This window comes from Cygnus olor, chromosome 11 (genome assembly GCF_009769625.2).
Source record: "Cygnus olor isolate bCygOlo1 chromosome 11, bCygOlo1.pri.v2, whole genome shotgun sequence".
Classification (NCBI taxonomy): domain Eukaryota; kingdom Metazoa; phylum Chordata; class Aves; order Anseriformes; family Anatidae; genus Cygnus; species Cygnus olor.
Window position 1 is genome coordinate 16,514,226 of NC_049179.1, and position 72,089 is coordinate 16,586,314.

Here is a 72,089-nt window from a genome sequence, read left to right on the forward strand (position 1 = left end):
TTAAGGAAACCTGCACATGAATAGGAAGTCAGACTTTTAAGAAAGCCAGTCATAAATATAAACAAATATGTGATGCCAAATAGCAATTAGTGCTTTGTTTCTTTTTTGAATGACAGCATATCTTAAACTCATTCATTTCCAGTTCTGACTTGCTGCAATGTGTAAAAATACTACTGCAAATCCACCAAATAAGCTTTGTCTTTCTCTCTTGAAGTTCTTTGGCTTTCACTGACTTTAAACACTTTGTTTTCCCTTTATCTTCTGAGGCACAAAGGTCTCCACCTCTTTTTTTAACTTTGTTTGCCACGGTAATTATTCATAACTGCCTTACCTGGAAATGTTTCACAGATAGAGACAGAGATTGTGCTCACCAGTTGGAGTGCTAACAAACTGACTGCTGGTATTTTAAATGCTGTGGCATGTAGAATCGTTGCAGATCTAGATGGTTCTAATTGCTTGCAGTTGTTGAGTGACTGTCAAAAGCATTTATTCTTACCACTGATGGTAAATTTTGGGGGAAACGTCACTGTAGACAAGAAGGTAGATTTTTCAAAGGCATAAATGGTAGTCAGGCATCTCACTGTCATTTGCTTCTTTGAAAACCCTGCCCAACTCTTTAGACAAGTTGCCTGGCAAACAGATGTGCAAGGATGGATTGGACATATAGGTATCAACACCATCTTTGAACTTCTTGGATGAAGAGTCTGCCAACAATTTTTTGGCCTTTCCTCTAACACTTAATGTCTTCTAAGATGAAACACTAGCAAGTTCTTTAAGCTCATGTTATTTTAAATACAGGCCAAGACCTTTAACGAATTTGCTTAGTGGTGGCAGAGGAGAAAGAAAGATTTGGTCCTAAGTGTTGTTCAATAGCATGTCTTGGTTTTCTCTGGATGGTAGCCAGGACTGATATTTAAGAGGTGTTTTGCTGATGGACTATCCTGCCTCAGTGACAATAACAGAGTAGCACAGTCCCCAGCAGCCTATCCATCTTACTAAATCTAAGAATAGATTCATAAAATCAGAGAAAAATCACAGAAGAGCCTGCAAGAATTTAACTCACCATTATTAAAGAGAAAGCAATATAACCCTCTTCTAGAGCATGGGTTCTCACACTTTGGGGGCAAACAGTGCATTGTCAGCACTCCAAATTCATCAAGAACCACCAAGCATACTTAATCAAACTTTTAATTGAAAAAACACCAAAAGATAATAGAACTTCAACCACAAAGATTACAGGACTTTGAAGGCCTGTCTATCTTATAGACCACTGATTGCCCTCAAATGAGAATTTGAATTTTGTTTTTCTGAACTTACTCAAACTATCTGAGCAGCTCTGTAAATAAAAAAATAAATAAATAAAATGCCAAGAATTAGTGAAATATTAGTGAAAATTCATCAACTATTTAGCTTGTAATGTTTTGGACGCCTTCAATTTAAAAGCATGTATGGACTAGGGAAAAGTTTTTCCTACATTTGATCTCAGCAGAATCCCAGAAGTGGTGTTGGGAGCTTATGACAGTATCTAAAAGGAAAAGAAAACAAAGGAACAGAGAAACTAATGAAACAGTTGTCAGCTAATGCTCCAGTAATAGAGATCTGACATGGTGATCAGCCTATTAGGAATCTGATTGAGATAGGATAATTCAATTCACTTATGATTCACTGTAAAAACTGAATTTTGAAGATAAAGAAACTAAGACCTTGCAAATGGAAAGATGGCTGGAATATTTTACTCTATATTTTCTTAAGAATGAAATAGCACTGTTTTTTCTAGAATATTAACATTTGATTTTTTTGTGTGTTATTATCACAATACATGACAAAAGTTTCACTAATCACTGATGGACTTTTTGATGTCATGAGGAAGATCTCCTTATTTTATTGGAATTTAAAATGAACAACTATAAAGTAAGTATTGAATAATTTCAGTGAGCATTTCCATTTAAAAAAGGCCCAAAACAAAATCACAGAAATCGTGGTTGAAAATGAGTTGGAAGAAGATCTAAGAAAATAGCTAGAATCTAAAATCTACTTTAAAGTATCAACAATGCTGTAGAACTAATTTTTTCTTGCTTTTCCATCACTTGGCATTGGTACCTTTGATAATGAGACAGGGTTAAGGCCCTAAAGAACATGCTGAGAGCATGACATAGAAGGAAGCATGTCTTAGCACACCTTCTTTCCATATCTGAAGACCTTGATGTGGACCCTAATGATAGAAACATATTTAAATGTATTGACTGACTACAATGAGCATCAACATAAGTCTATAGCACCAAAGATCCAACATAAGGCTTCAATTAAGCAAAATTTCCCCTATTATCAATGGGTGTACTCCCCGGCACCTTCTGTATCCTGAAGAAAAGAAAGAAAAAGAATTTAAAATTAAAAATTAAAACATTAGTGCTGCAGGAAAGGTGTCAAATCAGTGAGAGCATGAATATACTAATGGAGAAAAATTCTAAATTTTCTGGTGGGACTTTAAAATTTCATTCAAAGTCCTGGACTTCAGAATAGGTTTTAGTTTTCAACAACTCCAAATGTTCTGATGCTATATAGAATTTCAGCATTTAGACAAAAAATGAGGAAAGCTTACCCTACAATTACTCAACTAATAAAGTCCAGAGACTTATTCTTTAGAGGCTGAGATAGCCAAATTTTATCTGGAGTAAGCATCTGAACTTCTGGGACAACCTCCAAACTTTTTATGATACCTCTAAAATACACCCTTTTTTTTAACAGTCTGTATGCTCTTTGCCAGTCCTCCAAACACAGATACAATGCAGCCAGTTCTTTAAGTATATGAAATCCCCTGGTAGACACTCATATTCAGAAATAAAGTGCCCTTGATCTACTGTAGCTTTATCCTCCCAGGCCAGTTTAGTGTCTCAAATTTGAGAGTTCAATAGTGCTTATATAAAGATTGCATAAGTGTAACGGAGCAATAACTTATGTTCTGATCTCTGCACTTTTTCTCAGTTTTCCTTAACTCTCCTAAGTGTCCCGGTAAAGAAAAACCTCTGGGAAATAAAATAAAAAAAAACTCTGGGAAATTAAAAAAAAAAAAAAAAAAAAAAAAAAGGGGGGGAGGGGGGAGGGTGGCTCAAAAAACCTTAAACTGTAGAATCGGGGCTGCAAGGGACCTATTGCCTCTCTCTCTGCCTTCCTGTGTTTTATATGCAGCTTCATTCCCTTTCATGTAGTTAATCCGACAAGTTTTTGAACAACTGTCTAACTTGTTCCCTGAGCCTCGGGTAGAAATTTTTTATCTTTGCTAAGAACAGCATGGAAAACTTTTCCAAGTCAGTTAACAGTTTGTCTCGCTGTGGGTTTTCAAAGTCTGAGTACAGATTTACAGCATGTTTTATGTATATTTTTTTAGTCCCAAGGTCCCTTCTCTTCACAGATACATACACAATGTGTCATGTAGAAAATATAAATTGTTGATTGTACAGGCACTTTCCTCCTTTTTAAACCTTTCCAAAGGTCTTTTTGTTAAATACACCCAGACACCGTTTGACAGATGAGGGGCTAATTGCTCTGTGAATTACCTCTATCGATTCCTGTTTCATGTTGAGCCAAACAAACAAAAGATATTAATGCTTCGAAAAAAATGAATGATGACCTTTCTCTGCAAACACAGCTTGCGGCCTCTGATTATTGGTGATTCCAAAGAGCAGCGGTCAATCGCAATAGCTGTAACGCTATGATCACTATAATAAGCTTGCCTGACCTTCTCTGCCATGTTAAGTGGTTTAAATTTATTTGCCCAACAACAGTAGAGCTTTCATTTAAAGTCACAGAACATTCAATTCTATCTAAAGATCCAGGGTATTTTTTTAAAGCTTTACCTGTTTAAAAAAAAAAAAAAAAAAAAAGTGCCTCAGTTGGAAGTGATAATAAAAATGGATAGAAGGCACAGCCACAAAGTTATTTTAACCTGCATAATCAAGAGTCCTTGTTATGGCTCTAACAGCGAGGATTTTTCTTGATCATTTTGCCTTCCCACTGCTCCAGTCATCATAGGAGTGTAATCTATTTTGCACTCTCCCTTCAACAGAGTTGCAGTTGGGCGCTATCTTTGCAGTTATCCCAGCTGGACTAAAAGAAAATCATTATCATTGAATGCAAATGCAGTGCTAAACTCCAGTCCCTGTAAGCAAGATTTCCCAAGAAGTGGTTGATAGCAGAATTTAGCTACAAGGAAAACTCCTGCAAGTCCGTCATCAATGTTCTCTCCCTCTCCCCTCTTCCTGGCTGAGGTTAAAGCGAGGAAAAAAAAAAAAAAAAAAAAAAGTAGAAATCAAGTTGAGGCGGTCTACAAATTTGCTGGAATATTCTTTATCTTGAGATTTCTACCTCTCTGCTTGGTTTCCTATGGACAAGAAATACATGCTAGGCAATCCTTCCTCTTGATGTCTGCAATAATATGACACTGTGTCCATAAAATGGGAATAATAATCCTTAGTCCCCTTTTCAAAATGCTTTTCTAAGTGTTGGATACGGCAACCTCAGTAAAGTCCTTGGGAATTCAACATTCATTTTGATCACTGTTATAAGCCACTGTAGTCTGGTATCAAAAGAAAGCTGAAATACAGCAACGGGAAAATATGGTCTAAATTTGTTAGAAACAAAAATACAGAATCAGAAATGATTCCTGGGGGACACAGAAGCCAGCAGAAAGCTATTCACTTCTCTCAGCCTCATTTTTAAAATTCTATTTACCTCTCCTCTTTCCCTGTGAAGAAGACAAAAACACTATTTCCTTTGAAATTCCCTCTCCTTCCACACATAACCAGTATCAGCTCGGGATCACGGTTCAGCCGAAACTCACCACCCGCTCATGAAGTCTCCTGCACCCTCCCAGCTCCCCACCCATGGGTGCTCAGCATACCCAGTGCTCGCTTGGCCGATGGCTTCTGAGCACCTGGGTTCAGCCAGAGACAAGTCTGTGTGCCTCACTTCCAGCCTGCTTTCTAATTCCTCTCTATATATCCCCCAAATTAGAGGGATGCTGGGAGAAGAAACAAATAGCCATGAAGGTGATTTTATGGGTAGAACTCAACTCTGCTATGAATACAAGGCAGGATTAAGAGGTGGAAAGAAAGTTCAGTTGTATTGGCAGGCTGGTGGCATCCTCCAAGGCAGAGCTAAGTAATGATGTAGACACGTTTAGCTTGAGGAAAACTTGGAAGTGCAATAAAGCTAAGTCAAGTGCAGGAGGGTACCACCTGCCAAAAGAAGTGATGAATCAGGTAAAAAGAAAAATCATAGAAAAGAATACAGGAAGGAGAAATGTGGGGAAAGTACCCTAAAATTTTCTGTGCAGATATACTGGCACAGAGCATAGCTGCAGAGGATGTTTGTGTCTATGAAATAAACTTCTTCCCTAAATGAATTTATTATCAAAATGCCCCTGAGGCTGGAATTTAATTTCAAATAGAGCTTAAGTAATCAGACATCTATGTCTTGGAGCTGTGAAAGTCTGAGGACTGTTGTGTTGCGAGAGACAGCTCTATCTTTAACATCAAAAATTAAAGTTGTGAGAAAAGTGTTTCTGGCATAAAAAAATTCTGATGCATTTATGTATCCATATCAGAGTTGCATCCAAGGAAGGAACAGTCCTTTTAAACCCTTATTTGGCAAATAGCCCTGAGCCATAACAACGGTGTAAAGGATGAAATCTCAATGACCAGACCAAGGAAGTTGTCCTTTCTCCCCAGCCGAGCAGTCAAATCTACACCGCAGTTATTATCCAATTCGGCCATCATGGAGAAGGGCAGTTCTTTACTTGGAGCTGGAACAAAAATATATTCCAGGTTTTGCCTTTCAGCACATGTGATATGTGTTGTGGCTTATGTTTCCCCAGAAATAATAAATGAATCCATTATAGTGTCTGGAAGCGTCCAGAAATCTCCCAAAACATAGATGCTTACTTGAAAACCTTGAGTTCCCTTGATGCAGCACTATGAGTCACTTAAAAAATAAAATAAAATAAAATAAAATAAAATAAAATAAAATAATAAAATAAAATAATAAATTAAATTAAATTAAAATAAAATAAAATAAAAAAGAGGGATATTATTTTTCATAGTAAGAAAATCCATCATTTGTAGAACCAGACTTCATCAGTAGATCACAGTGAAGTTCAAGCACTTTCTATAGAAGGGGAAATTAAGGCACAGAGATGAAGAGAGATGCACAAGAAAGAAAAGGAAAGCAATTTGTCCACCTGATCCACAAAGTTTCACTTTCTGAATTCATAATAGGGATTGTGATAAGGAACTGTCACAAACTCCTCCTATTGCATCTTTTTGCATGTTTTAAGCCCAGTGTATTGAACAAGCAGGTAAATATTCACAAACCTTGAAATGAAGAGGCAGCTGGTTAAGTATTGAACAGGTGTTGAAAATATGTTCACACAGTTGTCAAGGCTTTTCAATATACTGATACTTTGGAGACACTTTTTGGAGTGGGTCATTTTTTCCTGTGTTTTTTGTTGTTGTTGTTGTTTTGTTGTTTCATTTTGTTTGCTTTTATGAAGATATCTTAAGCATTTTTGCCTGTACTGTTGAACTGTGTTGCTTTGTTGCTGAAGGGGGGAAGGAGAAAGGAGAGAAATGCTGGGAAGAGGCATATTTTAAACTACAGTTTAAAATGAGTCAAAGCCAACTTGTTTGAGGATGAAAATTGTTCATTTGTTATTTACCAAAAGCTTTTTTAATTTATATAAGGGGTTGGTGCTCTCAGACCAGCCTGTTTCTCCAGGTGCGATATCTTCCTCATAGAAAATGGAGGAAAATCACAGAATCACAGCCAACAATGTAGCCAATATTAAAAAAAAAAAAAAAAAAAAAAAGCCCAGATAGCCCAGCACAAGGGTGAGGATTTTTCCATTTACCATGAGCTTTCTCAGAGCTTGGCAGAGACTGCTACCTGTTGACATAAGAATTAAGAATTTGTGTGCAGTCATTCCAGCCCCTTATAAGTTACTTTCCAGTGAATTTTCTTCAGGAGTAAACTGGGCTTTAAAAAAGTAGAACGAAGTAAAATGAAATTCTGTGGTAAAGATTTTATCTAGCTGGAGGTTCTGAGAAGTGTATTTCAGACCCTAAAAATTACATATTGTGCAAAGGGATTTGTCAACCTAAAAGTCTCTTAGATTTCAAACAGCATCACTGTGTTTGGGTAAAGTAAAACATACTTTGGCCTGGAGACCGGTTTCTGAGCAATAGGCTCCACCAGTGCAGCAAGCTTTAGGACTGGTTTCTCACAAGAGTAGCTCTTCTGAAATGCCATTTCACACCAGCTGGGGATCTGCTCCTTAAGAACAAAGGAAACAAATTACAGCTAGTCCCTAAAGGCAGATAGCTGGCATTTCCTCCCACTTGTGCCTCCACCAAGTCAAAAATAGCTTCTGTTCAGGAGACATCGCACACAGATGAGGATTTAAACCATTCTCAAACTGAGGATGCTGCTCTGCCCAAGAATGTTTCTCGGAGAACACTGATATGCCACAGTTCTGGCTTGAACAGGCCGGATGCGATAATATATGGATCTACAAGTACTTCGGATTTTATAGGACACCTCCCAGTAGAATGTCTGCAGTTGTTAGCTCAAGGGATAAAAAGCTTGCGAAGATGTATTCCCACAGCCAGATGGGATATAGAACTTTCTCCCTCAGCTGAGAACCTTGCATTTCAAATCCTGTCTAGGTAAATTACCTTTCCAGGGCTGGGTATTTCCTTTTTGGAGATTCCTTGGAAATAACCACCAGGGAATTGACTAACTTCTGAATGGCCTGGTCAGACAAGAAGGAAGGAAACTTGCACTGGTCCAGTGGGAGGCACCACTTCAGGCAGTCAGCATCCTGCAATTCTTCCAAGTCAGTGAATCATAGCAGTTTAACTCTCTTTCAAGGGCAAACTTCTTCCTTTCAGATAGGGCCAAGGTAGCAAAGGCAAGGCCTAAAATAGTTTCAGCCAACATTTGGCTTTGAAAACAATTTCAAAGAATGACTGCTTACTGCTAGGAAGAAGCCTAGCCTTGATCTAGAAGAATGGACAAAGAATATCTCTTTGAGTCTAAAATCTGGAAAATAAGGGCCTATTCAAAAAAAAAAAATAAAATATATATATATATATATATATATATATATATGAAAATTGGTTGCAAGATTTACTTAATATCTCCATGTAGAGTTCCAAGGAAATGTATAAACAAAATGGCTTGTCTTTTCTTTTGGTTGCTGGAGATTAGTAATAGTCTTGATACCTGCTTAATTTCATTATATTATGTTATATTTATTATATTATATTGAAATAAAAAGCAGCTACAGACCTTTCCACAAAGAAAGTTCATGCTAGTACCTTAATAAACAAGGCCATGGCTCCAGGGGCTGTTGTGAGCTTTTCTTTACAAAACATTGCTTCACCTCCTTACTCAGATGGGTTCACATTTACATTTTGCTGTAGGTACTCTCTATTTACAGTTCAGAGCTATGCTTTTCCAGGTTAACTATAGCCTCCAGACTTTTTGTGAAGCTAATGTCTAGTGGCCAGACATTCACAATAAGTTAGGGCATCATATCCAGCAGGACCTGGGTCTTGTATAATAAGTGAGGAAAATAACTGGGTAAGTGCTTCAGTGTTTCTTCAAGTTCCTCAAAGGGGTTTTGAATATTGTAGTGGGTCAAACAGATTTCTATAGAAAATAATTCATATCTAATGGGATGAACTTTAAAAAAAGGTCATTTGGTAGGTGCTTAGAGTTGCAATTCAGATGCCAAAACTAGAAAAAAAAAGTGTCAATTTAGTCTGACCTCCTTATATGAGGCAATGGCTTACATTAGGCTTATATGGCTAAGGTTACTCTGGGGTCTCTTGGTAATGGTGTTATCAAGTAGGAGCCAAAGAGACAAACCTAGTCCTTAGACAAAGATTTTGGTTATCATCAGAATCACACCAACATTTGTCCTAAGATGGAATCCAGATTCTTCTCTTCTTCACTAGCTATAACCTCTGGTAAGGTTCTCTAAAAGCTTTTTCTTCCTTCCCTAGACTCAAGTAATAGTGGTAATTGATGAATTGATTCAAGACAAGAAAAAAAAAAAAAGAAAAAAAAAAGAAAAAAAAAGAAAAAAAAAAAGCTGGGCTGTATTCCTGGCAGAAGCCACTGTGAACCAGAAGATTTCAATATAAAAAGATGTTTGCAAATGGATTATGAGAGAACATCGGTGATGATAGTCCTTTCTTAAAAAAAAAAAAAAAAGGAAGGAAGAATGTTGGGTTAAAACTCAGATGGCTGAACCAATTCAATTTCCTTGTAGATGTTACAGGTATCGTCAATTAATAAAATCAAAAGATTATTAACAGTCTAATATACCTCCCTACATTTATGCAGTTTGTATAACCTCTTGCAACTTAGCTCATCTCAGCAGCAGAAATAGAGAGGTTTTACTACAAAATACTACCCAGTATTCAAACTCTACTCCAGTGTTTCACAAGATGCCACAAAAGGCAAGCTATGCATTAAAAGAAAATACAGAAATGGTTGACATCAGAAACATTTTTCTATAGCAATGTTCATATGAAATTGAAATAACTATTCAAGATAAATGGCTAATCTTCATACATATGGCTCTTGCTAGAATTAAAATTTATTCTGTATGAGCAGAAAGAGATTTTTCATTCTTTTTAAATAATTGTTTAAAAAATATTCCAGTCCAAATTATGGACGTCAAGCCTACAAAATGTTATTTTTAAACATCAAGCTGTTTTCTTTTACTTAGAGAGAAGCCAAGGAATAAATTGCTAAATATAGTTTATATGTTGGAAACAGTGACACAACCTTCATTCTCTTGGTGCTGTAAAATATGTAACTTTAAATATAAATTTTACAGAACAGTATTTTGCTCAACAGAGATTTCATTTCACTGAGTGAATCACATTAATAACACTTAGCTTATATAGTGCTTTTCATCTGTGGATCCCCCAGCACTTTACAAAACGTAAATTCATTACCGATATTTTACAGAGACGCAATAAAGGGATTTGCTGAAGGTTACACAGTGAGTTAGTAACAGCTGCGGAAGGAATGAAGTCCCAAAAACTTGTTCTTTGCCTATTAGAACACAATGACCTGCACATTAATTGCTTTTGTTTTTTTGCTCTTCTTTCAGCATGTGTCCCTGGAAAAACACCCTTAGAATTTATTGCAGGGAAGTAAACCAAGTCAGGTATTATGCAGTGTTTTGTGATCCAGTCACCTAATATTTATTTGCCATATTTATCCTTGTAGTGTCTACACGAAAATTGAGAAAGCCAGGTGTGTAACACCTATACACAACACAGTTTCTGCCAAAGCAACTTACACTTGAACGAGACCAAGAAAGACAAGGTAGAGATAAATGTGACACTGAGATTTGACAAGTGTCCAACTGAGTTTAGTTTACCTTTTTTTTTTTTTTTTTTTTGGGGGGGGTGGTTACCTTGGGAATGAACAGCTCAGTGGAATGACAAGAGGAGGAAAAAGAGATGGAATGACAGGATGGATATAGGAGGAATCTGAATAATAATTAAAAACCACCACCACCACAACAATAACAGAGGAACTGTTGAGTGGTCTATTGAGCTGTGGTCATGGTTTTCTTCAAGTATGCTCCCACATTAGTCAAAATGTTGTGCTTTTTTTGCTTTTCTAGAAAAAAAAAAGGGGGGGGGGCAGAGGGTTACTCCTTGCCGGCTCTTTTGTAGGCCCAGGAAGATAATCTAGGGCACTCACACCATTTCCCAAAACACAGTTATTTCCTCATAGAAATTATCCGCAATTGGTAGGAATTTAAATGGAGACAGCAAATGGCATCACCTCCAAGTTATCTGTACTCTGCAAAGCCACACAGTCTCCAGAACTAGTGGCTTGATATTTATAATAATAAAGTGAATACGGAATAGTGGATCGCAAAGATTTCATGATCCCTAACTTAGATTCTTTGGTAGGAAAAAAATAAAATAAAAATCTAGTCTTCATGTGCTTTACTAAATTCCAAATCTGGAGTCTAGCCAAGTTTGGAGTCTGGCCTCCCCAAACTCAAATGACATTGATGTAAATTTGGAGAAAGTATTTCTTTTAGTAGACTCACTCTGGATTGGGAACAGAATCTGTCTGAAGAAACTGTGTGTCTAAACCCACATGCATCAGTTCCCAAAACTCTTGAAGAGAAAAAAAAAAAAAAGTTTTCTGATACTTCATTTGCCGTCTTGCTTTTAGCAGTAGAATAAAATCCTACATATCATACCCCTGACAGATGTGGAGTGGTGTGTCTCTACATAAATAGAATTAATTAGATCATTGATTCACAGCAGCTGAAAATCCGGTCCTCTGTTCTACAGCACATGTCAATGTTATTACACAATAAGATTTGCTTAACAAAAATATAACTCTGGTCTTTTCAGGTATCACTGATACATGATTGTTTCGAGCATTGGCTTTCTGACAGGGTTTGGAATGAAGCCATTTTTATTAATTTAGTTATTTTTGCTGATATAAAAGGTCGTCTATCATGTTAATGATGTATCGGTCTGTGGTACCACCGAACAATAATTACAGAATGTTCCTAATAGTAAATCATTTGTCACAATCAGAGCTCACTACAACAACCTTTTGTTGAGCAATAGAATACATTAGGTGAATAGCAATACACCTTTATGCTTACCAATTAAAGGACCCCACACATACAGAATTTACATGAACTTTAGAGTGAAGTATCATGAATTATGAACTGCTGCTTACAAAATCTTGCTAGGTATAGAACTTGCTGCTAATTTTTAACTTGTCAAATCATTTATATGTATCTTTTCAAGTATAATTGGAGTTGCAGACAGATTTCCCAGTCTGTCAAATCAGAAGTGTTTGGAAAATTTCAGAGGATCAAGGACTTTGAAAATAGACACAAATAAATATTTAAAAGACCAGCTAATCTATTCAGAATGCAAATATGTCCTGTCACTCTATTACTCCATTTAGATAGTGATAAAATTTCTTCTTGTTTTATCCATTTGGTAAAAACTGCAAAAATAGTTTAGGAAAGACGTTTCCAAGCTTTAACGACAGGTAGCACCCAAAAGACTGATGGTTAGCTGTGGAGAGTAATTTGGTCACACCCTGTTGCAGTGTCCTTTACTTCCAGCTGCTGAATGTCATTAACGTACAGCAATAAACTGGAGCAGAAACTTATAGTACTTTCTTATTTTGCCACACAAAGATATGTAATGAAGGAGCTGCTTCATGAATTAGTGCACCTTAAAATGGATATCAAACCAGAAATAATAATTCCTGGATTTTAATATTCCCTCCATGTGCTTTTAAGGGCCCAGGCTTTGTAAGTTCAATAATCACGTCCTTCTCTTCACCCTATAATACCCCGCAGAAAAGAAAGGCTATAGCTGTCACCAGTGCTATGCCTATTAAGAGCCATTAAAGTCTTGACCACGTGAGCCCAGTAGTGCCTAGATTAGATAGATTAAACCAAACCCGAAAATAGATCTTTTTGGAGGTTCAGAGGGTTCATTCGCATGTTGCCTCTTGCAGCTACTAGTATGAGATAGCATGGATTTGCCAGAATACTATGAGATATCCTGCTCCCTCCGTGATACTGTCCCAGCTGCTGGCACAAGCCATGCAAAATCTCATGAAAGTATCCATCCTCTCTGGAACTGAAACCCCATCCCACAGTTTCAAGATCCTTACACGGTTTGGACCAGGGTCGTCTACTGATACTTTTCTACCACAAGCTGTTGCTCCTTCTACCCCTCATGAGACATGCGACAGCAGCACACACACACAAACACACATACAAAAAAAGGAAAAAATAGATGAGCTGCCAAAACAGTGCTGTACTCCACCCATATGCCTCAATTATCTCTCCCAGGCCTCTGCAACACCACACACCACATCAGGAGCAGCAGAGGGACTACCAATGAGTAATTAAACCTCTTATTGCTTTGCATGGCTGAGTAGTTTTCATAACAGCACTGCACAAAACTTGAGATTCACAGATTTTTATATAAGCTCCTCAACATTTCTACTTGCCTCTCTCTCCTTTTTTAATTTCAACCGTTAGAATAAACTTTACTGTGAACTGCTGGGAATAAGAGGATTTGAGCAGGCAAATGCTAAGATGATTGTTCATTAAACCCAATGACTTTGAAACTGCCTCTGTGTCAATTAAAATAAAAACTGTCAAATGCTTTAAAAGAGCAGCTTTGTATAATAGGAACTCTGTTGAGTTTATTGGCAAAGAGAGCCATTCCGGGAGGTTATGCAGAGGAAAATAATATGTTGTACTTAGGAATGTTGTCCTGGTCTCTCTGATTCATCTTCAGAAAAGAAAATGGTAGCATATATATCAACATACACATGCAGGCTTGCTGGACAGCTAGAGAAAGAGGGGGGTTGGCCTTTTACTTTTGTTTTTCCAGCCTTTTTTTTTTTTCCTCCCAAGCTAACAATTAGGATTAATTGTCAACTTATAAACCACCGGGCTTTGTTTTGTTTTGTTTTTAACTGGATGCAGATTTAACACTTCGTATAACTTAAAAATGCCATTTTGTTACAGTAGCCAACCAATCCGACAGGGGATCTTCACGCCTGCATGTCAAGTGTCAAACATAAAATAGCTGTAAAATGGGACAATAAAAAGCGTGTTACTGTAGTATTCTGACAGCCCCTCCACTTGGCAATTAGAGAGCCTTCATAACAATTAACAAAATTGAAATCACATTGAAGAAGCAAGTGTGGGTGGGTAGGATGGATGTGGTGGAAGTGACTTCCTTCTGTAAACACCTTTCTTCTCTGTCTTGTGGCAATACATGTGTGCATGCAGTGGCCATCTCCGGACAATGAGAAAACATATGCAAAGCAAAGAAACCAGGTCCCTGTGAAACAAATTATGCTGGGTCCTCAAGAGGGCAGTGACAAGAATGGGGGGGGGAAAAATCTCAACAAAAAAAAATTAGAAAATTCAAATGTCTCTCCCCTCATACCCCCACACACCACCCACCCCTCACCGTGTTCTGTCCAGAAGAAAAATCCCTCAGCCGCAATGGTTGTTTTTATTAAATTCTCCTCAATAAAAAGCTCAGGCAGGATTTATTAGGTACTCAGGGCGGACGTTTAGTATTTCGCCAGTTATTAAGTGAAAATCAATAGAAAGCAAAGAAAATGGAAGTCACTGCACTGTTAGCACGCTGTTGTCGCCCAGATATTATGTCGGCTGTCTTGTAGATTCATGACAGACGAAAGCGGCCGGGAGAGAACTCTTTCTGCTTACATTGCAGGAGCCAAAGTGGGGTTATTCATTAGATCAGGCAGCTGGCCAGATGGATTTCCAGTTCAGTTTTACCATTTATCTTAAAAACGCCTGTATCGAGTGAGAAAGAACACTGATATTATGTGATATCGATGGCAGCTTTATGTATCTAAATCAGGATTTATTGTTATTTTGTTCTGAAGACCTTTTTTTCTCAAGAAATACCATTTCACTGGAAGAAAATAATAGCTAAAACCTTGTCAAAGATAACCTTTCATGTTGTTCGTGCACCACTGGCTGTAAAACAAATAGAACCCAGGGTATAAATAGGTTTAACCACATCCTTACAAATCATTCCCTTTACGATTTTTTTTTTTTTTAAATGGTACAAATGTGGGTTTTGGTCATTAGTTGTTTTTCCTGCCAGTAATTTAGTTATAAATAACGTCAGCATTTGTTTTAATTGCATTAAGAAACACTAGAAGTTTTATGCCTCTGGAAGGCCAGAGCAGAAGGTTTTTTTCAGTGGGTGGGTTTGAGGAGGAATTTTTTTGGAGGCTTTTTTTTTTGACGATGATTTTTTTTCCCTTTTTCTTTTTTTAAAGCCTCCCTCTCTGTTACCAAACTTTTCACCCAGATCATCACAACAGAAGCAACAACAGCTGTTCTACCATAAAAAAATGTGTTTTTAAGAGAGAGTACCAGATCTCTGAAAGATATTAGCTCCTGCTCAGGCATCTATAGGAAAAGTGCAGCTTTTCAGAAGTTCTCAACATTCAGCAAGTTCTGCTTTCTCCAGATCGTGTAACCCTTTTGCAGCCAGGATTGATTTATTCTTGCCCTAATCAGGAACACAGTGCTGCTTGGGCCTGAAGCCTCTGGGGCCTTGGCCTGAGCCCTGTGAAGCCTCACCCAGAGGCCTGTGAAGCCTCGCCTCCCTCACAGACATGTGATCAAAAGGGCTGTGGCATCAAACATGTCTTACCTTCTTAAAACAATAAGGGGCTCATTTTGAACCACATGTAAATAGACACTAGCTTCAGCAGTCTCTGGCAATAGACACTAGATTCAGCAGTCTCTGGCTCTGAAACTGTTGATAATGTCAGGTCTGATGAACAGTGCAGACACACCATGGCTAGGTGGTGTCAATGCTGGCATGTTTTACTGTGTGTTTTGCTTGTTGGTCCACAAATAAACCTTTGCACGCAATAACCTAATACCACAGCTATCAAAAATATAATAAAATAAAAGACATTATGATAGCGACAATGAAGATGTGGATTAGTGGGCATCTGTGACTGAAAAAGGCCCAATGGGACATGAGAAGCATCTTGAGGGATCAGTCACCTCCATGGCTCAGGCCATCTTTCTACACCAATGCTTTTCATTTCCTCTTCTTCCTCTTAACCATCCAACATATTAAATATGTTTAACTCTGAGTGAACAGTGACTTCTACTAATCTAGGTCCATCTCTGACAATGTCAGGATCACCCATGTTCTAGCTGGGCTCTGCCCCTACCATAGTCTCTTTAAAATGTGTTCGTCATGACTCAAGCAGCAATTTCAAACCACAACTTTTAGTCAGTTGTCCTTCAAAGGCTGTGAAGCCTGTAGAGCACCGGAAAAAATAAAAAAGCCACTTTGAATCAGGCAGATACATACAAGAGGACTTACAATGTTGTAAATAACATCACAGCCCAGGCAGGAAGAAGCAGAGTGCATTGCTTTTACAGTTTTTTCCTCTTTTCCTTCTGAGAGTGTCAGCCTGTCACCATTTCACTGACGTTCTGGACAGTTTCCCCTAGTTGTGATATTTTTCTAGGATCTTTGAGTTTTTAGATTCCCTTTGAATCCACTGTACCACGGAAGAGGAAACCATTGTATTTAGGATGGAGTTACACATGCATGCTCTTCCCCTACCAATAGTTCATCTATTGTTATCCTGAAAAATCCTTTGATTTAACACCAAAACCTGACCACCCCCACTGAAGCTGCTTAGAGAGGTAGCCATAAAAGCAAAGGATTTTTCCCAGCCACAAAGTTCTTCTTCCTTCTTTTCAGAAAAGATTTTGAATGCAATGTGGAGAAAGCTTTTAATTGCTGTGAATATTAATTTTTTCAGTGCAGTAAGACTCATTCTTGCTAGAACATCTCTTGGAGTCACTTACAGACAAACCAGATGTGGTGTAAATGTATTGCTAGTGAAGGACCCTTAAACTCTCTGTATTGGTGACCATTAAATTTTTAAAAACTAAAAAAATATTTTTTTTCAAAAACAACTTTTCACCTAGCAAATTAGATGCTGTTCCTCAGATCCACCCAAAGCATTTACAAGATGCAGGAATATCTGAATGCAAGCAAAGGAAACAAAAACATACTTTGTTAGACACTTGCATATAATTTTGCTAGAGACCCTGTTTGAAGTCCCCACTGATAAATAGACAAAGCAGAGACATGAATCTTAGGATCCTGTATACGAGGTGAAAGCTCTATAGCAGTTATGATAGCTTCAGATTTTATATAAAAGTATAGGTACTGTTTTGATGCAGCTCTGGAAAATGTTTCTTTGTTTATTCATAGTCATCATCATTCAAAATACATTTCTAACTACCAAAGTTTCACAAAATAAAACAAATACCAGCATATCTCTAGACAATGAAGAAATGGAACTGTGTTTAAATCTCTATTTTGCTTAATTTCATTCAGAGACTTGAATTTCTTCCTCATAGGGTCCCAGATGAGTTTAACAACCAGAAGATATTAGTTACTCTGTGGTGGAACACAGAGCTAAACTTTTGACCAAAGAGACCTGCAACTGTAGAATAACTTCTGAGGTAACTTTTAAATGTAATTGTGTGGTTTATCAAAACATTTCAACATTCAAAAATTATTTTTTTGTTACCAAAAAAAAAATATTTTTTTTTCTATCTACTTCCAGTGTCTTCTGGTTGGTAATGGCACTCGTAATTCTGTGGCTGTGTATAACAAACTGAGCCATTTTTGTCACAGAACAATGATTTGCACAGATGTGTTTTATATCTAGTGACTTTCTACTCCCTCTCTCTCTCTCATCTGCTTTTAAAATGCCACATTTGTATTGAAGATATGAAAAACAGAACTTATTCCACTTAGGTCAAGGTGGAAAAGTCATGCTCCCCTGGAAGGATATTACATATGTATATTTAAAAAAAAAAAAAGTTTTTAGTAGCAAAATATGCAAATCAGATATTTTCCAGTATTTTGCAGCTTCCTGTCCCCCAGTGTTGAGCCCTGCTCACCTCCATGTGATAGGCAATCCCCAGGGCTATGCCTTCTTCCATCTGATGCCATCTTTATAGGCTTTCCACATGGGACATCAGTCCCAGAGCAGATCAAAGAAATGGCATTTCTCCAAGTAGAACTTGAAATGAGATGCAGTTTTCTTCCCCCCTGACTCCACCTTCTCCAAGCCAGCGTACTCAGTAGTTTTTTCAGTGAGAACATAAAAAAAATACTAACACCTGAATTGATTAGATCAAGGCTTGCCTTTTTTTTTTTTTTTTTTTAGAATTGTTAATAAAATCACACTTCTAAAAATAAAAAAAAAACAGGATGGAGTGTAAATGCTGCACTAATTTAATTACACTTTGGCGCTGGGAGACACTAATGTAAATATTCTGGTGAGTAGGCCTAAGACACTTGAAGTAATTACTTAAAGGCTTCCTTTCAAAGAATCTCCCCCTTTTTATTAAATGCCTTTTAACATTAGCACTTTCTTCCTGACAAATTAAATGAAATTTCATTACTCTCCCTGACTTAATGGCATGAGGCTGCCTGCTGCAAGTGCAAGTTAACCCTGTCTGGACAGAAGACACAGAGTTTGTGTATTCTGGTTGTTTTCGGGTGTCACCACAGAGCCTGAGCATCCTCCTGGCTGCCCACCATCATCCTCATTCTCATCTGCAAGTTTTGCTCTGCACCCCTTATCCCAGAGCATCCCATCTATTGGTCCATGGATGTTTACAGACTAGATCAACTGCGAGGCATGGGATGGTAACCAGCTCTTCAGTTTCTCCAAGTTTAGGGAAGCACAGTTTGTGTCTGGGAGCTGAGTCTATAGGATCCTTAAGAGACATACCTCTAAAATCTAAGTCTTTAGGAGTCTTTTTGTGGAATTAGAAGACATCTAATATCAGATACTTATTTTCATTATTCAGCCTGTTAGCCTAGGATTCCAGCATTAATTGACAGTATAAAACTTCAGAAATATCACAGTTCAGGGACCACAGGCACCTTTAACACCAGTAGGATTTCATGTACTTGCAAAGAGAATTGAGATAGAAGCAATGTTGCTAATCAATACTTATGTGAGCAGATTTACTTTTTGATCAAAGTCCACTTGACCAGTCCATTTTGTTATCCCCCCCCCCCGCCCCCCCATTGATTTCTCTTTGAATTAAATAAAAGTCAGGTCAGGTAACTCCTGTTTTATTTACACGCCCACATAACACCCACAAGTCCCATCAGGCCAGCTTCTGGGTAAGGGAACTGGTAACAAACTCTGTGCTGTGCTGTTTATAGACTGTCCCCACAGCAATAGGAGCTGAGCAAAGCTTTTAAAACATCCATGAGAGCCAACACACAATCTGGAAAGTGAAGAAGCAGCAAAACAATAGCCCTCTGTGCCTGACAGTTCCCTGAAAGGAATCACATCATTCGTGTCTCCTAAAATGTCATTCCCAGAGGTGGGCAGCAACCTGGCAGATTGGAACTCAGTCCTCTGAAGGGTTCACCATTGGAGGCTGCAGCAGTTTCACCTCTCGACAACTTCTGACACTGCCAGGTTACCACAGTGGTAGCTGCTATCTGCATGATTTTGCCTCTATCATTCTGTTTCTTCTTCCCTTCCCCTATAATTTTGAGATTACCAAAGGACCATTTTAAAGTCAGCCAGCCACCAGATGTGCTTCATGTTGACATTTTCTACACTGTACTTTCCTTCTAATTCCTTATCTCTTGAATTACTGCCACGCCAGGGTATTGCTGTGTGAGGAGAGGTACAAAGAGAAATATGGACCTTTGCTGTGGAGTTTAGTTTTTGCCTCCAAATGGAACAGATGGAGGGTAGGTGGCTTCAGCTGAACTTCACGGCCACCTCCCCAACTGAAATCTCTCGGGCAGGGTTAAAGCGAGTCAGCAAGCTTGCACTGTTTCACCCCAGCTGCGAGTCTGGCCTTACATATAAATAGGGAAAAAAAGTTCAGCTACCATATCCAAATCAATCCTGTCCTGTCCGTTGAAGCTGCCAGCAGCAGAGGAAATTTATGCTAGTTTTAATAATGGCTTTAAAAAGTTCTTTGATGAAAAATTACCTCTGGGTCTGCTTCTTCTGAGCATGCTTCACCCATAGTACATGAGTTACTGGTGCCAAGTTCCATCTTATCACAGATGTCCTTTTTCAGAACGCGGAGTATTCAGGGCTGAAAAAAAAAAAAAAGGCCTTGCAAACTCAAGTTCACATGGAACATTTTTTTTGGCAGGGTCCATAGGTCAGCCTATAAAGAAAGAAAATATCTCTGTTTTCTTCTGCAGAGTTATCAGATTTTGAAAAGAGAGCTTTCTCCTCTTGTGAGGTCCAGGTAAAAGTTCACCCATTCTCTGGCTGCTTGCTTCTGACAAACAAAAATTAAGGACCTGAAAATAACTATTTTATCTGAAAAAATGCTAAACATCCCAAAACAAACATTCAGCTGTGCCGCTGCCAAATTCCACAAGTAAGAGAGCTGCAGGCTGAGACAGCTCATGTCTCACTGGGGAATAATGGGTAAAGTTTGGCCAGCTGCCCCTTCCAGGCCTTCAGGGATCCACAATCCAATTGCAGTGTCTTAGCGGATGTGAATTTCAAGGTTACACCTGGGTGTTCAAGGGCAGGGCCAAGTGTAATCGGCACTTAGATCATAGATTAATCTTATTTGCCATCTATTAGGTTTGATTCTTGCTTCCCGCTCTCCCTCCCTAAAGCCAGGATTATTGTGATAGTTTAAGATAATGGATTCTAACGGAAGAAAGGTCACGCAGGCATTGAGATTTGGAACCTTAAGATAATATGATTAATCTAAAAGCTTCTTTCTGAAAGGGGAGGGGATACTCTCATATGTTTAATTGAGGGGAGAGAGTGAGAGAGGGAGGGAGAGAGGGATGGAATTAGCAACATGAAAGGAGGAGTGAAGGATCCTACTTTTTGTCAACTGCAATTAATGAACACAGTAAGGAAACATTTTTCATTCATTTTCAAACTGATAAACCAGATTCTTATTTTTTTTATCCCTAAAAGTGATGGTTATTCTATTTTTAGATTTTTATTTAAAATCATTAATTGCTAATAAATATGCATATTGATTTTCATAGTAACATACATGACAAATGTAAACCATCTGGTGCACACAGACATATACGTACAAATTCATACACGGAGGGATGGAAATTGCTATATAAATGAGATATTCTAGTATCAGGTGCTTGGCTTTTATGGGTACTGTAAGAAAACTCTACAATAGAGAAATAGGTTGTAATAAGTTTATAGTAGTATCCAAAATGTTCTGGGGACTGTGGAAAGAGACTCACTGTCCCAAAGAACCTGCAATACTATATTGCTGTGCAGTATTACATAATAAAACTTTTCCTTAGTTATTTATACTGCCTGATATTATCAGATAAAGGAATTTGAGAACAAAGAAATAGTCCCTTTGTTATTTATGCTGTTTATTTACTTGGGCATTTGGATAAACAAACGTAAAAAAAATCAAATCATTTCCTTATGGTCTGAACATGTTGTTCCAATACCACCAGAATTTTTAAAAACATTGTTGAAAAATGTCTGTCATATTTCTATTTCATTTTTAAATCATAAAAATATTTCTCTTAAGATTTATAAACAACCACCATACACCAATAAATAAGTTACAGGCACAAATCAGAAATGTTATTAACAACCCTTTAAGTATGATGACCCTAGCCACCCTCTGACTAAAAATAATAAAATGCAAATAATTTTAACCAGCTCCTGCCTTTGACATCTTTTGGGTGCTCAAGTTCAAATGCCAGCCTTTCCTTGCTGATTGTAGGGACAAGAATTCTTTTCCCAGACAAAAAAAAAAAAAAAAAAAAAAAAAAAAAAAAGGATGTACACACAACTTTGATCCTACTATACAGTGTTTTATGCAACCAAGTAAAAATCGTAGGTTTATGGAAGAAGATCTCTAGATTTGGGAATGTTGCATTATTTCCTTCTTGCAGAGAACCAGAGGTTGTTTTATTCTGGATGGTTTCTACTGCATAGATTTAGAAATCGTCAGTTGTAGGTTACTCGAGTCTCTGTGGACAAGCCCCAGAACTCAAGCAGCCTAAAATGCACCCATCTGCTTTTAGCCCAGATGCATATCCCCAGCGTTCACTTTTCATGGGGTGCTTCTATTTGGAGAAAATCATGCTGCCACTACTGCCCCTGTGAGGACATAGGCAGTTAGCATGCATCGCAAGGAGCCTCTCATTTTAATCCTCTCTTTTCATGACCAGTTTTGTCCCTTTCCGCAATATATCCTCTCAGATTCTACAAGAAAAGAAGGGCAGAAGAATCTCCTTTCTCCCTGACCTTGCAGTCTAACTAAGAGCTACTGGCAAGATTATTCCTAGAAACTCAAGAACCAAACCAAGTGTTACTGCTGCCGTGGCTGAAGGGTAATATAATTAGAACTTGAGCTACGACTGCTTAATACAACCTGTAATAATAATATATGTCTATCATCATTCAGAGCTATTCTAAGACTCGGAGCAGTATTAAAAGCCATAGGAAATAATTAGTAGTGAAGAGGAATCATGAGTTGCAGGGTGCAGTATTCACACAAGAACCAGCTGCAGATGGCTTTAAAAATGACTGTCTCCAACATATGCCATCACCACAAGATCATCTATGGATAAGTTAATATAAGGAAAGATAAAATCTCAGGAATGGATTAGGCTATATATTAAGCTATATAATTCTGCGGATCACTGAGGTTAGGACATTAAGCTGAAGGTGGAGTGAGAGAGGATGGAGCACTTAAGAGCTGAAAGTGGGTATGCACAAGTCAATTGGTTGCTGCAGTTTTCACACTCATTTGGTGAAAACGCAAATATTTACCAGCTTACATTGCCCTATAAAGTGTTTCAGGATATCATACAGAGCAGGAAAGAGAGATAGATTCTCCAGACCGTTACAGCAGCGAGAGTGGTTGAAGCTGTTGGGTAGACATAGACCTGCAGCTGAAGAGGATTTCTATACATTTTTTTGGGGGGGGAGGCTGAGCAGGAATAGGTGGATTAATTACAGCTAGTGATGGACAGACACACAGATCAGTCAGGAATTCAGAGTCCTTATGATATACTTTGCAAGGAGCCATATTAATGCACAGTTAATTGTGCATGAAAAATTTGAGAGCCTCTATGTTGTTCATTACAGTTCTAATTTCCCTCCACAGGAGTGTCATATTTTTGATGGTATTTTAGCCACGTTGTCATTACATCCTTCTCAGAGACTGCATTCAGAGAATAAATGCTGATTATAGAAAAATAAACAAGTAGGCTAATACACATTTAAAAAAAATAAAAAATTGCTCTAAGAAGGTGAAAAAAGGGAAACAAGGCATTAAAAATTCATCGCTTTGGACTGGAGGGCACAATCATCTGAAAACTTGACTGGGAAGACCAGACATTTAAAAGCATATGTTGAACCTCGACTTCACAGGCAGTCCCACTGACCTCAGCATAAAGGTAAAAGTTCAGGCCCATTTTGTTTCATCAAATTTTGGTGGCTTTGAGGAAAGCAGCCTTCACTCATCTCCCAGAGAATCAGGCCTTGTGTTTCTAGAGGAGGGTGTTTCAGCAGCTGACTTTGAGCTTCAAGCTCAGACAGCCCCAAAGGTTCAAAAGAAAAATGTTAAAATGTCTTTTATTTTGCTTTTCTCCCCAATACAGTTTTTTCAGAATTTGGGACCTGTAGATCTCCATTGGGAGGTCACTTGGTTAAAGAGACACAGAGGGGCCTTTGATGTGACATTCAGAAAAAAGGCCTACCTCAGTGGAGCAGCATCAGCAAAACTCCAGGCAGAAGTTTTGCCCATTGGTAGAAAAGGTACAAATACTTCCCATGAGAGGGGTCTGTGATGCTACCCAGAAACACATAAACACCTGATAAACGACTGGGTACTCTGTTATTCTTACCCTCATAGCACAACCAAAACTTTTTACCTCTAAAGGCCTAACATGCATACGGCTCCTAAACAGATATCAAAACTAGAAAAGATTTCAAGATGGAAATTACTGGAATAAGTTAATTTATTTTTCACACACAAAAAAAAAAAAAAGAAAAAAAAAATGTCCCTGTTTAGGACAGCTTTTTCCTTTTCTTATTTAAATCTATAGGGTGCTCTGCCATCTGGGACCCAGTGGGCAGCACAGACGTCTATGAGCTCCCTGTAAAAGATTTCTTTGCTACCCAATGCAAACCAGAGGTGTACATGGAAATGTTGGTCCCCATTTCTTCTCATTCCCACAGATCTGAATCTTTAAAAACTACTATCACAGGACGACTGCCTGGATGCTTTCAATCAATTTAGTGGATAATGTCTTAAGAGAATATTTCCTCGCTCCTCCCTCTTTCAGCCACTGGGCTCGTGTGTGTTTTTCACCTTCTTTGGAAGTAGTTGTCAGTTCTCTTGAGCCTCTCCAGAGAAAAAAGCTTCTGCCTAATATATGATGTGCTTATTCATCCCAGACGTAGGGCATATCATTCTCAAATGACTGACAAGCGTTCTAAAATGAAGAGAGCTCGAAGTGTGCTCTAATAGTGATGGGAAGCATTTCTAGTCAAACATAAAGCAAATTAATGTGAGCCCCCACTGCACCTTTAATCTGGAAATGTCATAAAGTAATAAGCAGAGTGACCCTGACAATGTCTAAGGTTGGATTTCAATAGATTTACATTTTAAAGGGCAACTACATATTTTTAAGTAGTCGGGGCCCAAATTCAGAGCCCCTCTTCCACCAGTGCAAATCTGGAGGGACTCCATTGACTTCAGGTACAACAGAGATCAGAGGATGATCTTATTTTATAAGCCCTTACGACAAGAATGCTCATCTCTAAATCAGCCACCAGCTCCCCCACCTAAAAAAAAAAATCTAATCCCTTCAATTTCTCTCATTAACTTAAGAAGGGGCAGACTCTTGCCTGCATGTCTCATTTCAAAGTAGTTTCATTAGAAGTATATTTAATTAACACACCCTTTTGATTAGCATTCAGAATGAAAAGCTGTTTTGCACAGCTCCCAAACCAGAAGACTCAATAATACAGACAAAAAAGAATAGGTCACAGGTCATATCCCAGTGTAGAATTAGCAGTTTTCTTCCAAAAATAGAGTATGAATCCAGACGTAATTTTCCTGTTACTGTAGCAATACTATATTTTCCAGGTAAATAAATAAATAAATATACGAAATGCCCAAAGCAATCACATTTGAAGAAATTCTTTAAATTATCTAACCCACACACAAACATATACATGTTGAGAAGAGCAGTCCTCCATCTCTTTTCTCCATCAGTCTTGTTTAGAACCCTTTTTCTACCTCCTAATTAAGATGGAGGAGTCCAAGAAATCCTAACTAGATTCAATATTTTTTTGAGCTAATTAGGAGGCCCAAAGGGGTGAACATTGATGATGAAGAGCAAGTGGCATAAAGTGTCTCAGAGCTCTGCATTGTATGACAACATTTCCTGATGGAGAAAAATGCACTTGGTGGGAGAAAGACTATGTGCACTGGGGCAACCAGCAGCTATCTTCACAGTGTTTATTTATATTTGCGTTGTCTTCATGACCTATGCCAGGGTCAGCCTAAAAGAGCTGGTAGAGAAAAGCTGAGGTCCTCTGTTAAAGTCTGCTTCCACCCTGGTGATTCTGCTGCATGTTATTTGGAGCCATCCCTGACTGTAGGACATGGCACTGGAGAAAAATTTCTTTAAGCCACACTTGGACATCCTCTCTGAGTGAATGCATTGTTTTTCTCCTAATGGGAACCCAAAGTGAATTAATGTGAATGCACTTGTGGCTCAGAAAACTAAAGTCTAGGAACAAAACAAGGATCAAAGCAAAATGACCACATTGCCTCACAGTTCCATCTCCTGCAGGAGCAGAGCTCTGCTGTAAGAGAGATTCCCATGCTCACGGAATGGAAACTCAGGAAGCATTAAAAAGTTAATACAATTCAACAATTTACACCAAGATTTCATATTAAAAACATCTATTTACTTCTATGCTAAAAAAAAAAAAAAAGTATTTTTGCATTACTCTACTACTCTACCTGCCATTTTCTCTAAAACACAGAAACTTATCAAGAAAAGACTGAAAGAAAAAGGGAAAACAAGGCATCAAGTAACAGGCATATTGTTGTATTTGTGTGCTTTCATTCAACACAGGATTATATTTCATTTTGAATCATTCCAGAGTTCGGAAAGAAAGGGAGGGAAAGAAGGAGGGAAAGGACATTGGGATAATAGGCTTTTTCCTAGGGGTCTCAAATAACAACAATTTTACAACATTCAAGTAGGTGCATAAACCAGGTGTGGTTTTGCTTCTTGAAATTCCAGTCACTAGTCCCACTCCAGCAAGGACGTGGAAAGACAAAGGTGTGCAAATCTTCAGTGGTCCAATGGTTAGAGCTGAGAAAAGGAAGACAGACCCCTTGGCTCACCAGCCACAGACAGGCAATGTAGCCCTGAGGCTGTTGCAAAGCACCCAGTGTTCAGAAGTGTCACGATAACTCCTGTTTAAACCAGCGGGATCTGCAAGAACCACACACCTCTGGAGGGATGGGGGGAAGTCAGGCTCTAAAATGTTATGGTTTCCCCCAATGTAAAATGGGGTTAATCATACATCCCTAACCCACAGGGGTGTTGTGAAGATTGATCAGTTAATGTTTGTACAGAGCTTTGGAAATGTAAAGTGCTATATAAATGCTAAGGATTATTATGTTCCACTCTTTCTCTGCAGCTGAACCCTTTGGGGAAAAGGAAGAAAAATCTATTAAAAAGTGCGACTTGCATTTTATATCTCTGCTTCTTTTTCTCTTCCTTGATGCTTTTAGTAACTTGGGTGGAGGGGGTGGGGAAGAGTGGAAATCTTCAAAAAGGATTTGAGGGCTCCAGTTCAGATTCCTTTGTCAGTCTCCCTCACCAGTAGCCAACCCCATTTTCATTCATACATATTTAAGGTGAGATCTGACCTCTTTTTAGATACATATATATATATATATATACATATACAGATATATAGATACATTTTATTTAGATACATTTATTTAGATACATATATATGTATATGTATATATATGTGTGTGTATATATATATATATATATATATATACACACACACCTGTGGTTAGTGCCTGGGCTCAAACCAGAGCTTCTAATGCATGATTTGTCCCTAGTCTCTGCTCTAATCTCTACATTAGTACCAAGGCTGCAGGGCTCATCAACCAGATCTGCTTGGGCTTTGATTTACCTCAGTAGTTGGTTACTGGATGATTACCAGAATGAGTTTCACCTTGTGAGATGTCTAGCTCCAATTTGACTCATAGCTGTGAGCCCGAAGTGTAGGTTCCATGAGTAGAAAATACCATTGGAAGATACCCTTAAATTTTAAGTTGGGGAAAGAGAAAAAGCACATGACAGGAATCTGTCCTGCCAAGCCCAAGAGCATCTACAGAGTCATTGAGCCGAATAATTTGTCCTCTCATGCAAGTTAATATCCAAAGAAACCTTGTCCTAAAGCTAAAGCTCCTGTCTGCCATATAAAACTTTTAAACCATGCAAACACATGGTGGCTGTAGGTATGCATGAATTGTGCGATTACTCTGGGCACACCCTACAAGAGGTATGACTCCTTCCTAAAGATAACGCACCCCAAAGACGCAGCATCTCCCTCACCTTCATATACAGTGAACATTTCTTTGCACGCATAGCCCCACACATATGCAAACCACCTCGTCCTCTCCCAGCCATTCTGCTACTTTGGATTAGACCTTTAATACACTGAAACCAGTGGAAAGATTCCCGTTGGTCATCAGTGACTGTAACTGCTTCAGATGCAAAGCTGATTAAGTTGCTCATGATCATACATGGATTCAATGATAGACACAAGCAGCTGGCACTCTCGGCACTCTCTCACACACAACCCCAGGGAAACTCACAGCAAGTATATTACACCTCCTGAAAAATAAATAAATAAATAAAATAAATAAAGCATTACCAGGATAAGAATTTCCAAATCAGAAAATTATCAGAGTGGGGAACTAAACTCCCACGCGGAAAGGGAAAACTACAACACAAATAGTCTCAATAACACACTTGATTCATACTGATGTCACTGCAACAAGGTTTTAATAAAGGAATGGACCTTTCTTTTAAGCAATACCTCCTCTCAACTAAAATCCTCTGCAAGTAAGAGCTTTATTATCTCCAATTTCTTGGCAGTCACCAGAGGAAAGGTCACTTAATAAAGTGCATTTATTCCTCATTTCAGGAAAACAATATGTCATCCCTGTGTTCATTATTTACCAAATTGTCTTCATTTTTTTCTTCACCTGTTGGGCTTTTGGCTATAAAAATAAATAATATTATAAAACTAAGCCAGATATTTTCAGGAAGGATCAGAATTTGTCAAACAAGCTCAGTTCATAGAGAGTGAAAGAGTGAAAGTCAGAGTGATGGTGCTAAATGATTCATCCTCAGGAAAAGATATACAGTTAGAAATGCAGACTGGAAGAGGGCTGAGTTTAAGTAAACTGAGAAAGTCATAAACTGTGAGGGTAAGCAGTGGTAGTAGCTCAAAATGCACGATAGATAAAGACTGAAAAAGTTTTAAAAACGAGAAAAAAGACTTTTTAAAATCTGAATCATTGCATCATTCTAGGATTTTCTGATCTCGTGATAATGAAACACTTGACCAAAGAAAAATTAAGATCTGAATTTTCTTGTTGAGGACTGGAGTCCAAATTTTCAATTAACCTAACAACTCATTGAAAATAAAAAAGGTAAAAATCTCCAAGATTATTACAGGTTGCAGGATCTTTGAAGACTGTACCTAAGAGCACAAATACTCAACAGGTTTTGGGATGTAAGCTCCGCAGGCATTTCTCAAAAAAACTCACGTATCACAGATTTGTACATTCAGCACTGCAGTTCTCATCACAGCATTTTCCTCCCCCAGTCTCTCCATTTCACCTGTGTATATCCACAGTCTTAAGAAGAATGAAGTAACACAAGGTAAAGCTAGGATACGGTTTAAAATATTACATATCACAACACTATTTTTTTCAGCTAGCATTGAATTTTTATCCTCAGCATTTTTCAAGCAACTCTAGACAGAACTAATAGGATATGCGTCTACCACATCTGCGACTTTTTAATTTGTGTATGTTGCATCCTACTTCGCTTCTCTCCATCTGCTTGTTGTCTTTTTAAGCTACGATGGTGCAGCGAGTCTTACACGTGGACACTACGGGGACAGAGTCTGTCTGCCTGCATCCCTTTCCAAATCAAAGCCCTGTTCTCCAGAAAAGGGATACGTTCTTCCATCCTTCTCAGTGCCAAACACCATGGCACTAAGATGTAGGGCTGGAGTGAGATTTCGTGATAAGGCGTAATTTAAAATACACCAGCATCCCTGTGATGCAGTAAAAGGCCCTTACCTAGAGGTACCACGTATTTCTGTCTTGATTTTAAACAGTTGGGCTGGCGAAACCCTGCTTGTGTACACAGAATATCTACTGCCAGGCTATGCAGCATGGGTGGAAGTTAGGGGGGCACCCTCAGTGCAAAACCAAACCTTTAGGGGGTTAATGTGCCATCTTGAATAACTCCTTTGGTTGAAGTTTACTAAATCCAGCCAGCAGACTGTCTGATTGTTAATAGGATTTCCAGTGTAATATCTCCTTGTAAACAAAATACTGCACTTATCTGCTGGACACTTAAGTTGCATGCATGTGTGTGTGTGTCTGCGCATGCATGGCCCTTCGGATTTCTTCCCTGCATTCATTAAACATCAGAAGTAATCCCCTCATGGTGCAGCCAAAAATAAAATGTGAAAACTGTTTAAAGCAGCCTATAGGATACAAAACAAAAAAAGCAGGTCCTTGGAATAAAATGTACTAAACTCTTCAGAAAACATTTAAAGACTTCTCACCTTTTATCCATACTGGGAGCAGTGTTATCTTTCTTTTCCTTCCATCCACCCTTTCCTCTTCTCCCTGCATCCCACAAATACACACAACCTCATTTTCCTATTTGATCTTGTGCTGTGTGCTCTATGTCCCTATCACATCACAGTGGCCCTCTGAAGTGTAGCTCATTCTGTCACCCCCAAGCAGGCAGCATTATCAAGCATTTTGTTATCAAAATGGCTCATCATGGTGATCATCACTTCTGACCATCACAGTACTTGCAGGGCGTCCTGTGTTAAGTTATAGTGTGCAGGATTTCTTTAAGCTGCCATGGAAACTAGCACTAATGCTTTATTGTAACATAGAAGGAAGACAGCTGGATTGCTTACTTTTTCCTATTTACTTTTCTTTTATTCCACTAAGCATGTTCATGAGCCTGTTTTCTGTATTTAGTCTCTCTCTGCTTCCAGTAGAGCAAATTACCTGCACAAGTTGATCTGGTCAAGACATGTTGTATTATCAGATAATGATCTTTAATATGTCACTGCCATCTTAAGTCTATGTATTTGAAATAGAAACCAGTAATGAGAAAAGCCTCTGTCCCAAGCTTGCTGTAAGACTTACAACATGTAAATCCACAATTATGAAACTAGAAAACTTGTGATATTATCGATATCAGCTAGTGGTACAACCAGACCTGTCACTTGCTTGATCCTCATAGGTAACTTCATGCAATTTTTCCTCTGTCTCTTCCCAAATGCTTCTATCTAAAGGATGAGCCCACAACACAAGCAAGCAGCAGCAGAAGCCCATAGTCATGGTGATATTCTGGAAGGATATAGTCACAGGGATAGTTGTTGCTTTTAATCGAGAAACTTTTCCTCCACATCTGAAGGCTTTGTGTTGACAGCAGCTGTAGCAGAGAGAACTTCACTCCTGTAACTTCCAGTTAAAGCATTTGAGCTTCAAGCACCAATATAAAGCCTCCTGAATTTTGCCCAACACTCGAAGCCATCTAGGATGGAACACCAACAAAAAGTGTTGCTGCTATGAGTTCAGATTTTTTGTTGTTTTGTTTTTAGTCAACAGAAGTTGTCCAGCAAATAGTATTTCAGAAGTTTAAACTCACAGGGATAAAGGCAAAAAGATGCAAGCACAACGAATTCATGTCCAAAAAGAGAAACTTCACAGTTTAGCTGGCAACCACATAGACAACGTTGACATCACCTTTTCTTCCTTACAGATAGTAATTTTGAGGGTCTTCTTGTATGTATGAGCAAGTGAACCCAAATTCTAACAGATGAATTGAGACGTAGACTGGATAGTTCAAATCCAAATATCTGGGACATTTTCTGGTTGCCAACTCATAAAGCTTCAGACAGCTATTATACAGAGAGAAAATAGTAGTTCCCAATTTTAGCCTAGAAATCCACAAACATTTATTTTTGTTTTAATTAAAAGCAAATAAGATTCCTAAATAGCAAGCCTCATGTATCAAATGGCTAATGTTATCTCATTCTGCAGTTTTAGCCAGCTCTCCCCAGTGGTCTGCCAAATAAATACCATTCTTTGTTTCATCCAGATTGATCTTCAAATCAGTCTGCCCTCCACCCAGCTTCTATCTTCTGAAGACACTAAATGTATCATTCCAGCACATTAGTGTAATTGCCTATAATAGAGATGTGCAGTTAGAGGTAATTTACATGCACATATGCCTAACAGTGCCCTCACATACTCATTGAGCATAAGGGATGGCAGGTAGAACCTTGTGAATGAGTTAGATGAACGCTTTCTCATTATTATTCTCTATATATTTCTTAAAAGAGAGAAAAAAAAGAAAAAAGAAAGAAGGAACAAAAGGACAAAAGTGACGTCAACAGCATATCCATGTACTTCTGTGAGGTACCTCATTATCACAATCACTCAGTAAGAGCAGAAGCTTTGCAGGTAGAACGGCATGGTCATATACATAGCTAGAAGATCCTCAGTGGACAATCCCCCCTAGTACAGACCCTGTACTTCACGGAAGTCTAAAATGTAAGAGCAACCTGAAGACTTCAATAATCACAAAATTTAGCATTTTAGGATTCCATGTTATTCCATGTTATGTTTAGTTAATAATTCCACTTTCTCAATACCCTATACTGCTTTTATATTTTCAACCTGTACATTAATTCCCCTTCCCACTTTGCCATGTAATTTACTTTGGCTTCAGCATACATGATAACATGGTGTTTTTGAGGCAAAACAAAAAGTTAACTTAACGAGTTAAAATCCCTGAATCTGATTTTAAACTTGACCATATTTTACTTTCAATGCCATACAGAGCATCTACTCCATTGAGTCATGAGGCTGAAAATAAACCAAACCTAACATTTAAATTATGATTTTACGCAGCTGAAATGTCTCTTTCATACCTCATTGAGTAATTTGCAATGTAAAACTTCTGCCACAGAAGATCCTTATTCAGTGATTTTTATATGGATCTTGCTATTTAGGGAGAAGCATCAGAAAAAAAAAAAAAAAAAAAAAGAGCCTACCTTAGAGGAGGCGTAAGTCAGACTGTTTCTGCTGAGGACCCAGTCCGGAGTGTCAGATGCTTTTCAAGTTCACCTTCTGAAAATGTAATGTTTTCTTACATGTCCAGCATGATTTTAAAACTTCCCTTGCATTTCATTTTTAAACCAGCAGGACTCTTATGGCTAGATCTACTCTCCCTCACACCTCAGAATATTACTTAATGCGGAGGCATAGGTGGGGAGGAAATCTTTGCAAAAAATCCTTCACAGAATTTCATCCAGCCTGTAATTCTGGCGGATACTGGTGGGTACTACTGGGGACTTTGCATTGCCTTTTGAGCACCATGCCAGGCAGAGCCCTCCTTACTCACTATTTTCACAAGAAACTCTTTTTTTTTTTTTTTTATTGTCCATGCATATGAGACTCCATGGCTTCAGGCTCAGTGTTGATAACTTTGGTGCCAATACACTTCCATCCTAGGCATATTTCTTCTCCCAGTTCCTACAGGGGACTCTCAAAGGAGACACTTGGGGTGAGAGAGTTATGGCAGGACTATAGACCCTGACTTATAATCATAGGGAGATGCAGATTCGTATACAGATCTAGTGGACGCATTGCAGAACAATAGATTACATTTTATGGCACAGGTTTCATTTCATAAACTGAAATGCTTGTATAAGTAATCATCGACTTTTAATCCGTATTAGTGGTATAAAAGGATCGGACAGAGGCAAGCAAATTTACACACACTTAAACAAGAAGCTTCCTCAAGGACTTCCCTCTTCCCTTTGTTCTCCAGCGACAGGTACATTTTCTCTCCCTTTCTCTTGTAACTTCATCTTTATTGATTTTATAATAAACCACATGTTTCAATGATCAGCAATTTTTCAGATACAATGATAATACTTTGCTTTTATAGAATAATATTTTGCACTCCTGGCTTCTTCCAAGCCAGTATTTCAAGCACTTTGCAAGCTTCACTTACTTAATGCAGATCAATTACAGGCAGCACCTCTTTTAATAACTCTGCTTTTCCTTCAAGGGAATTGCGTTTGGCAAACTTGAATCATGGTTCAGTGTTAACATAAACACACAAATAATACAACGCAAACACAAATGACTTCCCCGTTTACAAAAGACAGCATGGCACACGGTATTAACCACTAATCCCAGCTTTAGATTACTTTTCGTTTGGATTCCCCAGAAATGAAAATGTGCTCTGATTTTCCTTCCGTTATTTGTTGGGCTGGAGGAGTTGTCACTAGGAAGCCTGACACTATGCCCACCTCTTCCCATGTCAGCTGCCATTGAGGCCCTGGCAAGCTATGTGGCTGAAGCAGGATACCTCAGTCTCTTCTTCCCCATGCTTAGGGTTTCTGGATAAGGGAGAACCACCACTGTTCTGCACATTATAAAACTTTTAGCAAGAGGCTAATGAAATGCAAAGCTTTCTATAAGACCAGCACTAGCCTTCCTATCAAATCATCTGAAATATTTATTTGCCCTCTTGAATAATTGATAGGGGCATCAGCTCTCCCGGTCAATTGATTTATTAAGGGACTGTTTGGAATTAAACAGCTTAAAGATATTAGATTTAGCAGCGACCTTGCTTGTTAGCATATTCATTTACCTACGGGAGCTCCCATTAGATATTGTTAATACATGACGTTCCCAGTCACGGCCTGGATCTCCTCAAATTGCATTAACACTGGGCTGTTTAGCCACAGAATAACAGGTTTGATTGAGTGCTTGGGCTTGGTGTAATTAGATTTTCCTAGAAAAGGGGGGACTATTTTAATGCTGTGTGCGTTAAACTAGATATGTCATCAGCATTACTGTAATTGGCAAACAGGAGCTTTGGAGACCTGGCTGTGCGCGAATGTTTGTGTTTATGACTTGTCCTGCCATTGTCATAGATGGCATATAATAGCCCTGCTCACTTACATATGCATGACGCTGATAGAAAGTAGCTGGCCTCTTTAATAAGCATCTCTTTTGAAATTGGGGGAATATTCTATACTGAATAATGGGATCAATTTATTGTTAGTTAAAACTGCCAATTATTTCTCTCACTGAAAAGGTCATGAGACTGGTTAATCAATGATGAAAATGTAGTGTGTGTTTGTGCGGATGCTCATTCTATGGATCTGTTAGATATATAGTAAGACGACTGCTCTGCAAGGTGCGGATCTTTCACTTGCCAACTCTGTGAAAACTTGGAGAACACCTTTACACCCTGCTCACTGCAGTTTTACACCACTTCCACCAGGGCACATCTCCACTCATTTCAATTATTCCAGCATGAAATAGAGCAACATAGCAGTGAATCGGGCACTTCATTTCGAATTACATGCACCTTGCTATAATTAAAGGTGCATGCAGGTAATCAAATGCTTGCTACCCATGTCTAACTGCAGGCTTCCTTGGGGTCAAATTATATTCCTTCAAATGCACATGCATGAAATTGCCGTTGGCTTCAAAGGGCTCTGTATGCCAAAGCTCTGTAATAAATGCACCTGCAATTCTGTGATGTGTTCTGGACACTGTGTTAGTAGGGGCACATGGAAGCACTGGACAGAGTTCAGAGAAGAGCAACAAAGAGATCGCAGGGCACAGGGCAATTGTTATAGAACCGGGGGCATTTGCTGTGACTTAAAAAGGCAAAAACAGAAGCATGGTTATAAGATGTACTCATCTGGTCTGCAAAGTTCAGAGAGTACTCAGCACAGTCAATGGAAGCATTGTTTCCATTACCAGTTTGATTATAAAGATTTAGGATGGCCCATGAAAACACAGTTGTTCACAGTCAATTCAGGCAGCTAACAACGAGCCTGTGTTTCAACAAGTTTGGAAACTACTGATGCAGTTACTAAGAACAGCAAATGTATGTATTTATGTGAACACACAAATACGTATATGAGAATGGTTTGTTAGGTAGAACTTAAAATTGAAGTTACTACAGGAGAGAATAAAGTTTGAAGTAATAAACATTCTGTGGTCAGGAGCCTGGACATAAGCTTGTGTCCTCAATACAGTAATTTGTCACTAAACAAACAGCAAAAGGAAAAGAAAATTCTTTTGCCGTCCTCTCCCACAAACAGTAGTAGGAAAAGTCCTAAAGGACATACCCAAATGTCACCAAGACGATGAATCCACTGAAAAAAAGTCTGCAGTATCGTTATCAAGTTTTCCGTATTTTTTCTCTTTAATGAACAGATTTGTTCTGCCAGTTCTTCAACAAGTGAGGAATCCAGCCTTCCCTTACCCTTTTTTTTTTTTCCTTCCATTGGGACAGAAGTACTGGAAATCTTGTGGGGGATTTTTATTTTTTATTTTTTTTTTTAAAGCCAGATTATTTCATGTGCCAAAGTACCATTCTTGGGGAAAAAAAAAAAAAAAAAGATTTCCAAGAAGGGTTCTGTGTTCAGCCAAAGCAGTAAACAAAAAACAAAACAAAACAAAACAAAAGAACAACAAAAGTCATTTATTCCTGAATAAAAGGAATTTAAGTTAGAGGAAAGGACTTGAAGCAATAAACTGGCAGGTGACTGGCAGAGACAGCTGCCTGAATATTTGAAACTGGCCTGAGTTTTATAAAGTGTATTTATTTTATTTGTGCTCAAACATGCACTTATTAGTAACATGATCCTGCTGCTAAACGCCAGGTCAGGACAAGGGTGTTTTAGAGCCAGGGCTTCAGAGCTGAACTCCACACGTGGTTGCTCTCCTTTCTGTCCCACACTGGCAAACTAAGACTGGGGAAAGATGCCTCTCAGTTACACAAACAAAATGATGAAACCGCATGGATTTTCTCGACAAGACAGGCACGAAACTGAAATAGAATGACCCACCTCCAGATTTCTACTCGGGCCCAGAGATGTCATTATGCTCATTTACATTCGCAGGACTTGTGCAAACTGTTTTTTTCTTGTGACGCTGCACTTTCTGGCTCCAACTGACCCTGAAGCTTCTCAGCCCACATATTCCCTTTAATAGGCAAGTTTCATGGCTTACAGACACACTGGCCGTCAGCGTACAGCTAACATTCATCAGAGGTTGTGATGCAAATTTCTAGCTGAAACAAGACGTAACTTTTTTTTTTTTTAACGCATTTCTGGCAAATATTTAGAGTACAAACTTCTGGATTTCTAAAGCAGTACTGTCAAAAAAAGTCAAAAATTCCTCCTGTTTCAGTGCTGGAAATCCCAGGAGGACCAGAAAGGGAGTCTAATCTTAAATGCAAAGTGAAACTGGCAACCTGACTCCCCCCGTTACTGAAAGGAAAAGAAACCAAAATTGCTTTTGCAAGCAATAAATAACCAAGCAGGTTTTTTTTGTTTGTTTGTTTGCATGCAACTAATAATCTAGCAGATTTTTTTTTTAAATGGACCCAGTTTCTGTTACTTAAAAAAATATATATTAACAGGTAAAATATTTTCCAGAATCTCAAGTTATCTGCAGAATAGCCTTAAGAAGGCATCAGGTGTCCCCGTGCTACTGATCAGGCAAACACAATCACTCTGCACCCAAAAAGCCACCTACACTCACGGAGCACAGCCGTGCACAAGTAGTCCCACACTAATAATCAAACAGTCCCATGCCAGCAATCAATTCAGTTCAGTGGTAAAGAATTTCTTGCTGTAAATAAAAAGTAGAATAAACTGGAACTAATGATTTATCCCATGTTTTCTGTGAATTGCTATTCCACTAGGCATGACATTGAACCAGAGAAAAAAAAGACTAGATGTTGAATATAAACAGAGTAGGGTTTGCATTCCTGGGCTGATGTTTTATTTAAAAAAGCAATTTTGGTTGCCATTCCTTTTTTTGTTGTTGTTGTTAGAAAGAAAATGAATATTTTCCAAGTACTGCTTTTTCCATTGGTTCATCTCAGCTGCAAGAAACTACTTAAAATAACCATGAGCTTTCTTTCTTTTCCAATGTCTGCAAGAAAAGCATGTATTCAAGTAACAGCAACAGCAAACACTGCCCAATCCTTAATCACTGCTTACTGATTTAGGTCCATTTCATTAGCAGGCAGCCCTTTTCCAGAAAGCCATTTTCTTGGCAGGGAGCACAGACTGTTTGCAGGGACGCAGGGCCGTGTCCCCCCACCACGCTGCGTCCTCCGGGGCGGGCCAGCCCAGGAAGGCAGTGGGAGTTTTAGTGCCAGAGTTTGGTCTGACAATCCACATCTCTGGATAAGTGTGAATGAGTGTTAGATAGGAAGTAGGAGGCTGGATACAAAGGACCCAACAGGGCATAAAAACAATACATATTGCACACTGAGAGACTCCTCTCAACAAGAATTGAAGGGGAGAGAGAGAGAATTTCACTCTTTGCATTGAGAGATTTTCTTGGTACTTGGTTTGTTTACAATTGTTTAAGCGTCAGCATAAAAATAATGGATTTGGGGAGAAAGACCTGTTAAAAACCTTCCTTGTTTTAGAACAGTTTTTCACTCCCTCCCTTCCCTAGTCACTATTTGTCACAGTCAACTACTGAAATCCTCTATTAATCGCTAAATCCAGATAATAGCAGAGGTGGGTTGGCTGACCTGTGAAATTAGGTCTGCATGTAAAAAGGAATTGAGCTGTGCGAGCTTTCGAAATAACACTGTCGGTATTTACATTAGCATTTGAACATCAAAGATCTCCCCTGGGCTCCTCTAGGTGCCTCTAATCCAAGTACCAGTCAAGCAACTCAGTTTTTCCATCCATCCATCCCAGCTGGGAGACCCTCGGAGATATCATCCTGGCCAACCAAGAGGCAGGCAAGGAGCTCCTCGCCGGTTGCCAGTCCCCAGGTTTTTGTGAGAGCAGAACCCGCCCCGCCCCCCCCCCCCCAAAAAAAAAAAATTGCTAGCTCCAAGAGAAGAGGGGAAAATCAGCATTTTTATTTCACAGGAGAAACAGCCCGTCCACCTTGTGGGCAAGCATGTACACAAATTGTAATTACCATCTTAAAAAGAAGCCTTCAAATTCACCAGGCTCAGCAGACTCTGGGAAAGTAGAAATTAAAAGGAAGACTAAAAATGATTTTCTTCTGTTATTACTAGTAATATTGTTATTTTTTCTAAGAAGCATTCAACCTAAGAACCCTGAAGGGTACTGCATCAAAAACTACAAGCTCACTTGTTTATGTGAGCACAAGTGCTGCCATTGCAGCTGCGCCTGCAGTCACTGCTGTCACTTAGAAGTCCCATGGAAACCTTTCCATGTGGTTGCTCACCTTCCCATTCTACAGATGGGTAAAATAAAGGCTCTAGCAACACCAGCTACCACTTCTAGCTCAACCCTGTATTCTACAGGGAATAACATTGAGTGAGCAAGTACCTCTGGAATTCTGATAATTTGGGTGTATTTGCTCTCACCCATCCCAAACTAAGACATCTATTCTAATTGACTATGGTTTAAAATTTACCTAGAACTGTTTTCCAAAGCAGTAGAAAGGCTGTATTACCACCCTATTAGCTCCAACCTCTCCGGGTGTGTGAGGGGGGTGAGAACAGAGGGGGGGGGGAATCGTTTACTATCATTTGCTAATAGGGTAGGTGAACTGCACAGCATCAAGTGTGCTTCCTCCCGAGGCCCATTCCCAGACACATTAGCTGCTTAACTCAAGAAACCCAAGGTGAAGGCTGATCTAACACCTTCTTTAGGATATTTCAAAGAAAATAAAAAAGTGGAAAATAATCTAGAAAAAATCCACAACAGCCACGTAAAAAAGTTGTCATGGATTTACTGGCATATTGAAAGTCATCATGATCTAAGGTAGCGAAAGAAATCTCTCACCTTTAGACTGCCACACCACCTCTTATTTTTAATGGACCTTTACTGAATTTATGCACAGAGAAAGTAGAAAAGAGATCACCTTTAAGGCTTTTCCTTTCTTTTCTTGCCTTTTTCTTTCCTTTTTTTTAAATGACAATAGAATTTTTTTTTCCTAAAGTTGTATTAGGGATTCACTTAAGCAGAAATGAACTGTAATATGCAAATAGTTCTAATTGGACTGCTAATAGAGCGTGTCTCTGTTGTTTTTTTGTAGGGAGTTTTATGCCTATGTAATCAGTGCAGACAGCCGTTAAGTAAATGAAGAGGCAACTAACAATGTCAGAAAAGAGACCGGGCGGTTCCAGCTGACACTACCCTAATCTTCCAGGACCCATTAAATGGCAGTTTCAACGCATTACCTACCATAACATCCTTGAATATCACTGATTTTATTTGCAGTATCAAACATTCCATTTCATGCCCCATTAACAGTAGGAGCCTGGGCTTTTTGACGCAGCTAAACATTTTACTAACTACCTGGACTAAGTAACCAATTAACTTTTGGAGACAATACGGCCAATTAAGCGCGAAAAGGTAAGGCTGTCATCCCCCACTAAAATTGAATTTCCTTTTCCTGATGGCACTTATTGTCAGTGTTCAATTCTTAATGGAGATTTGGTCCCTATTAAAAAGATGAAGCCGAAGGATAATGGGAAAGTTCAGAGGACTTGGTTCCTAAAGAGTAGGTCAGAAAATGTCCCAATTGGCCACTAATTCAGTCATCTTTTCTTCATGCCAGCTCTCTTACTGGAATAGTATTGGCAATATAACTCTAATCTGACCTACCGTGATAACACATTGTGCAATATGGCAGCTTCAGAGACATGGGTACGCACACAGGGGTAGTTAGGGATCTTGCATGGGAAAGAGTCAAAATATAAACAAAAATATAACTGTTGGATTTTCACAGTCAAAATACCATTTTTCTCACATGCTGAGCTGTTTAGCATGGTGCTGAGCCCTTGAGAGAGCGCTTAAGCCAAGGGAGCAGGCACTTGTGGTGTTTACTTGAGCCTCGCTGGCTGCTAGGCAAACCACATTGGATGTGTGTTTGTGTAAGCTCTAAGTGTTCATCATCATAATTTACATTGATTTTTTAAATCATTGCCATCCAGTTGAAGCCTTCTGCTCTGTCTTGGGGTCACTAATACATGAAGATTACAGCCTATGTGCTGTAATAAACATTAATAAACATTTTTTTCCTAGGTAGTAGTATTCCCATAGATACTGCATAAAGAAAAAGAGTTTTAAGAGTAGACACCTATGTTTATATACAGAGAATTTTTATTTTATAGATCTACTCTGAGTAAAAACATACCATCCCCTACCACAGAAAGAAGTTCATGCTGAAAAACCATCTCAAACAAACCATTGGGCATCAAGCTCAGCACATCAACATATGCGTATTTCATAAGGTCTTTCAACAAAGCACAACACTTTGTTAGAATAACTTTTCAACATGATTTTAGGAATTCTTTTTTCAGAAATGAGTCGAAGGAAGACGCATAAAGGTACAGGTCAGTATGCAGACACAAGAAATCGCAAAAGTGCAGAGGAGTCTTTTATGCAAGAATTTGATAACCAGAAGTGCATGGAAAACATCAGGAAGAGGCTGCAAAATTTGCTATGGCTCTACCCTAAAGGTGTTGTTGGTTATGGGTCAGACAAGTACATGTGCTTGGCTCGTTGTCAGACAGGTGTGTACAGATAATCTCCCATCCCAAGGAAAGCATCCTCTTAGCTAAAAAGAGCACGCATCCTTCAAGGGCACCTAGTGTTTGAAAGGATGCCAGGCCAAGCATGGCTGAGGTGCAATATTCAAGGATTATGTTCTTACAATACTACATAATGTGGAGTCCCTTTATCTGCAGCAATGGTATGTGTTGAAGTGTACTATAATGAAAATACAAGTGTATTATAGCCCTCAAGAGGAAGCCATGAAACATCACATTTTTGAGAATGAATAAGTCCCAGAGCTGGTTTTGTGGCTTTCCAAACTTTGTGAATATCTCCATTATGTCATAGAAAGCTAAAACCCACATTAAGACACAAGCCTTCCCTGACATAGCATATTTAAAGCTTAGTCCATCCAAAACACAGAATTAGAATATTATAGAATTTAGAATTATAATATTCTAAATGTTATAATTCAAGTCTAATCTCTTAAATATATAAAATAACCAGGCAAGAAATCAAGTGAACTGATTTCGGTCTGTTCTAATAGACAAAATATAACTTTAGCTTTTCTCCGTGATGCTTTACACCATTAATTACTTGTGGGCAGAACCCTAGCCTCCATATTGCTACTTGTGGTTAAGTGATTTCATTGTTTCACCGAATGAATCTTCCCATTAAGCCTGGTGTCTTTAGGCTTTTGCGAGACCCTGGTTCACATTGTCTCTATGGAGGTCTCATTATCCTGAGTGACTTACTACCCCAGTTTGGAACAGGTATTACCAGGTTACCCTATGAAGAAAGTGTTTAAAGTTATTGAAACGTTCTTGCAGTCAGAGAAGTGACTAAGAGCAGCTTCCATCTCCCTCTTGACTGTAATATATCTTCAAGATTTTTTCCAGTTAAGCTTCTATTGCAACAAAGTTGAAAAAATAAAGTTTTTCCTACCTTGCACATCACTGACTACTGAAATTCCACAGCAATAGGAATTCCAAAGTTGGAAGGGACCCATAAGGATCATTGAGTCTGGTTCCTGGCATCGAGTCCATCTCCTGTCTTCTGTTGGAGAACACACAGAAATGTCAAGAGATTACTTTCTCTTTTCTCCCTGACTGAATCAGATGTACTGTATTAAAACCTTAGCCTATAAGTTGATTGAATTTTTATCATGTTTCAAATATACATTCCCCAACCCTTTTCTGTTTTAAACTTATGGGTTTGGTTTTATGTTTTTTTTGTTTGTTTTGTGTTTTTTTCCCCCGAGTAAATATATTTGACTTTTTGTCAGCTCCAAAAATATAAAATTTGCAGCCTTGTCATAAAAGTGATTAATTCTAACTTGAAGAAAAAAAGTTTCATGAAACTATTTAGTTTAATATCAAGTTGTAATGAGAAAAAAAATGTAAAAAAACTTTTTAAATGAACTATTTAGAAGTATTTAAAAGCTTCCCTCTCCACACCCTTGAAGATATATGGAGTTAAGTTAACAGCAGTTCATAGTTGAATCTTGCTCAATGGGAATTTTCCATTACTGTCAACAAAAAGTCCCTAATACTCATGGGTTCTAACAACAGTCATAGTTATGAAAAACACATGGCCTTAATAACAAACTAAATCTCAAAAAAAAAACTAAAATGCAGTTGTGTGAGGACAGGACTCAGCTGGGCATCAAGTCTAGAAGCAGCTGTTACAGTGTCTAGGGCTGTCTAGTCCCTACAGTCCTCGAACACGAAGGGCAGAAGACCAAATAGAAAGATACTATGGTCTTCATCTCTAACATTCTTCTCCATCCAGTAGCACCAGAACTATCTCTCAAGTAAGCATAGTTCAGACTCATGCAACAACAATTATAAACCTCCTCTTGATGTTATGTTGGTATATGCATCTCCATGGAGAGCACCAAGCCTCTTCCTTCCCCTGCTGAGTTGCCCTATTGAAAGCAACACTATAGCTAAGGCTACAGTGCCGTTCAGAGAGCCTAGTCCCACAGCCAGATTCTCCTTCTACAAGAACTGCTTATTTTCAGTCTCCTAGCTAAACAAGTTACTCTAACACAAACCTTTTAAGAGAATCCTTATCCAGCTTTAGCTTCTCTATCCCAGCAGCTTTTTCATCGTCCTTTCACCATAAGCCCTATTGCTTTGCTTCCAGCTCCCTAGCTAATAATACTATCAGAACAAAAGAAAGAATTCAGCTAGCACCTTCAGCACTCAATATATCTCATCTGGTGTAACCAGAAATACAAGCCACCTGTGAGCTGAGGCTCCCACATTACACAAACCTGCCAGGTTGATGTAGTTTATGCTAATTAGTAAAATACTTAAGCTTTCACTTCTCCATTGCAAGGCTGTATCTTGTTATGTATGAAGTGGGAGAAGAGAATGATTTCACACAGAAACCTCTCTCTTTGTCCTAGGTTTTTGGCAGGAGGTGTTCAGGGCCTCTGGAGGACCTGGTTCCCTGAGCCAGAAAATCAGAGTCCTGTGGACAGTGCTGCTTTCTTCATCAGGGTGCTTTATAAATCCTAAGTTCTTTTCAAAGCCTCATTAATAGAGAAACCAACTCTGTCCTTGAAAGACTGTTTTGTGGAAGTGTAAGGGCACCTTTTATTCACGCTGTGTTTCTCTATAGGCTCCTAAAGATGCTCAGTGCTTCACAAAGAAGTTTATTCTATGAAAAAGGTTAAGAAAATGTGTAAAGCTTAGATATTGCAGCCTCTATAGATCTATCCTAAATGCCTTGCTTTTGTCTTTGGTTATTGTATAATGGGTATCACAAGTGTGAAATTCCATATCAATTGCAGAAGTACCATGTAACGTGCTAGTAATTTCTTGAAGAGTTATTCTGCTTTATACAGCAAATGATCCCCATTCCTCCCATTCACCAGAAGTGGGATTCTGACCCTACGCAGAGACCAGCACAGGCAGCTCCTCATAGCCACGCAGGTTCATGTTTGCAGGATCAGAGCTTTTCTTGCTTTCATTTGTGTTCCCTCCTTCTGCCTCCCTCCTCCCATCTCTACTTCTCCTCTGTGCCGCGCTCTTCTTCAGAACAAGAAATTCTTACCACTCTGCACAGCCACAGAACTTGAAATCCCACCAGCGCTGGAATTTTTTCCAGTTGAGAGCTCTGGGTACAAAATAGACCTCCTTATTTGCAACCAAAGGGTAGCTCATTGCCTGACCAGGAAATGTCAGGGTGTAGGGTTGCAGGGGTAATTACTGGGAGGCTGGAGCAGGCCAAGGCCATAAATCCTCTGCTGTCTGCTTGAGGAGTTGTGCACTGAAGCTGTCTGGTTGTATGCTGTTTGCCAGGTTAACAGCATGTTCATCTTGGTGGGGACTATATCTCAGGTCTTCGACACTCACGAATGGAGAAATGCTAGGGAAATTGGAGCTGGGACTCAATAAACACCACTGGTTTGGGATCCTGTTGAGAAGTTCCCCAGTACTAGCTATCCAAAATCACTCATCACTTCCAAACATCTGATTAGTCTGGATTTCCTCTTACCATTTTTGATATGAGTAATTAGTTGAATGATATTCTATGTGTTTTGCAGACTTATACCACTCCCACATCTTGCAGAAACAAATGTTTTACCTCATCTAGTTTTGAATTACTTTCTGTTTTTGTCTTTCCTTAGAAACAAAGGACCGTGTTTCAGCCAGAGCCTGTTACATATGTGGTTCCTTTTAATCCATTGACAAAATTCCACTTTTGACAGCCATAATCCAAATGAAGGAGGAGAAAACACACGAGGAATTTGCCACCTCTTAAAGTAATTTCATTCCTCAACTTAAAGTCGTTACTAACCCCTGCAACACTTAATTAATTGAAATGACTTTAGCTGTGGGAATCTGTGGTGAAGAGGTCTCTAATAGTTACATGCAATTCGACCTGGAATTCAGTTAGAGCTAAAAGATACTTGAACAACATTTTTCAAGGAATGAAAAATAAAGATCCTCTTGAATTTAATCAGCTTTTTTTTTTTTTTTTTCCTTTGTCCTGCCTCTTGTTTTCCCTCAGGGATTTTGCTGGACATAATTCCTTGCCCACTGATGTACACCAAGTACCTGCCTAAGCACAACTTTAGCTGCAGAAGAGAGATGAAATAACAGATACAAGACTGGAGGCTTTGTTATTCAAACTCTGGAAAAGTCAGTGTCATTAAAAAATCTAATTCCAAACCACTCTAAAATGTCCCTTCGCTGATGAGAATGACTCGTATAATAGATAATAGTTATAAAGATGGTAGCTCTTTGTAGGAGACACTCCCTGCTCATTCATATTTATGATAACAAATTGTGATATCCCAGCCTGACTAATAAAGTTTGTGCAGCACTATATCTCTCAGAAAGGATTCCAAGAGATTTAACTGACCAAAGTCTTCAGCAGATAAACGGGAATTGTTTTGTTCATGGCAGAGACCTGGCTGATTCAGACATAGCTCTTGCTGGTATTTTCCAGCAGTGATAAGAAAGGACTCGGAGGTGAAGGGAGGAATATAACAGATTTATATAGGAAAGCATAAGGTGGTCATGCAAACTATGTCTAGTCAGAAGAATGGTTCTAATAAATCTTTTCAGTCATTTAAAATGGTCACAGCAACTTTATGTATTATAGATTATCAGAATGATTCTTTAGTCCAGATTGCAGTCAGATACCTAAATCCTAATAGTAGGATGCTTAGGGAATCACAGGCTACTAGGATTGTTCCCTGCTTTCTTTATCTCCCTTCCTTTTTCTTAAATATCTCGGTTTCTTCAGTACAAGCTGGTGCTGTGCTATGGACATTCTATCCAGCATATCTTGTAAGTCACACTGACTGTTCTCAGAGAGTGAGAGGAAAGCAAGAGAGTGAACAGGAAAAATACCCCCACACAATTATACAAGATGTTCAAACTTGCCTGAATTTTGGTATGAGCCCTGTGTGAAACAAGGACCTGCAGAAAGAGCTGCCTTATCAGAACTAACATTGAATCTCTCAAAAAAGATGTCACAGCTGTCCAATCTAACCTAGGGGAACACTAATGCAATTATATCAAGGCATGCCACAGAACTCTTGGTGCTATAAATAATAATAAAGGGTAAATAATAAAAAAATAAAACACAAGCCCCACAAGTGAGATGTTTTAAATGAAAGGTGATGCACTGTGAACTTAACACACTAGCCCTTTAGCCTTTCTGTTAACAAGGTAATCTGATTGCCATTGATTTTTTTCACCTCTGTAACTAAGAAGGTGATGGAATGGTGTCCACGCAGATGTATTGAATCAGATACTAAACAAAGAGCAACATAAAGAACAATTATCAGCAGCCTTGCCTTCAGCTTGCTGATTATGACATTACTGAAGAGACAAGGTCTGGGTGACTTAAACCAAAAGGCAAAAAAAAATAAAGAGGAGCGAGGAAACCGATATACGTTTACTATCTGTCTGTATACAGACAGTTCTTTGCCTTTACTAAAATACGTATTTTCCCTCTGCAGCTAAATAGGTGTTGGAGTATGATCTAGCTAATTAGTTTGATCATGTTAGAGAAAAAAAATAGCATAGAGGCAAGGGTCAGACAATAGTTTACATTTTTTGTCCTACATGGAGGATAGCTAGAAAATTCTGTATGGAGAATTTTGTGTTTAAGGTTCTGTCTGCCGAATATTACTGGGCTTAATTGTTGCCTGCATGATGATGATTAGGCAGTTTTTCCTAAGGGTTTTGGAATACACAGGCTTCTATAAGGTTCAGAGCTCAATAGACTATTAGTAGGTTTTATATAGCTACGTTTGAATGACGTACAGAGGAATGGTTGGCCAGATTCTTGCAGGGTATAAAATGAGAAAGCACCATTCATCCACGTCGCTCTATTGATTTCAAAGCAGTTGGTCCAATTTGCACAGGCTGAGAATAAGGACTGGATAATAGGAAGACTAACACTGTAAACTCTAACCTTGTGGTATTAGATTTCAGTTTGTCCAAATGGCACAGGCTGTTCCACTTGCATTTCTAGCAGCACACTTTTACCTGACCCAGCCTATGTAAACAGTACAGCCAAGAAGCTCTAGTGCTCGGCTGCCTTTATGTACTAGCAAAAGTAATGACGCCTAGTATGTAGTATTATTATTTTATGACATCAGCATAGTATGACATTTTCTCAAGGGCAGCCCATATCCCTTGCCCTCCTCCATATTGGCAGCCATCACTAATTGACTGTGAAAGTGGAGAATTCAATGGTTTAAGGTGATCTCTTCTCTGAACTCCAAAACAGTTTGTGGATGGAAATCAGCTGAAGCAAAACATTGGTTCAATTACACTGTCAAGGGATATAGCTCCTGTACAACAAAGAGGTAAACACTTAAAGGAGCCAATCCACTACTACGTATCACTGATATTATCATTCTATTTCAGATGTGGCAATCATGTGAATTAATAAAAGCCAACACTGACATCGCCTAACTAAAAAAAGCCATGGTGAGCTTCTGTTGCTGTGAGGAATGAGTGATACATGTTTGGTCTGGATAACACCCCCACGCCCTTGCTCACAAGGGTTAGAAATTTCCCCTGTGAAACTGAGGTACCGTCAAAACCCTGTCATTCATTGAGAATAAGGCAGCCAGTTTTGTCCTTGACGTTATATCAAAGGGCTAAATTGTAATCTTCTTACTTATGTCAAACAAAACTTTCTCGTCTCATTCCCTTCATTGGTTTATTCAAGGCATAAAGCACTACCTAGTATGAATAAAGAAGAGAGTCTACTTATGCATTCAGTGTCCATGCACCTCTGACTGTGTGTTCTTTACTGTGTAATAATTGATGACATCTTCCAAAGACAGCCTAAAGGACAGGTACATAAACTGCAAGAATCGAAATGGACACACCTTAAATAGGATCTCTTGGTTCTTAGACTATTCCCACTGAACCCTAATTATTGTAGAATATTTACCTTTGCTTATAAGGGCAAGAGCTGGTTTATCAGATATGGATGAGACTATTTAACAACAATTTACTATGGCTCAAGAACACTGAGGACTTATCTTCTTGTCAGTTAAATAGTACCTGGTGGAAATTAAACTTGCATGCTTTCTCATCACTGAGGAAAAGATTTTTTATCTCTCGATTATGCTGGAACGGTTAGTTGTTTCTTCACCTTCGGCAAAGAAATGAAGCTTCTTCTAGCTTGTGCAGTTAATCCAGAACTGAGCATTTTGACATTCTGTTCATCCACCACAGAAATTAATTGGACCTTAGTCCTGAGGATAAGGGTAGAAAACATTGACTGGATTTTATGTTAAACTACTTTGTAGAACAAATCGAATGTACAGGTGAGAGGATGCCCATATTTCACATTGTTTCATACCTCCCAAATCTAGCACAATCTCTTCTGTAGAAAGTTCATCTGTGATATAACAGTGTAGGGGACAAGGGCGCAATAAATGTTGGACCTCAGCACGTCAAAGGGCGTAACATCAGCAGCTGCAGCCAAGAATAAACATAAAAGATGAAGGAAAAACTAAACTAAACTAAACTAAAATAAGCTTTTGCCCTTTTAATGAAGACCTAGAGATTTCTAGAAAGTTTGTAGCACAGGCTGTTATAGTAGGCAGCATCTTCATCCAGAAGAACTACAGGAATTTTTGAATACTTTTTAGAGACTCATTCTTCTTTTGGGGATTGGAAAATTGCTCTTTTCTCCAAGAGGTGAAGCATATCTTGCTCTAAGACAATATACGAAGAGCTGAGAGAGCGATCAGAGCTCCACAAAATGAGTTGTTTTATCACATATGAAAGGAAAACTTATGACCGATTTCAGGGAGCAACAGTCTATGACATAGTTTTTATTTTGGAACATAGAGGAAGATAGAATATGAATTGCTATTCCTGATGAGTTACTCACAAGGTAAGAATTCCATACCACATACTCTTTTGAATACCCATGGAAAGACAACAAGCTACAATGAAGTATAAAAAAAGATGATCTCACAGCCAAATCAATCTGGAGACTCCAGAAAATTACTGGAACCCTCACATGTACAAACTGTTAAAATCTCAGATTGACGGTCTCTGAACTTGTGCTTATCCACATGGCACTGCAGACAGCAAAGGGCATGGGGCCGGTAAACAGCCTTAGTTTGCTTGGTTGGCAAAAGCATAAGCAGAGATTTTGCCAAGTGGTGGCTATTTGAACTATGCTCTGTGAAATGGACTGTTTGCTTGGGTCATGGAAATATTCAGAAATGGATTTCACTTGCACGTCAGATAATTCACAGCCATTTCACAGTCAAAGGAACTTTAACCATAAGTACCATAGGATCTGTCTTCTGGATAAGAAATGAATATAAAATGAAGAGCTTATCAGTAAATAATTAAAACAAACAAACAAAAAATCCTCGCCTGTAACCCCAATTCCAAATGCAACTTCTGTTTGCTGATGAAGTAGTCCAAAGACAAGACAGAAACCTGGACCTGAATTTCCAGCTGAGAACTGCTTAGAAATTGAGAAAATAAGCCTTTCATAAAGAATTTTTGCTTAGGGCATTGGTTAAACATTTTTTTTTCTGATTTCTTTCACTTCACTCGCAGCTTCTGGTTGTAACCAGAGGCATAATTATTGTAATTAAGGCTGGTTATTGGAAGCCACCCAAGATGTAAGAGGATATACCATGTATAGATATGTAGTTCTTCTTAATTGTTTTCTATTTAAGAACTTCAAGGTGCTTTAAATTTAATCTCACAGCCCTTTTGTAAAATGACTATTATGATCTTAGTTGGACAAATAAAGAAACTGAGGTAGAGGTAAGATTTATGTATGGTTGCAACGGAGATATGAAATAAATCAAATACTGGAAATGAGCTTCCTATCATATAGACTTGTCCTTGTTCTTTTTCCATTAGCACAGCTATTTTCTCAAACTTTTCAGCTCATCACCAACAGATTAAAGTGATTTGGGGAATCATCCAAGTTTCTAGACGTGATTTCCAACTAAAACAGACACAATATGTGTAATGAGGCCAAACTTCTACCAACACCCAAAACCAGCATTGAACTTCAGTCAGGAAGGAGGTGACACTTGGAGAAATCTGATCACAAAAGAGGAGAAAAATAAATAAAGTACCAGAATGGAGAGGAGAACCTGACCAGAGATAAATGATTCCTCTCCTGAGATGTGTTTTTGTTTTATCACAGTGACCTTTCAGAGAAAAGATGAAGCCAGCCTCAGGTAAAAAGAAATAGCCACATTTCATCTACGGTTAGCCTTTGCGACCTCTGAACTCTTCTTTTCTATCTGAACCTATTTCCATGCACCATTTCTCCTCACCATAGATAAGAGACATCCAAGTGCCAGAAAGAAACTTAGAGCTTTCACACAAAGGTTAGCAAGTAAGCATGACTACTCTTATTTTTTTTTTTAATTATTTTGATTTTTAAAATATCTCCCATACTGCATGACACACGAATCCGATAAACTGTGCAGAAGCGATCAAGCACTACATGCTGAGGAGTGACATTTTAAATATGTTTCTGTGCACACGTGTGTATGTTTGCAAGTGCATATGCATGTGTGCATGTGTGTATGTGTGTATAGTATATCTCATTATCGTATTATCACTCTTCAGCTATCTCTAACACAAGAGCCAAGGGGTTTGGGAGCGCGCACAAAAAAGAGAGATTTCTAAGAGAGCAGGAGATTGGGCCGGGGTCATCCGAAAGGGTAATTATTGTTAAATGTCAGGTTAACTCTGAAGGCCTCAGCTCATCCAACTGAGAGCAGATTAGCCCAGATGGAGACATTTTCAACACGGTTCTGTCTGACCAATCAGCGACAGCTGGGATTAGCCAAATACCTTCTCTCATCTGCTTGCTCACAGAAAGGTCAGTTTCTGCTCATTGCTTCCCTTTTAAGATGTGCCTTTCTTTTTTTTTTTTTTTCTTTCTTTTTTTTCTCCCCCCCGTTTTTTTTTTTTTTTTTTATTTGTGGCAGCTATATGCAGGAAATCAGGGTTCTTTTATCAGCATAATAAATATTCAACATCTAAAACCCACTTTTTTTGAGAATCAACTTCATTCACTTTCAAGAATGCTTTTATCTTTTCTTTTCTTTCTTTTTTTTTTTTTTTAATGCTGCATACAGATAGATAAAATATATATGTAGCTATCAGACACTCAGTTTGTGCAAAGTGATGTTGCTTCATGGACTTCACCAGAGGTGCATTGATTTCCACCCACTGAGAATTCAGCCTGGTATTTCAGCATCATTGAGTGACTGCTATAGGCCACGGATGGTTTTTCCTTGTTCTTTTCTTGTTTTGCCTTCCCTTCTAAAAAGAAGTCTTTGGTAATTTTATTCTCAACATTCATCTATTTAAGAGCTACAGTTTATGTCTTCTATCTAAGAGGGGGAAAAAACAACAACCCCACCAACAACAAGTTAAAGCAAAACAAAACAAAGAACTCTCCCTGAAACCAACCCTGGAGTGCTTTAAAAACTAATCGTCTTTTATGTACAGCCTCTTTTCCCAGACAGCTTAAATAAGTGCAAACATAAAACTCAGTGATAAAAGGAACAGAAACTGAAACAAAAATCACCCTCAGAATGTGTTTCCCAGTAATTTGGCTTTGGATCCCTAGAAAGTTCTTTCATGCTTTAATTATTCTTACTAAGAGGGAGATCCCTTTTCCTCTTCTTGTTAATTTTGTTTCTGGATTCCTCGTGCAGCTTTCAGGCAGATATTCAAACAGCAAAACTATCTGAAAATTTTACTGTCTTGAGTGTCATTTGCACAGAGATATGTATATAACAGTCTGGTATTATAAAGGGACTTTTAAAGAGGGGATAGTCACATTTACATCCTCTCAGAGATTATTCTTTTTCCTTTCCATTTTTAGGGCTCTGTAAAAAGGCCTCAGTGTGAAAGAATATTGGGCTTTACATGAATTATCTTAGTGAGGACCTCATCCTGATGGCTACTGATGTTTTGCTGTTGATTTTTCAAGCAAAGTGACCCAACCTAGGAAGAAATAGAATACTTCCTAAAAGGGCAGAAATGCTTTCCACTACTGAGAGAACTCAGTGTCCAAATTAGAAGGAGTGCATCAATGTTCTGCCTGAGGTTCTGGGTACCAAAAAGGAACAGCTGCTTGATAACCCATGCTCAGGGCATTAACAGAACAAAACCTGGTGAAAAGGGATGAGAAGCTTGGAGATGAGGAAATGGGGAAATGGACCACTGTAAAACCATTTCTGAACACAAGATGAATGAAAATATGAGTTAGCATCCAAGAGGAAGCTGAAGACGTCCTCATGTTTAGGATATTTACAGTGGAATTAGAGAAGGATCTTCAAGACACACTGACAGACAATTGGAGAAAGGGACTGACCAAGCAAGTCATTTATCAAGTCTTTTGCTTCTGCAATTCCAAGGAACATCCACATTTGCAGCATATATCCTTCACTTATGTGGGTAATATCAAAATCAATTATAATTCCAATTAAATAGTCCTGCCCATCATCACCACACATTAAATGGAACTACTATGCAAGTTGAAACAATTTATTTATATAAAGCACGTGTCCAACATTGCTATATCTGTCAAACCTTTGAGGTCTAACATCCAACTGAATCAAGATGCAGTTGGGCTTCCTACTTCTTCCTCACATATAAGGACTCTAGAAGGCTTTGATAACCTCTGCATAATACTAAGTTTTCACTACTCAGGCATTCCCACATATCAAACCCTATTGTACTATAATGATATAGAACAGTTTCTATGGCAAATATCCTGGTTGTTTTGTAGATAGGAAGAGAAAAGCAAAGGGTAAAATGATTTGCTCAATAGAAAATAGTAGGTCAGTAGCAGATTTCGGAGCAGAACCCAGGTGTCTGGAATCGTAGGCTACTTGCCTACCCGTTGGACCACATTAATTCCCAAGAAGAGTTCAGCCTTGTTATTTTCAAGCTCACTGTCCTACACAGCTGCTCTTGCTCTTACACTGTGCTTCTAGGAAATTAACATATTTAACAACATGTCACATACAAAAAATAAATGCCTTTGATAATCATTTGAATCAGACATACAGGAAAACCAAATTCTTTTTAGTATTCAGAGCAAAGCATCTTGTCAAAGATCTATTCAAAATATAACACAGCTTCTTTATGTAATTACATTAATTTAATAAGCCAACATTTCAATAGCATGGAATTTCTTTCCCAGAATCTTACTAAGAAAAAATAAAATAAAATAAAAAAGAAAAAAGAAAAAGAAAAAAGAAAAAAAGGAAAAAGGAAAAAAAAAAAAAGCTTTTAGTAAACTTGGAAACTGAGGAACCCAAGTTAATCTGAGTGCCAGACCCAAAAATGTAAAAAGCAAATCAGTTTATGTATGAATCAAGTAGACTCATACTTGAAACTAAATTCTAACCTATACATGTTTTTTGTCTCGTGTACACTAAAATTTATTTCTCTCTATATATAGACATATAGATATATCTCAAGTCAAGCAGAGAAGATTCAGCGAGGTTATGAAAATAAGAATCCACAGGAAACAGCTGATCTCAATTCTGTTTTCTAAACCTCCCAAGTTGTAAAGTAGTTTAACAAAATTCATTTTAATTTACTGCAGAGCTAATTTAATAAATGAAAGTATTTGAGCAACTGACCTTCTTAGTACAAATATAAATCATGGTGTTTGAATTCACATGGAGCAGGAACAGACTCCACCACAGAATATTTATGAAACTGTAGAATGAACTTTGGGGTGCAAGACCCTGTAGGTGTGCTTGCGTCACACCCTGTGCTGCACATTTGTCTTGCCTAGAGTATATTTCTAGTCCAACTCAGTGCATGTGAGACAACATTTATGCAGAATTGTAATCTCCCATGTTTTGGTTCCCTACCAGCCCAGCTTGATTTAACTCACATGAATATGGGGCTAGGATGGAGGCAGTTGCTTGTTCCTGATTCTGCAGATGGATCTGTCCCAATTCTGTCATGGGCTGGAGTCCTTTAACAGAGGACCCTAACTCAATTTGCTGACAGGTCATTTCCAAAGAGAATATCCTACTTGAAGAGTGATAAAGCAGAGCAGAGTTTTACACCTCACTCCATGTCTAACCTTACCCCGCTATAATCTTTCATGCGTTCTGAGACATTTTGAGCCAAGGTGTCTTTTGCCTCGGTGGTTTTATAGCTGCTGGAAATCATCCTGCAGTATTCCGGTCTCACCTGGTCAGATGAACACATCCCCTACACACCTCTTGTGCTGCACAAACAGGAAGAGTTTCAAAATTTGGTCTATGTCAACTGTTCAGATCATTTCAATGACTGATGTCTTCTTATGGGTGTCATGGAATGGTGTGAGGATGGCTGACGACATACCATGCAGGCAGGCCCTGCCAATCTCTGATTCTATCCCAGCATTGCTTTGTCTGTTATAGATGAGAGGAAAGAAAGGGTGTCTTGTATAAAAAAGGTGGTTATAACACCTTTATTACTTTGAGAACCCAATCTAAAAAGACTATGAATGTCTCTAGCATCAGTGTGGGCCAAAACCCAGGTAAGCTTATTCACTTTTTTTTTTTTTTATCACTATCAAACTGATGCTACTGTATAAGAGTAAATCATGATATACTACTGTTTTTTATTTCTTTTAATAACTCTTCAGCTGAATTGATTTGATCTGGAAAACTGAAGACATATCGCAAAATAAATAAATAAATAAATAAATAAATTCACAGTTTGCCTACAAGGTGACCAAAGAGAAACATCTCCACATGGTCAGACTTGGTTCTTTCAATCCATAAATAAAAATATTTTTAATCCAGGTTCGAAATATCATTGAACTATCACACTTCATGAGGAAGCTGAAGAAGCATGAAGTAGTTATAAAATGGATATAATCATTTCAAAAGTAGATTTAAATCAAAATCCAGGATCTTCCTGTTCAAGGAATTATATTAGAATAATATCTTGATGAATCAGAATTAACCAAATATGATTTATAATGGGAAGTGTTTTCTGTGCAAGAACTTTACAGCTTGGAGTGTCTAGAAGTACATCTTAGCCACCTAAACCAAAAGTCTCCCAGTACTAAACAGTTAATATTTATAGGTAACTTTGCAATCATTACTATCAACAGACAAAAAGCTACAATAATCCGATTGCCATCACTTTAACCAAAGCCCGTGTCGTAAACCTTGTAATTTTCTGCTGTCATGCTCAGGCACTTTCAACACATTTAAATTAGAAAGGACTATGCTAATTTTGCTTCATAGCCAGGGTAATTGTTGTAAGACATAATTATCTTTTTTTTTTTTTTTTTTTTTAAAGGATCGTTTTATTCTCCAGAGTTGTTTAAATTCAGTCTCAGTTACTGCTCGTCCTTTCATCCCTACACTGCATTCTGGCTCCCACCTCCATTAAATTATTCTTTTCATCTTCGTTAGCTGGAGACAACTTAACCCTTCTTTCTGATGGACATTTCAGGCCTTGGCATAACTCTATTAAAAGCAGAAAAGTATGCTAAGGACATATCTAATTCTTTGTTTCCTTCTGACCTTCCTGAAGAGTCTGCAGAAGGTTTGAAATGCTAAGTCATCTTTGATTCCAATTTGAAGTTATAGCCCAGGAAATTTGAAATTATACCCCAGCATTCAGCCTTCTTGAGTGTTGATGCATCAGAGCTTTGCCCTTATAAAAGAAGCAAAGAGTTTAAGCTTGACTATACAGCAGTACAACTAAGCACAAAGAGAAAATGTGGTCTTTCCACCAGAATAAAGTCCACGAGACAGGGCACTCCCTTTAACTCATATCCAAAACTTTTAGGCCAGGAGACCAGTAGGTTCTGCAACAGCAACCAGGATGCATAGTCTGTAAGTCCACCCAGCAGGTGGGTAACTGCTAATTGGTTGCATCCGCTTTGGTGCCTGCTCAAGTTATTGGCAGGCACTACAAATGGGAGCTGCCTTACAAACCATCTGCCTTGTGCTGTTGCTGCTGAGAATATTGTATGGTATGTTCTTACAGCAAGAAGTAAGTCGACTGCTCCCTTGTTATCAGGGCACCTGGAGCTAGAGCTAAAGGAAACAGTCCTGAATGAAAATAACAGTGATACTAGTTACTGATTAAATGCTGGGAACTGAATGGAAGCATTGTTTGCAATCCAGGTGGACTGACATTGGCACCATGACATCTTCTGATGCCAAATGGAAGACCTGAGCACAAAAAGGAGAAACATTTAGGCTTGATGCCAGAAGACCTTGGCATGTCATATACTCTTCAGAGCATGTCAGCAAGTCAGTTCCTGGGCATGTTAAAAGGTATACGTCAGTAATCGAGAATCTGATGCCTCATCGGAGCTTCAAATGTCTCCTGTGGGGTTGCTCTAAAGAGTTTACAGTAGACAGCTTTTACTTTGCCTTACATGCTTTTTCTGTACTAGAAATTCAATAGTATAGCAGGGGGAAAAGGGAAGAAATTTGTAGCAACAAAGGTTCAGGTCTGTTATAGCAGGTGACTGTTACCATACATCAGTTGTTGCAGATAGGGCTCGTTAAGGAACATTTTCTTTGTACTATAGTATTGGTTCGAATGAGGCAGTAAAGGAGGCAGTGTAGTTACTGGACTTAGGGTTAATCTCTTCTCCCTGTGCCCATGGAACAAACGGTTGGTTTGTGCGTTTTACAATAGAAAAACTTCTTGTCCAATTCTTTACCATACATCTTCATAACCTGGTTTGAAGGTGTACAACTGAGCTGACAGTGTTCCTGTCCCAATGATAACCCCACTGCTTCTTTTTTTTTTTTTTTTTTCTAGCTTCACTGCCACCTTTTTGTGTCTTTTTCTACTACTGTGTTTTCCAATGAAAAAACGTCTCCACAGTTTTTATTCCATTTTCTGTTCTGTATACGTTCCCATACTGTCCTTGTCACCATTGTATCTGAACACTTTCTAGTTATCAGCATGGCTATCATTTACTTCGTGCTGTTTGCTCTTCTGTCCTCCACCTAAGGGAGGATATTTGAGCAGTAGAATGGACTCAAAAGTTCCTTGTATTATCAGAGTAATAAATTCTGTTTGCCTATAATGAAATAATAACCAAATAATTACTAACTTAATTGGTAATAGTCAAATCTGGTTGTATTATTCAAATCTGGTTATTATTGTACAGCTAGTGAATATCTGTTACAGATTTTTTTTGATTGCATTAAAGATAATTTGACTGATTTCCCTAGATTGACTGGATCTTTACAAAACCAAGCTGAGCCCTTTAACTGTCATTCTACAGAGTGACATTCTCAGGGGTAGGCCTCTGGGTTCACACAAGGCCCTTGCCCACCTCTCCATGTTACCAATCAGCTGAAGAAGAAACCAGGATCTTCAGTCCCTTCAGTTTGGTTTCTTGGCCACATTTACCCAGCTTAAATTCTTCAATGGGGAGAACAACAAAGATTGGTTGCCTTAATGACAAACTAATATTCATCTGTGGCAGCATTGGCTGGGAAAGAGAATACTGATGAAGGAAAATGTTTCTAATTAGGAGCCTCTAACAGTGTCCTGGGACAAACAAGAAGTGAAAATCATCTCACTGGAAGCTCTGAACTCAGATGTTTTGTTTATGCACACACATGTGTATATACGCACTTGCACACAGACTTCATTTTCAAGTGCCACAAGTCATTTATATCACTGTTAATGACTCTGATGAGTTACACGTGCAGTCACTGCTCCAGGCTCTGTGTCTCCATGTTCATATGGCATTAGGGGTTAACTTAATTCCTACTGCAGTTGTCATGCTGGAAATGCCTAGGGTTAAGCAGAGATGGCTGGGACCAGGCAGAAGTACTGGATCCTATAATGCTGAACTGAGCAGCAGACCTTGTCATCTCCTCAGTCACAACTGCCGTTTGGAAGTACTTGCAGAAAGCCAGGCCCCAGATTAATGTTCAGCACTTCTCTGCTCAGCAGGAAAAGCTGAGGTTGTTGTGGTTACTGGTAAACTTGGACTTCACATGAAAAAAATAGGAAAACACTTTACAACAGCCATTAAAAGTTCAATCAGAACATTTCTGCGGTGGTCTGAAAATACAGTCTCATGGCAACATTCCTCTTCCAGAAGAACTTCTTTACTCTGGAGAAAGTATCAGGTTCTGTTCCCCTTCACTCAACACTGAGTTGCCCACTGTAAGATAAAAGGCAGCAGAGAGACAGGCGGACTGAGCGAGCTGTAAGTCACTGCAGAGGCGTGTAACAGGAGACAGACGCATTTTCTTCCAACTGAACTCCTCCCTTCCTCTCTTCCACCCCACCTTTATCCCCAGTGCTCTGTTATGCCAGGGCACCTGGGGAGTGTCTGTTTATGGACATTCATCAGGCAGCAAATAATCCCTCATGTTATTTGTAAGTATGGCATTTTCAAGAGGTATTCTTGGTTGTTTAACAACATGCAGTGTTTTTGTAGCTGCAGAAAAGGTCCTATGGGCCATTAAGCAATCATTTATTGGTTAAATATCTCCATTCTCGGTAATGAATTGCTATTTTGTAAGAACAAACATTTCCTTTCAGTTTAATTTTCAGATTTTGAGGTCGCAATGGTGTGTGCTCTGGAGAGGGAATAAAGTCTGGGACCATGACATTAATACACTCCCAACTTTTATTTCCTTCACCAACTGTGACTAGACCTCCAGTATATTAATTTCCTTGCTTTTCTTGAGGCCTCCAGCATCTCAAGGAGAAATATGTGTGGCTCCACTACTCCTCTTGTCTGTTTAACTCACTTATCACTGATTTTTACCTATGGTGAGATAAATATTCAGTTCCTTTAATTAGGTGTTACATGCTCTGCCCTTAAAAATTCCTCACCATAGAACAGCCATGAGGTTGATTTGCCTTGTTGTTTTTAGTTTTATATTGCTGGTGTTTTGTTTTCTTTTGTTTTGCTTTTAATTGAAGAATTATGGTCTTGTATTAACAGTCTTGGAAAATTTATTCCCCTGTTTGTTCCGCCACAGGGACTAGTACTGATTTTGCAAAAGTGTCAAGAATAAATAATGATTTTCAGTACATTTTTTTCACTTTTCTGAAGAACGTATCTATGAGAATAAAGAAATAGCTTCTGTAACCTCTACAATCTTTCTTTTCTCTTAGAAGTGTCTGGAACTGCCCCTGTGTCAGTGATTCTGATTTTTTTTGACCCCAGTGGACTTCATACCTTGCAGTTTTCCAAGTACTTTGGATTGTTTTGTTGCCTTGGACAAAGTATGTCTAGCCGTATGCTGCAGGTGGAAAACCTGAGCAGTGAAGATCTGAAGTTCTGGAGGCACATGGCTGACAAGGGAACATGACTGAGAGGCTGGATCCATGGCCCAGTGTCCGACCCAACACAGTATGAATGGGTAAACAGAACCAATATGAGACCTGGATAAGGACCATGTTCACAGCCTCCCCTGAACCCCTGATGTTATGATCTAGTTTTATATATTTTGCAATGAACGGATCATTTAAAAGATTAAGGAAAATATGGTCAAATGGGCAAAGCAGGTGGCTTTGATTCTATCCCTGGCTCTACCACTTAGTTCCTGGGGTGGCCTCTGGCAAGTCTATTTCTCTTTCTTCTCCCTCGGACTGTTAATTTACAGTCTCTTTTTTGCCTGAAGGCACAGTGGGGCAGTGACAGTCTCTGCAAAATGTTAGTCCAGTTCCTAGCATGATGGCTTACTGCATAGAACAAAAACTATGAGGCACAACCATAATATTATTTTTCTCTACTATTCATTACACTCCCTGTGAGTGCCATTGCAGCCCTTCATTACCATTTTTACAGAAAAATGAGAAAAAAAGTTCAGGACTATGCACTGGGCTTGTAGCTATGTATTTGCAATTTGCTGGGCTGGAAGAAATCGTTAAGGCAGATGTTACACACATGAATAGTACTCCGCTAGTCACTGCTGTTAAAGCCCACCTTATCTCTAGGGGGAAAAAAAAAAAAAAAAAAAAAGTGAGTCGAATTTGATATAATTCCTGCTAGAGTTAGAACTGGGCCAAGTCTTTGGAGAATCTACACAGTTGTGCATGCCCACACTTTAGTGTCCTACACAAGGACAGAGATAGCACGCAAAGCTCAGGACAGTAGCAGCTCCATTGCTAATCCAGTGCTCAGGTCATAAGGGCCATATGTAAAGGACAAAGTGGAGTAACACAAGGTTGATACCTGCATAAGAGTGAGGCATCTCCAATTCAAGGGAAGAGCACAAGTGTGAATGAGATATGTCTCAACCTGCTGGTTTCCAACCAAATGACTTCCAGTACCCAATTAAAGCAGCTGTAGTAACAATATGAACTTTAGTACTTGCCACATTAATAATTGCAAAGAGCAGATTAAAAACCCTTGGCAAATGGTCCCATCACCATTCCCATCCCTCCCCTGTAGGTGTGGAGCCCAGGAGGGCAGAGTCCCTGCCAGGTCCTAGGTGCACACAGCTTCTGCGTGCAGGCACAGCTGGGTCAAAAAGCATGGAGGCAGTCAACATGAAGGAAAAGTCTCCTAGTCCTCAGCCACCAGTGGGACCTCACATGTCGAAGGAGCCTGTACCTATGTGGGCCCTTAATAAGCATTTGCAAATCCAGAGTAAATAGACTGATGGAGCTCTGTAGAGCTGGCACTACCTTAACTCACTGGTTGTTTACTCAAAAGTTATTTTGCTGTGCAAACGAGCATCAGGAAGACCACCTATTGATTCACTTTCCTCCCACTAGACACTTACAATCTATCATGCATAGAGAGCAAAAGAGAGAGCAAAAGGGAGGGAATGAATGTTCTGTAGCACGGCAGAAGTTGCATCATTTGCATGCTGGAAAAAAACAATTCTACCTTGCTCGGCAAGGGACGTTTCCCTGCATATGGGGAACACGTCAGAATAAATCATCCTTCTCCAGATTAAGTCATCGGAAGGGGCAAGAGCTGGCTCCAGCCTCCCTGCTTGGATTTAACCTCAACGGGTTAACTTCATAAAACTGCAGCTCTTTATTCCAGCCTGCGATTTCCCATCATACTTTAGGACCAGCGAACCGTCCCTTCATTGATGGCACCTTTTGGCTTCACAATAGAAGCCAATTTGTTAGAATTCTTCACAGGTCAGGGGCTGCGTGAAGATGTGGAGGGCGCAGCAGTGGCCGCTTGAAAATGAAGTTGTATTCGCTTGGCAAATTATACGTCTGCTGCACTTTATGGGCCTTGATTTCCTTTCCCCTTTCCCTCTCCCTCTCCCTTTCCACCCCCCTCCTTGCAGCCCCTCCCTTATTCTCTTTCTTTTTTTTTTTTTTTTTTTTAAATCGGAGAAGCGTGTATGTGAGCTATCGTCACATATCCAGTTAATGTAGGTTAATAGATTGATTCCAGTGACACGGATCATAATGAACAGTAAATTGTTTTATCTCTTAAGTCTTATTTGGTCAGCCAGGAAAACATATGAGGTAATATGGCTTGGACTAAATGGACCGTATAATAGATCTCCCTCTAAAGAATAAGGACAGGGGTGACAGCGCCTCTTATGATTAATGAAAATAATAATGGTCCTGAAATTGAAATTTTTCTAATTTTTTTTCCTTCTTCTCTCTTGGCTGCCACCAAAAACTTCAGCCAGCAGATGATTTGTGCACAATAACCACCTCTGACTTCTTCCTCAACTCCTAATACAAGTTTGGGGAGTGCTGGGGAGGGAGAGTTGGAGAAGGATGGATGGTTGCCTATGTTTCTAAGAGCTCGGTTCAGCAGCAGAGTAGCATATAAACACAAACCATCTGCTTTTAACGTGGGGTATGAAGCACATGCTTTCAGATGCTCATAACTTGCCCAAACATGGGATTTCCAAAAGTGTCCAAGGGAGTTGAAATTGGAACATCCACCTCCTTAAGGTGCTTTGGAAATACCAGGTCTTAAACATTCAGACACATCTGCTCTTTTATTTATGTAGGAGCTCCTTCCTTTATTGCTTGTGTGCAGCATTCAGAATGATTTGTCATTATTAATGAATATTTACACTTGTTCAGTGTCAGTGCTGCTTGCCATAATAAATGTATAAGAAGGTTCGTTCCCTGGGTGAAGAATCAGGTTTGGGCAGAATCAGACCTTGCACAGAGCAGTTTAAACAGTTTTTGTATGTTTATTTGTTTTCATAGAGCTTTGATTATTTGGTTAAAAAGGGCTTTCAGATAAGACTTGTGAGCATCTATCTTGAACAGCAGCAGATGACCAGACAGACATGACAACTCTGTCACTCACAGATGGACAATCTTTATCTAAGGACTACTCATAAGAATGGGGATAACAAATCCAAATGGGAGCATTATGGCATGTGTGTGGGTATCAAATATTACAACATAGAATGACCAATTTAGTGGCAGTGGAGAACATGTGTGTGTGTGTGTGTGTGTGTGTGTGTCTGTGTGTGTAATTCCCTTGTCTCTTCCAGTAAAGTCATAGGTGAACAGTAATACAGCACTGATTATAAATTTAATCCTCAGTCTTTTCTCCAGAAAATTAATGTAAAATGAAACAAAAATGATCTTGAGATCTGTCCCATAGAACATCTTCCTATATGAGCATGACAATATGAATCAGTGTACATATGGCCAGTTACAGCCTGATCTGGATTTTACACCCACTCACTACTTTTTAGTGCTTATGGTTTTTTTTTTCTTTTTTTCTCTCTTTTTTTTTTTTTTTTTGTACTTAATTCCATTTAAGACTATAACAAACATCAGTAAGTGCCTTGTCCCTTTTATTCCTCTTTTATCTTTCTGCGTTATGGCTTCTCTGTTGTATCTGATTTCATTCTTTTAGGATCAATAAAAGCTTTGTAACATTGCAAAGTTTCGGAAACCAGAAATTGCACTTAACAAGTGGGATAATAGGGATTGTTTCCTGATGCTTCTGCAGAGAAGAAACAGTTGAATCCTTTTTTTTTTTTTTTTTTTTTTCATCTTCCAATATCTAATCTCAATATCTGCAGTCATGCTTTTGAGTTTTACAGTGGCTGTCAGCAGGCAATCAGTTCAGACGTTCAACTCCTTTGGATTAACATCAAGCTCTGCAGTTTGGGTATATTAGCAGCAGGGTCAATCGCGGCAGAAGGAAGCAGTTTGCGCAATAAAATAAAAATAAATAAATAAATAAATAAATAAATAAATAAATAAATAAATAAAAGAGGGAGAGAGTGAGAGGGAGAATAAAAGGAACTCTCTGAACTTCAAGAGTCTGGAAAACCCAAACTGAGACTAAACTTCATAAATATCCCTAATCTCTGGTTTAGAAGCCAGGATTGTTTATGATTCATGGCATTTGATGACATTTAACAGCATGCAACCCATTACAGCCCTTAAGTCATTACACAACACAGCAGAAAATGTCATCAGGTGCCACAACAACAAGGCAGGTTATTGGAGGGGCAGGGTTCAGTTCAGATTAGTTCAGACTTCTGATGGATGCTAGCCTAGTTCCAGAATGAACCCAAATTCTGCTTGTCAGGCTTATCTCTCCAACAGATCATCTTTGCTTCTCTTTATGTTGTACAATTTACTCCCCCGTAGCTTGAAATTCAAATTCCTAATTTGTTATTTTGCCAGTGAAACACTGGTAAAATAACCACTCTTCTTATTCACAGATTGCATTATTTATTTTTCTAAGGGCGGGGGTCAGTCTGGAACCTTTTTGAATAGGCAAAGAGTTACTTACATCTAATGATATAAGTAACTTAGTGATTTGACACTTCAAGATGCTTTCGTTGGGCCACACTGGCAAAGCAGGTCTCAGTAGATTACACCATCCAGGGATGAAATCATTGTTAGGCATTGGTAAGGGAACCAAAAAGGTTAGTGAGTGACAGCAGTGTGTGTGAATTACATGCTTCATAGCCATGTTTCAGGGCAGTACAATTAACCTTAATAAAGTTACCAGCATCTGGAAACAAATGGGGCATTAAAAAATCTGTATGAAATATTTAGCTGGAGATCTTCTTGTAACAAGTGCAGTGTGACATACCAAGTCCTAATCCTCTGTGCTAGGGGAGAATTTCCTCCAAAATAAGGAAAGCTTACACAAATTCCTGGGAATAAATGTCAACAGATAGCAAAGAAGAGAATTTTGATGGAGCTATGTTGATTTTGAGAGCCAGCTTCAGAAAACATCACCTGTATTTTGTAAAATTGAACTTGAACAAGAAGTGATGACTTCCAAGAACAAAATCAATGCCTGCCAGAAGGCTGAGAAGTTCCCACCATCTTAATGTGCCTTCAATGCCTAAACCCTACCAACCTTTTGCATCAGAGCAGAAATTTCAGAAAAGTGTTGTGGGGCAGTCTGGGGACCCTGCTTTCTGAATGTTGCTGATGTTTCCATTTCCGATGCTAAAAACAAGTGAAGCATCTACGGAAGGGCACAAGAGTGAGTGTTAAGGGTAAGTAGATGGTGACCAAAGGAGACAATGAATCTTTGCAGCCTGAGAAAACTTTGGCTTTTAGATGTCGTTTTGTGTTTCTAGTTTGATTTATCTGAACCAATTTAGACTCCTTATAACTAATTATAGCCTAGCTATCTTTTAGAAGCTTTTAAGTGGCCTAAAGTTACATGCAATAAGACACAAAGGCAACATTTTAATCTGTTGACATTGTGTCTTGTCTGGTCAAAAATACAGCAGTCATTTACAATTATTTTGGGGAAGTCTTGGGGAGTAGATATTTGATTCAATGTATATACCTTGCATAATAACAATAATAATAATAATATACATGTATCATGTGCATGTGATTTTCCCTTCCATTTAACAGTGAGAAGGGGTGGGTATATCTACACATTTACACATAACACGGCACTGCATTATTTTGTCTCTTACTGAAGAAAAAAGATATTAAAAAATCCAATGACTGATTTTGCTTCTTGAACCAAGTCAAATATTTTCTTGTCAGTATGCTCATAACTTCAGACTGCAGAGGTCATGGCCTTGACTTTCTCCTTCAGATGGCTTGTGAGTGGAATGTCCTTGAGATTAAGGTTCCCTTTGTTTTCCTTGGGAGGGGCTTTGCTTACACTGGCAAGCAGCTGAGACTTGCCAAGGTCCTCCAGACTCTGTTTATTAGATTTTTATCTTCTTATCAGAGTCTTCCTCCTTAAATCATGTCAGCATTTTACCACTCTTCAGGGATTCCTGGTGTTTTATTGTCTCTGAACTGCTTGGGGGGTGGGGGTGAAGGAAGATATCCTAGCAAAAATAACATTTATATAAGAGCAGAGATGGGAAAGACACAACTGTCTCCATAAGATTCTCATTCTGACCAAAGTTACCGATAACTGGCCAGATTCTGAAGATTTAATTAAATCTGTATTTAAACAAACAACAATTGATTTTGTTGAGAGTTTCATGACTGGTGAAGGAGTTTATAATATGTCCTGGCATTCCTACCCAACTCTGACATGAGAAAAAGCCAACACAGTTGGTTACTGTCATTATATTGTTTTTCCTGGCAAAGTAGATTTTCTTTTTGTTATTATTTTCATGTTAAAAAGTGTATTGTGTTTTAATGTAATAATACGTATAAATGTTCAGTCTTCTGAATTCAATTTCTACTAAAATTAGGCAGTTCTATCATGTAAAGATGATTCACATGAGTCTGCATATTACTAGTTTAGTGTTTATAGACACATATACTCCAAAAGAACAGAATCTCAATTTTATCTTCAGTTGAAGATCTCTATAAATCTGAATATATAGACTCTTCTGAATCTGCTTTGGAATGAACTATGAAAAAATAATATAAACAAAGTGAACATGGGTCATTTCTAGACTGAGAGCTTTAAATTGTGCAGGAGAATGTAAATGATTCATGGCAAAGAGATAAGCAAATCACAGTTTGTGCCACTTGTGCCTACAGATTAACAGTGGCTGAATCTCAAAATGTTTGAAAGCACATGGGCTTATGGTGTGAAGTTGAAGGCTCACTTTCAGTTCTAGAAAGTTGGTGAAATAATTAACCCTTTTGAGAAGATGACCTGGAACAGGAATCCAAAGAGAAAATTCAACCAGTGGTTCAAAATATTTAAGCAGGTCCCGACATAGTTTAAAACATGTCATTTCATCATTAAAGGTATTCGCCTGTTGGCATCAGCTGAAGATGTGCCCAGCCTGGTAATACAGCAATAGGCATATTAGATATGTATAGACAGACAGACCAGATTTGTACTAGTCTTTGAAATATATTCATCTTGGGATTGCTGTCACACTTTGTCAAGAGAATGAATCAGTGGGTCTGTTCATACTTTTCTGCTTTAGGTAACTATTCTTTTGATAATGAATCTTTAATGATAATTGCTCTTCTAAAGAGAGCATTTTCCACTCTTGTTAAAGAAATACTTTCTTGTGGAAATGTGCTTAACATTAAAGCTTCAAGACCAGTGTACTTTTCCAGTTGATAAAGATCTCACTGAAGGACAGAGACAAAAATTTGGCGTAAGTGTCCAATACACAGAAGATATGAATTAATTGTGAAGAAAGATGTATGAGATGTTATTCCTGATGCTCTGTACAACATGTTAGAATAACTTATTTAGCCATAATGCTAAACATTACTTCAGCTAACCTACTATTCTTCATAAAACGAGTGAGAAAATATCCTTTTAACCATCTGTTATATGGACAATGTTAAGCTTCAAAATACTTCAGGTTTGGGGGCAAATATAAACCATATCATTCTATGATTTGGTAATGAATCTCAATGACCATTTAAAAATAATGTCTTTACAAACTCAACCCAGTTATGAGAAGTTTACATATGACTGTTTTAATTTTCAAACAAAATTAAACATTTCTAGAGTGTTAGGTCTAGGAGAAGGCCTTTTGACAGCAAAACTCATGGAATATATGTTTAAAAGAAACTCAATTTGTAAAGCAATTCAGTCACTATGAGAAGTCCTAGAGAAACAAGCCCATGGGGGCTTTTGCACATGGGGAAGCTTGCAGGAATGCACTTGTGCTTATTGCTCTATCTTCTACAGTGGTAATAAACTACTGTGAATGCTACATGAAGGAAGAACTCACATTTTTACAGAAATAAATACATCACTTTCAAACCAACAAATGCTAGTGGGCTGATGTCTTTGTCTTTTGTCTGGAATAGAAGTAATGAATGGAAAGTTCTGATCCACAAGAGGCCATGGAACTGGTACCACTTGTAACTACGTGATTACAATGGTTCCAAATTATTACATCAGCTAAAAACTGCTGTGCTGTTAAAGCATCCTGGGCATGTACTCCAGCTCCAGTCCCCAGCTACAGATTGGAGCCAGAACCAGCAGGACTGGTAATGGAATCAGAGATGCATCCATATGTGTAGGTAGATCACTGAATAATAGAATCATTAAGGTTGGAAAAGATCTCCAAGATCACCTGTTTCAACCATCTCCCTGCCACCAATATTATCCACTAAACCACATCCAACCAAACCACATCCGACCTTTCCTTAAACACCCCCAAGGACAGTGACTCCACCGTCTTCCTGGGCAACCCATTCCAATGTCTAACCAACCACCATGCAACCATGAGCTGAAAAACTGCACCACATATTCAGAAACATGACACTACTAAGTTTATCTGGCAACTGACAAATGGTAAGAACATTTTGGCTTTCATTTACTATGAAGAGTTTAAATGATAGAGGGGAACTTTAGTTCACCGAGTTCCCTCCCTTGCCATTGCTTCACAGAGATTTGCCCTCTGTATATAACTTGAGGAAGTGTAAATATTTTACCAGCAAGTAGTTTCATGACAGTTAGAGCCATGTGCAGGAACTGCTGCAGCATGTGCCCGAGATGTGACTCTTTCAGTGAAAGTCTATTTACAGGATGGAGCATGTGATTTTAATTGCAAGTATGTTCCTTCTTACTTTTAAATTCCTCATGCTTTCACATATACCATTAAAAGATTATCATATGAGCTTTCTGTGCACTCTTTGGCATGTCTTCCAGAATGAGAGGAGAAAAAAAATCCGTGCTAGTGCCAACAAAATCACATACCAAAAATGAGAAACAGATAAGAGAGCAGATTCAACATGAAGTGGAGAGGGAGAAGGATTCAGATAAGAGAAGATCCAAACTCTCAGGCTCTCCACACTCCACTCATTCTTTTACAGACTTGCTTTTATCCCCAACCCTCACTCCCTATTTTAATTTTTTTTTTTCCTGGGATCCTCTTTTATTCATTATCTGACCTCACACCTCCAAATGCTGGGCATTCGTTTCCATTACCCAGAAAAGCTCAGGGAAAGACTGAGAAAAGGATGAGGGGTTCAAAAAGGAGCACAGTGACTTCAGCATACACATTTGACAGAGAAAGTGTCATTCTGGTGACGGTGGGCAGCTCAGCACTGCCTTTGAAAGTGCAGAGGGAATAATAGTGCAGGCTTCAAGGCATTAGGCTTAATAACACTCAATAATTGAGGCTTCCGGATTTATGTGCACCATATAAGCAAACTTAAAATGATTTTACTATTAAAAAAATTGACTGTATTTTTAATGAGCTCACTGTATATTTCAGTGGGAAACATTCACAGTCTCCTCATTTCTGCTTCAGGCTGGTGGTATTTCACTAGCACTCTCTTTAAAAAGAGATGCTCATGCTGGAACAAACTATAAAAAAAGGCAAACAAAGAATTGCATAACTACATTTTTTTCCCCCAGTAATTTATGGCAGTGCCAGCTGGTTTTGCACTTCTTTTGCTTTTCAATGTAGTTAATCTCTTAGCCAGAATTGTTTCTGGCCTTGATGAACCATTTAACAAAGTTCTAGTTGATTTTTGTAGGGCAAAAGTATAATGAAGAATCTCAAGGAAAAAAAAGTATACAGGGAATGACATGTTTGCCTCATAACAGATAAACACCTCTTAAACAGCCCTGACATCATAATTTTCCATGTTCATGTCAATGCTTATTGTACATAATCTCTATCATGACAATGTCTGAGTGGAAATCAGAAGCATAAAAAGCGAATCCAAGCCACAATGTCCTGTAATGGAATCAGATCCAAACTCCCCAAAGAATTGAGTCTGGCAGCCATCATAAACCTAAATGTTGAGCTCAGCCACAAAGTTACAATTTATATTCAGAACCACAGGGGAAAAAAAAAAAAAGAAAAAAAAAAAAAAAAAGGAGTCGTCAAGATCTGAAACTGTGTGATGTGCAAAAGTAATATTTGAGGGTCAGAGTCTATTCCATAATGAGTATTATCTTGTACTCCTACCCAATTTGAATAATGCTTTCCTGCCCAATTTGCTTTGTGCCTTTCCCATGTGGTGAGGCCACTTAAATTGTCACAACTAACTGGAAAGTCAGGGACAGATCAACCCAGCCAGAGTCAGTACAGCCTGGCCTTGAGAAAATGAACAAACTTTCTCAACTGGCAAGCTAGGTTTGAAGAATTGTCACTGTTCAATTTTTCTCTTGCATCTTTGGTACTCCAAGGTGATGTAGGAAGGGCCGAGAGGTTTCCAGCCTAAAAATACTACTTCATAATCACTTGTTTAAAAACAAAATCTACATTAATATCAATAACCCCTCCCCACACACACACACAGTGTTTATGCATTTTTTTATTTATTTGTACTATATAAAATGCTATGTGTCATGGCAAATGTCTTGACCAGAGACCTGAGGTAAGTGGTAAGAGCAGGAAAACTTGAAGAATTACAGTATTGTACTATGGAAGTCATGCGTTATGTATGTTCTACCACGTGTACCATGAGAAACACAGATGTTTAGTGCAGTGCTGGCTAAGGTGGCTTTCACTGGGTTTGAAGTGGAGCTTCATACACTCCCTACAACAGATCTCTGCTTTATATGGCTCTTATTTTCAAAACTGCGAGTGAATAGAAAGTTTGGAAACTGACGTTCTTGGAGTGGTAGTAAATTGTTGGTCTGTTTGCTTAAACCTACTTGCTGGGATTAGCTCTGTCCTACTTTGTGCGTTCTGGATTGAAGGTTAGACAAGGGTCAAGTAGGAGATTTCAACACTATCTGATACAGGCTTACCGCTCCAATAAGAGGAAAGCTTTTCAGCCAACCCAGTCTAATGCTTCCATCTCAAACTCTGCTTTGTTTTGTTTGTATGTGTAAGGAAGTTGAGGGCAAGAGGGCACAATTTTAAACCCCAATTCGCAATTCCATAACATCCATCATTATCTGTTTATGTGAGGTGATTATTGCCTTGCTTACAAAGCCCGCTGTTCAAACACACCCAACTCTCCAGAAAAGGACATGTTCAACAGTGCTGCTCCATTGTTGAAACCTTTCTGACTTTTTCACCCATGGGCACACTTATGGCTACAAGAAAGGCCAATACTCTTACCTTTGTCTGGGATTATCTAAATTACCTCCAAAATTGAGAATACAAAACCCACTGAAATGTGGTAAGAAATAGGCATGCAATATCTTAAATAAATATCCTTCTCCTCAATTTCTTACAGAACAAAATTAACCCTCTTATTTGAATCAAGTTTTTACTTAGTGCTAATGAGGGAAAATTGACTATAAGAACCATGATCCACCATGATCCATGATTCCAAGCTGGAAACATGAAGGGATCGATAGGCAGACAGAGAGGCACAGACAGACACTAACCTTCCCCCCTCACTCATTTAGGACTCAGATATGAGTCCTACTATAAAGAAGCTATGCAAAATGAGGAGGTTGTAAAGAATTACTTATTATGGCCTTAAATTTGATTAGATCATTTCTTTGGCCTGAAAGTAACAACAGGTCAAAGTATACCTTTTAAAATGTAAAAATCAAATTTTGTTCGTGAGACAGATAAAACTTGCAGTGCTGTGGTATATTTTCTTACTGAGGTTCCTCTTTAGATATGCTCAGTGAATGCAAAACTCACTATCCTCAGAGTCTACGCAAAGCAGATTCTCCATAGATTTGTTCAGGTTCACAATAACAATGCAGAAACTGAGGCTGTGCTTTGAACCCTCAGTGCCAGCCCTGAAATCCAAATCCTCAGCTTCATTTCTCTTATGGCTTCATTTATATGTTCTTCATTTTGAACTGGTCTAAAGGTTCCAGGTTAGACAAGGCCCTGGGCTACCTGATCTAGTGGGTGGCATCCCTGACCATGGCAGTTAGCTTGGAACTAGATGATCCTTAAGGTCCCTTTCAACCCAAGCCATTCTATGATTCTATGATTCTATATGATTCTATGAATATTCCCGGCTGATAGGGAAAAATTTAACCTTAAATTCATTGTTCTTAGATTTAAAGTTTCCTTCCTATTCCTGGAGGAAAAAAAAAAAATGGAAAAGGAAAAAGAAAAAAGACCTTTCTAGACCAGAATGCTCAAAAAATCACAAACCACCTCTTTGGAGATCAACATGAAAAGATTGACTCTGGTCCTCAGAGTAATGGGGTAGCCCCTTGACATTTATAGCATGCAGTTGCTGAGGGAGAGAATTGAATACTGACCTTCCTAATTCAGCAACAGAAGTAAGAAGAACTCTCCACTCTCCAGCACACTGAAATTGCACAGCATATAAAGAAACTCCCCCTTCAACATTATTTATTTGGGTGAATTCTATCTGTATCACAGAAAGTGCTATGGCATGCTTATTTTGCAAAGAGATCATTTTGTCCAGTTCCAAAGCAAGCACATTAGAAGAATTTCTCATAGCCTTCATAATAAATCCAGCCAAGGCCTAGCACCCACTTGCTGTTGTGTATGGGCTTTTTTTATTTATTTAACCACCAAAAAAATTGCACACATAATGAGACAATGTCCTTCTCCTACTAGAGGAGAGTTCAATAGTTTAATTCTTGTTAACCAAAATCCCTTGTACTAAGGTAAATTACATTGCATTTTCTATTACTAGTTCTGTTAATTGTCAAGCAATAAGAGTTTATGCACTCATCCAAAGCAGCAGAGAATTTCCCATAATGTTACAAAATAAAACCTGACAAAGCACAATAATCTTTAGTTTATTGATGTGCTACTAGGCTGTGGAAAGCATCAGATCTGTAATGTGCTTTTGGTTAGGAAATTGGTGGCCAGAAAGATATATTGGGAATGGCAGTGGAATGTCAGGTTCCTAGAATATATATATACATTTATAAACACATGTGTGCATAAACTAAGGTGTTTTTTTTTTTCCTAAGGAAAATGATGATGAAAGACTTTAGCATTTACTGTAAAGGTTCTAAGACTGAAATAACAGCAAACAAAGAAAGTAAAAAGTGTGTAAATGCAAAAAGAACTTGTTAGCTAATAGTGTGTTAGGTAAATAGTGTTTAAAGGCACTGCGAAAATGAAGTAAGGGAAAGGCTTGATAGCTAGGATGGGATATTAGGTGTTTCACTATTTCCCGGTTGCCCCCAGCATCTGCAGATAGTAGATATATGTCTATATACATCTAGGAGTAATGAAAGAATATCTGTGCACATTTGTGTGCCCCAAATCTGCTTGGTTTTGATGAGACAACCCCACTTCACTCAAGGCCAGA

The 72,089-nt window shown here is 38.6% G+C and overlaps 1 long non-coding RNA gene across 2 annotated transcripts; it reads right to left on the minus strand.

Annotated features, from left to right (window-relative positions):
- Nucleotides 1-14,154: 14,154 nt before the first annotated feature.
- Nucleotides 14,155-42,775, minus strand: LOC121076236. Of its 2 annotated transcripts, none has more exons than XR_005823411.1 (4): nucleotides 42,626-42,775; nucleotides 41,515-41,625; nucleotides 19,664-19,771; nucleotides 14,155-14,422 (listed from the first exon to the last, which is right to left on the minus strand). It is a non-coding gene; the product is annotated as an uncharacterized LOC121076236 (long non-coding RNA). The 2 variants fall into 2 exon arrangements; XR_005823410.1 differs by lacking the exon at nucleotides 14,155-14,422 and adding an exon at nucleotides 16,659-19,201 and having other exon boundaries at nucleotides 42,626-42,774.
- Nucleotides 42,776-72,089: the final 29,314 nt, after the last annotated feature.